The sequence below is a fragment of the Leucopleurus acutus genome (assembly GCF_964270905.1).
Source record: "Leucopleurus acutus genome assembly, chromosome: 20".
NCBI lineage: Eukaryota > Metazoa > Chordata > Mammalia > Artiodactyla > Delphinidae > Leucopleurus > Leucopleurus acutus.
In genome coordinates, this window is record NC_139162.1 from 29,200,949 (window position 1) to 29,273,037 (window position 72,089).

Genomic DNA, 72,089 nt, shown 5'->3' on the forward strand with positions numbered 1-72,089 from the left:
AAAATACTTTTCTTCAAAATTCTGACCCTGAGAGAACAAAAATATGCCTAGGAGGAAGCTTGAAGTTAACTCTTATCATGTCCTTGAGTTACAAACACAGCCCACTTTGCTTGAGAGTTCAGCCTTGGGTTAATTAGAACTTCAAGCCAAAAAAAAAAAAGAGGCAAAGACACATTTTAAATCTCAAGTGGAAACTATGAGATCTCTGTCTGTCTGGATATATGTTTATGTCTCAGTACATGTTTTTGTCTTTGGATAATATTGCTGAGGTTAATTTGTAAAGGAGCTCTATTTCATTGGCTTTAAAGAAAAGTAAGCGCTTACAAATCAAACAATTCTAAACACAAGAAAAGTTAAATAAATTTCAGGTTCATGTGAACTGGGAAATATTCAATATTAAATTAATACCTGGTATTAATGTTTAAGTTTGTTGATCTAATTAATCTGAACATGTCTTTAGAGCCATCAACATTAAGTATAATACTTTTATTGTGCCTAGGTTTAATATAAACTAAATAAGATCTGATTATATCTGCTATAAATTTGTCAGCAATGAAAATAACTCGATGTGAAGAAACTTTTAAGAAGAAAAACTGCAAATGAGATAAGAACTTTGGGTGAATTTTTAGGAATAATTATGTTTTAGGAATATTTACTTAAGCATGATCTCTCCAGATATTCAACAACTTGAAAATTTAGAGTTGTGCTAAATTAAGTTAAAGGATGGAAGTTTATTAAACAGTAATTACTGAACATTGGCTTCCTTTTACAGAGAAACAAAAGGTTTAGAACTATTAAAAAATGTGTTTGGTGCCACACTGAGATATTTTCTATAAGGAAGCACATTCTTCAAAAATTATTATTTGGATGTATGTTTACCAATCTACAGAGTGCTGATATAAAGGACAGTTCATGGTTGCTTAAGGAAAGTAGAAAGTGGTTTTTAGTAAGGAAGGTATGAGGAATGGAATTGCATTTTATTAAAGGAAAAGGAAGTAGGTCTGATTTACAGGTGGCTGTTTCTGATTGGGAAAATAAAATGATGGATACAGAAAGTGATAAAAAAGGTTTGCAGAATGTGGACCCTTAGAAAAGAGTTTTATACATGGTACAAGTTTTCTTAAGATGCTGAACTGCCTTGGATGACAGATTTCAAGCTTGCTTATTTATTTATTTATTCATTCATTCATTCATTTATTTTTGGCTGCATTGGGTCTCTGTTGCTGCACGCAGGCCCTCTCTAGTTGCGGCCAGTGGGGGCCACTTTTCGTTGCGGTACGTGGGCCTCTCATTGCAGTGACCTCTCCTGTTGTGGAGCACAGGCTCCAGGAGTGCAGGCTTCAGTAGTTGTGGCGCACAGGCTTAGTTGCTCCGCGGCATGTGGGATCTTCCCGGACCTGGGCTCAAACCCGTGTCCCCTGCATTGGCAGGTGGACTCCCAACCATTGTGCCACCGGGGAAGTCCCATGCTTCTTTACCTTTTAAGTGATCCGTTTGATATTTGCCTTTAAAATCTTTTATCGAGGGCTTCTCTGGTGGCGCAGTGGTTGAGAGTCCGCCTGCCGACGCAGGGGACACGGGTTCGTGCCCCGGTCCGGGAAGATGCCGCAGAGCAGCTGGGCCCGTGAGCCATGGCCGCTGAGCCTGCGCGTCCGGAGCCTGTGCTCCACAACGGGAGAGGCCACAGCAGTGAGAGGCCTGCGTACCGCAAAAAAAAAAAAAAATCTTTTATCGTTACTTTGGCTAAGTGAATAACTACTGTTTCCCAGTGACGTATGATCTTATCTGACTGAGTGTTCTAAACGCTTTTGATTTTTTTCATAAAACTTCCCAAATCAAATGTAATGAAGTTTCTTTGACCTCTAGGTAACTTTGGGGTGCTTCAAATGGCCCCTGAAACATCCCAAAGAGAGAGATTACACTAATTAGGTTCATTTGGTATGTTAAAAGTATGTGGGAAGTATTGTCAAATGTGTAATAAATCTTCTTAGGTTATATTGTATGGTAATTGTTACTAATATAGATAGTCTAGAAATTACATGGAGTTTCAAAAAAATTCTGCTATGTCCTGGTAAAATGTTATCAGTCATAATTCTAGTTATTATCTTAAGTGTCATATGTCACAACAGTAACCAAGTTACCTTGTTAATTACATTGTAATCAGATTTTAAATTTGCCTTAAGTCTTTTGTCTCTAGAGACACAGTTTCACTCTGATCCCTTTGCAAAAATGCTTCCTCATCAAGAAGATTTATAAAAAGGACTTTTGGAGAAATACAAGTTTCTGACTTTCAGACCATAATGCTAAATTGGATATAAAGAAGCTCTTCTCCTCAAGCTACTTATGGTTTACAACAATTTGGTGATTTACATTTATGGTTAAAATTAAAACATTTATCTTCTCTATCTGCTCCCTCCAGAGACTGGAAACTCTTAGGTCCCCAGCAGCTTTATCAGATAAATTAGGAAGGCTACCTCGCTAACAGGTATAGAAATCTCATGGTATTTTCGGGACCTTGCAAAGGGAGGAATTCACCTACATCAGGTAAGCGAAATCTGTGACAAGCCCTTGGTGTGACTTCCCTGAGAGGTCTTTTAAAAGTTCAGTCTGAGACTCCTTATAAAAGTTTCAGCAAGCAAAAAGCCTATACAATCAATTACAGTTATATAAATCATCAGGCCAAGTTTATTGATACCAGACTAAAATTTGGTTCTCTTTCTCTGCTTAGAGAACAAAGTTTTCTTGGAACGCTGCTTTAATAACAGACTATGTAACTTTCTTTACCTTTACGTGATTTACATTTGCTTTTAAAATCTTCTGTTACTTTGGTAAAGTAAATATTATTTCACAGTGATCTGTAAAGATTATGATGGCGCACGTAGATAAAGTTCACTCTGCTTCTACAAAAATTGACCCCTCAGTGTCAGACTTTTGCCATCCTGATGTCCTGAAAACATGACAACGGTCTACTCCTAAATCAGGGAATTAAAAATGTGTAAACAATAGCTGTCAATCAAACAGTCAGGGCTATGGAAAATCCAAGACGGCTGCTTGGCTTTTTCCGGCTCCCTAACAAACCTCATTTTTTATTTGATGGTATAAAGCCTTCCCTGGCTGCAAGGTTAATGCCCTCACAGTGAAGAAAAAAAATTATGTTTTACTGAATATTAAATTCTAGTTTTGTTAATTGAGGTCTGTGTTTACCAAGACTCACTTCCCAGATAGTTCCTTGCTGTTATGTTATATTGCTAAGAAGTTTAATTGAATTATTAAAGGCCACTCTAAGTTTGTTTCTAAAGCTGATCTCAGTAATCTATCTTTGGATGAAGATCAGATGCCCCACGACCGACAACCAGAGGATTATACATACTGGAAAAGACATAATTTAAAGGACTATCTCCAAACTGGATGGAAGGACCCTTATCTGGTACTCTTAACTAGCTCGTACACAGTAAAACTAAAGGGAATTAATTCTTGGATTAATTTCCACTCACAAAGGGCCCCTGCACTGGACCGGCCTATAGAGAGGGCAGCTGACCTCAAAATCACCTTAAAACAATGCTCAAACAGCGGAGAAACTACACTCACCCCAGGATGAGAAAAAGACAACATCAGAAGTAGACAGCTTACCCAAGATCCTGGACCTGACTCGTATGCCCATCTATGATGTTCTCTTGACTTCTTGGACCTTTGCATATGAATCAAATGTTTTTCTATCATAGGCACGATCCTATGCTAGTTTTAAAAATCAATCCAGTTGTTGGGTTTGTTGCCAATTACGTATGTCTAGTACTTCTGGATTACCTGAGTGGATTTCTCCACTCCAAGGCTCTAATTGGTTGACTCTTAAGAAATTAATTGTAAAAGGAAAATTATAGTCATGTTCAGGCCACTATTGGTATTACTAGATAAGATCCCCTCACCTGACCCATTCATAATACCTGCTCTGACCCTGACCATAAATATGAACTTTTATGTAGTTAACACCAGGCTATGGTAATTTAAGGTTAAAGGCTTCTCTATGTTGGGAACAATTAAATCATACTAAGGATAATCATTCTAGTAACACTAGGAAGCTGGGCTGAGTACCTTATGGACAATGCCTATATATAATTTCCCTGAAGAACAGGGATTAGTATAGAACAGACTAAGTCAAGATAACCTGGGATATACTGGGTTGCACCTAATGGAAGTTCTTGGCTTTATTCTTACCTATGACTTTATTAATACTGCCAGCTATGCTATTTGTATTTTGCCTATTTCAAAAAAATGATTGTTTCTTACGTTACCAAATGTGTGACTGAATCTCTGATAAAGTGAGGATATATAGTTCCATGGGAGATCAAATGATTACCATAACCTAACTCTAGATATGAGAAGAAGCAACAAGAGGGAATATCCTGGACCATAAGAGACTAGGAAGACATGTGGTCCAGAGACTTCTGGATACGAGTAAAGGCCTAGTCCAGTAATAGCACATGGAGTGGCCTACTAGCAAAATCTTTGCCAGACCTGGGAAAGAGCGTTCCTAGCACCGTGGGACAAAATGGTCAGGAAATGCCCCAAACCATGGTTGAAATTATGACCATAAAGGGGCCCTGCCGACTGAAAACTGACACTTGCCATCTCCTTCTACAAGGATTAAATCATGAGCTTCTGTAGCTGGTGACCTTCAACACCCTCTACAAGGAGTTCAGGGTGGAGATCTTAAATGAGGCACTCTGTGCTCTGGGAAAAACAGACAAGGACAGGCCTTCAGATAGTTAAATACTTTCAGGAGAAGATTTTATGAGCCCCAAGTCTTGCATCTTCTCATACCTAGAGAAACACTGACATCATTAACAGGGACACTAAGGTGTTACTTTAGGCAAGTCCTTTTATTGCTAAGAACTTGAGTTTTCTGAGCTGTGTTAGATTTGGGATGTTACCATACATTCTCAAAAGAACGTCTGCTGGCAGCTGGTAACTGCAACCTTACTTCTTAAAGGTCTCCTCTGGTAACTATTACACTTTTAGATGAAAAACTTGCTTTAGATCATATGTTAACAAAAAGAGAAAACACATATGTAGTGACCAGTAGCTCCTGTTACTTATATGTTAATACCACATCAAAGGTTAAAACCTATTTTGATGAAACTAGATAACCGGCTACCTAGCTACAAGCCTCCCCAAAGCGCCAGGCCTAGACTGGGTTTCAGGCTTATTCTCCTAAAAAGAAATGAGATCTATTTTGTCTATTAACGTTTAGGTTGTCACTCCCCCAAATACTTCTAACAGGGTCTGTTACACCTACATCAATCACACTGGGCTAATAGAAGAGGACATAAAATTATATATATGACTACACCAAATGGCTCCATTCCTTTAGACAGGGTAACCCAAGTGCTGACTCTATCTAGACCAGGATCAAAATTACCACCGAGTGTAACATGGCTGTTAGTCCTGCTTGGGACCCCGGCTACAATAATTCTTTTACTAATCTTTGGCCTCTGTTTTTTTTTTAAACTACTTGTTAAGTTCTGTCTCTTCCAGATTACAATAGGTTCACATCAAGATAATGATGATGCAAAGATTCCAGCCATTTCTCAGAACAGATCCTGCCAAAACAACAACAGAAGTCACCCTGGGGCCCTTAATAAGACAGGGTGAGAGCTCCGTGACCCCAACTGGGTAGGGTCTACGAGCCCCTTGCCAGCCTAAAGAAGCTACAGAAGACATACCGTTGTCCCTTATCCTCCCAATGAAGATTTCTTGGGGTTCACGCCTCTCAGGGGGGATATAAAATAGGAGATAGATGGGCCCCTGGGCCGGATAGCTGGTGTTTGTCAAGTGGAGCAAAACTGAAGTTTTGTCCTCAGCCAGACAAGAAGGACGCCTGTTTCCCTCCCTCCATTGATACGGAGGGAATGAACTAGCAGTGGGGAATTTGTTGCAGCAAAAATAGAAGTGAAGTTTTCTCCCTCCTGAGAACAAGGGAACACTGAACAGGCTAGAGAAGAAACATGACCTGGCCTGAAAGGTTAATCACTCCTAGTTTTTTTTTTTTTTTTTTTTTTAACTGTTACTAATCTGTAGTTTCTGTAACTAGAGTTGTACTTCACAAAGCTAACCTATTACTCTTTAACACTATGTGAATTACACTCCCTTGTAGTAAATCACCCCTTGTAGGATTTGCATTTCAGAAAAAAAGTCGCAGGCGGACAAGGCAGAGACAAACGGACCCAATTACCCGACTGCCTGAGGCCAGCTGTGACTGTTTTGAAATAATGCGGGAAGAAGAAGAATCCAAGACCTTCACTACTTTGATCCTTATCATATACCCCCGGACTGCAGCCCCACATATAAAATCTTCTCCGATTCCCGAAGGAGGGTGGGGGGCACAGTCCTTGAGGCGCTAGCCTGCTGTGTCTTCCCTTGTGCCTGGAAGAAAAAAATCAAGCCCTCTCTCTCTTCCTCCAAAATCTCTGGCTCCGAATTTCTGTTCAGCATCGGTGCACAGAGAAGCCGAGATTTCGGCACCAGTTCTACTTATTAACTCAAGGCTGAAGTCTCAGGCAAAGAGGGCTGCGTTTATATTTCAAGGACATGTAAGAGTTAACCTCAAGCTTTCTCCTAGGCATATTTTTGTTCTCACAGGGTCAGAATTCTGAAAAAAAGTATTTTATCAAACCAGCTTTCTCTAACTGCATATGCAAAAAGAAACAGTTTTGGAATAAAAAAACTTCATCTTGGCCATTTTTCTCCAGAGTCTAAAGAACACTGTGGCCATGCAGTGTTAAAAAAAAAACAACAAAATTTTGGGCTTCCCTGGTGGCGCAGTGGTTGAGAATTTGCCTGCTAGTGCAGGGGACACGGGTTCGAGCCCTGGTCTGGGAGGATCCCACATGCCGCGGAGCAACTGGGCCCGTGAGCCACAACTACTGAGCCTGCGCTCCGCAACAGGAGAGGCCGCGATAGTGAGACGCCCGCGCACCGCGATAAAGAGTGGCCCCCGCTTGCCACAACTAGAGAAAGCCCTTGCACAGAAACGAAGACTCAACACAGCAAAAATAAATTAATTAATTAATAAACTCCTACCCCCAACATCTTCTAAACAAACAAACAAAAAAAAAAACAACTTCTTTCTCTTTCTAGGAGCATACTAAAAATCACCCAGTTTTGTAAAATACACCCTAGGGAACAAGTACAAGATGGAATAGAGCTCTCATTACCCATTTTCCTTTTAGACATAGGCTTATAGCTGTAAGTTGGTCATTCGGCCATAATCCTTCCCAAGGGACTTTCAGACGGAATTGAAACGGTACCTCCCATGTTTCAAAGCAGACAAACGACAAAGGAACAACAAAGGAACCAAACCCAACAAGGCCAGCTAAACAAACAGGAACCTTTCAAAACTCAAAAGAGAACAAATTCCCCGGGTTCTCTGGTCTCACTCAACCGTGACCTCCATACCATTGGTGCCACAGACAACCCGTAAAGGGCTGGAAGTTTCACAACCTTGCTTAAAAGTACGGAATCAAGGATCTCGGTGTGCACACCAGGGGACTTACCCAAATGGCCAAGGTGTCTCGACTCTTCCAAAATCTGTTTCCTTTTCCTCCAAGAAGGTTCAAGTTGCAGGGGACCATGTCCTATCTGGGGAGAGAGACCGGAGTTCCCCAGAGCTAAATGGGGCTCCGACCGCTGCTTGGACACTCCCTCACTCTCTTCCCGGAAGGCAGCCCTCTTGCCGGCGTGGGCTCCAAGTGCAACCTGGGGCGGGGGCGGGCCCTCGGGGCGGACCCTCCCCGCTCTGACAGTGTTCCATCGGGCTTGGGCAGGGGATGAACACCACCCCACTGGGGAGCCGAAGTGCCTCTGGCTGGCTCAGCCAATTTGTAACCGAAAATTTGGTCCCTGTCCCCGATGCCAAATGAGAATAACGAGGGCAAGGTTTTGAGGATAAAGGAAGGAAAAATTTCTTAATGTGCCAGCAAATGAGGAGGGTAACAGACTAAGATCTTGAAAACTACCGTCCTACTCTCTGAAAGAGGGCAGGTCTATTTAAGGAGAATTTTGAGGGTGGGGATCGCAAGACTATGTGACTGAGACCTCGCTGGGCTGGAGCCATTTCTTTTGATACTTCCGTGATTCATGGACATTGTGGTGGTCTGCCTCCGGTCAAGGCGGACCAGACTGACTGTTTTTCTGCTGACTGCTTGATCCTACACACCTGTGATTCAGGATAAAAAGAAATAGCCAAACAGGCTAGAGCCTATCAGCATAGTTAGCAGAGAGAAGCAGCATGTGTACATTATTTGAATTAAAACATGAGTTAAAAGAGAAGGTCAGCTGTTAAAATTTTAACTCTGTAATTGGCTACAAGCAGACCTAGCTGCCAGCTCAGCCAGTTAGAGGTGCCTCTATAAATGCCAACCCAGGTCAGTCTGTCCTCACCTGCAAGACCTGCGTCCCGAATCCCCATAACTTGAGCCCAAGGGAGTCATTGATCTCACAGAGAAGCCCTTTATCTATGGCCACTCAGACCATGGTGCTTTTCACAAGAGCCCCTGCCATTGTCAGCAGATGATGGAATTCAGGTGAGGAAGCCACGAAAGGGAGGTAATGACCAGTGTCTTCCCAATATCCTTCTCATCCTCTTCCTAAGATCCTCTTCCTGATTCTATCCAGAGAAGCAATGTATCCAGTTACACAGTCTTTCTCCCACCCCAGACTCTCTTACAGCTAAAGTTGCCAGGTTACATGAATCTGGCCTATGAGATGTAGATGGACATCCAGGTGGGTTTCTAGGAAATCTACTCTTCTTCAGAGTCAAGAGGCACAGATTCAGCAGGCCTCTGCCCTTTGCTCTTTCTCTTTATTTCCCTTCTTCCTGCCTGAAAGGTGGGCAAGATGTCAGCAGGTGGATTAGCCTGTGAGAACCGCATGCTGTAGATGGTAGAACAGGAAGCTAGAAGGAGTCCAAATCCTTGATGACTTTCTTAAGCATCACCAGAAGCATCCTGGGCTTCTGGGCATGTCCAGGAGGAGATCCTCACTAAAGTCCTTCTCCAGAACCAGGGACACTTCTCCTTTTTCTTCCTGCTGAAGAACACTCTTCTCTCTGACTCATTGCCTATTTGTTACAAGAAAATGAGAAAAACTCATTGTTAAGAGACCATGGTTAGATTTCAGTTACATGCAGCCACTTATCATCCTAACGCATATGAGTATAATATTTTTGCTTTTTGATAGTGAGTCCAGATGGACATAAGAACCAGAAAGCATGGGATTGGGGTGTGTATGGAGAAAGCCAGCAAAGATATTTTCCTTGAGATAAAGGAGAGGTCTGTTCAGGATGAAATCTCTTACTTTGTGATCTAGGGCAAGTCATTTGCTTCCTAGCATCATGTAGGCAAATTATATTTATATATAAATGTATATAGATTTAAGTGCATGCATATATAACATGTATATAAAGTATGTATATGTGTACAAATTATAAATGTGTATACATATAAATAAATTTATTTTCATATCTAGTACTTATTTGTAACTGAAGAGGGTGTTGGAACTAGTTGAGGACCCATGCCCCTACCAGCTGGACCATGGTATGCCTGGATGGCTGGGGACCAAGGAATATACACATCAGAGTGGTTAGAAGCACAGACTGCAGCCGGACTTCCTGGCTTCAAATCACAGTCCCACCAGCTAGTGAGTTGTCTCTTCTCTTTGTGTCTCCATTTTCCCCACTTACAAATGGGGATAATAATACTACCTCATCGACTCATTAAGAGGATTCAAAGAGTTGCAATTTGTAAAGCACCGGGAATAGTAACTGCGGCAGGACAAGCTGATGTGCTTGTTAATTGAATGTCAGCCCAGTGCATTGGCCTTGTCCAAGGTGCTGATGCTCCTAAGGTCTCAGTCCTCCTGGGAACCATGGCCTGTGAGACCTGGATGGCCCCATTTTCTATTTTAACAAAGCCAGCCAGGTACTGCTTGTGCCGTGCTCCCTTCCAATCCCAAAACTCCGGTGGGGAACTCTATACATTTAATTGCTTACCTAAAAATTCTAGTCTTGGCTCTGACACTCCCTGATCTGATTCTGCAGCTCACTTGAAATGCCAGAGTGGCAATGTCCTTCCTTATCTGTGAAGTGAGTTTGCCTCATTTATCGGCCCTGCCCTCTCACTCCTCTCCATTGATGGGTTATTGTTACTATCCAGTGACTGGAGATGGGAGTCAGGGGTCAATGGCAACTACCAGGGAAGTCTGGGGCGCCGTGGTGCAAGAACAGAAATGTAGCAAGAACCTGGGAATGGACTCAGGGTGAGCAGTAGGCAGGTACCCTGTTGTTGGCCTGACCACGGCCTTCAGGTCTGCCCCAGGCTCACCATTGCCAGAAGCTGGGTTTTTGCTTCAGGCCTCTCCTCTTCTGACTCCACATCTTCCTGTCCTAGGCTGAGACTCTGCACTGGAGCCTGCAGTAGGTGGGGTGGCTGCTCCCTCTATATTCTTTGCTGTAGAAACAATCAACCGTGGCTCAAGGGTATGTTCCGGCCATGACCCCTGCTGGGCGTCCTCTGGGGACAGAGATGGTTTCCCTTGATTTCCTACGGCCCAACCCCTTACCTTCATGCCCTGCTGGGGCCCAGCTCAGCCCCTCCCAGGCCTGATGACAAGCCAGTAGCTAATAAGAAAGACATCAGAAGCCAATCACTTGCCAGCACTTTCAGGAGCCTCTGGTTACCACACTTCTGTCTCCAGCTCTTCTGGGTCATAGCTGAGGTCAGGGCCTCCCTGAAACATGGCCCAGCTGAGGGAGCATCTCCCTTGCCAGCAGCCTGATGGGGACTGACAGCGGAGGGCTTGTGAGGCAGCCAGGTCCTGCAGGAGGTTGGCTGCTGCCTGGCAAGGCTTGTGGAGGCTGGTATTTCCGAAGCTGGAACTTCCTGCCCAGTGGTCACATGCACTCAGGCCCAAGGAGACTCAGATTTGGCTACTCAGACCCCAATTCAAACCTCTGGGGCAGTTTCCTAAGGAGGGAACAAGGGAACAGAGACATTGTTTCGGCTACATGAAAGCACAGCAGTAGCTGGGTTGCCTTTGAAATGGGCAAAGATGGGTGAGAAGGAGAAGAAATAGATCAGCATTATGTAACTGACATGTACTAAACATATAACAACAAGCTGTGTAAGCTAGCACTATTCTGAATCCAATATTAATATTTAATCCTACCTATGATCCCATGAGGTGGTGGGGTCATTGTCATTCCCATGGATCGATGATAAATGAGGCAAAGGGAGGTTAAGTAACTTGCCCAAGTCTTCACACAATTGAGTGATGGAACCAGGATTTGGATCCAGGCAATGTGGCCCCAGAGAGGTCGGTCTTAAGTGTTCATCATCTTTATTCGATCCTGCTGACCTTCTTGGCAGTGTTATTCCCACTCTTCAGAAGCTAGAGAGACTCAGATTTTACATAACTTGTCCAGGTTTCCACAGGAGTAAGTAGTAGAGTTGGTATTCAAACCCAGGTCTAATCTGGCTCAAAACCTTTGTTCTTTTCATGAATCCAGGGCAAACCACAGACCTCAGGCCAAATCCAGCTCACTACCTGTCTTGTAAATAAAGCTACTTTTATGCTACAACAGGAGAGGAGTACTTCTGACAGAGACCTTTACAGAAAATGTTTGCTGAAACCTACACTAAAAACGTAGAATGGGTGAAAAGCAGCAACTCCCACTTCTGTCTATCAGCAGCTACCTAGAAAGGTAGTCATTCACATTTTAGTGTGAATTCAACAATCATATCTGTGGTTGCTCCCTGAGAGTATATCATAGAGTCAAAAACAGAAGGGGGGACTTCCCTGGTGGTCCAGTGGTTAAGACTCTGCCCTTCCACTGCAGGGGACATGGGGTTCCATCCCAAGTCAGGGAACTAAGATCCTGTATGCCACGCAGTGCGGCCAAAACGCCCCCCAAACAAACAAAAAAACAAAAAACAGAAGGGACTTTACAGAATCACCTAATCCAACCTTTTCATTTTACCAATTGGAAAACTAAGGTTTAATAACTGTTGCCAGGAAAACAGATGAGATATTGGATCTGGGGTGAATTAAAATGAAAAGTCAACATAATGCAGGGTGATGGAGATTTAGAAATGAACTCTGTTGTCATACTGATTTCATTTGGGGTGAGGACAGAGAGAGATGCCACGTACTATCGGAAGAAAGAGGCCCCCAAAGGTAATATATACCAGTGAGTCTTCAACATTTGAGAATCTGATGAATGTATCAATTCTCTCTCCCGGAAAGGTAGACATAAACTCATGCACACAAAAATTTGCGTTTCATTTCAGAAGGTTCTGATATTTCTGAAGCCTATCCATGAACACTTAGTGTTAATAACCCCTGACCCATTGCACAGATGAACAAATTGAGGCCCAGGGAGAGACTCCACATATCAGGGCCTTTTGGAAGGAGATAAAAATGAAGCTCTATCTCTCCAAACATAGGACAGGAGTGCTATTAAAATTGGGACATTTCAAAAGCCCACCAGTTTCTTAAAGTGAAGCCCACCTGTGAGGCTTCTCCAACTACATTTGTCAGCCTAGGGGACAGAATGGCAGCCAGCCCCCCAGAAGAGCTGCCCTTTCCCCCTCTGCTCCAGGCTCCCTCCTCTACTCCCGCAGGGCCCCTTATTAAATGTCGGCAGGCGTGAGGGGAGGGCTGGAAGCAATGTGGCTGCCTTTTGTTTGATTCATTATAATAAACCCTAACTCCAATTCTGGAGGTAAAATTTAAATGATCAGATGATAATACCCCCTCTGGGATGTCTGCCCAGCTCCAATTCGACAAGCCAAACCCACCCCGACATCTTTGGCATAAATGTATTTGACTCTCCCAATGCTGCTGTGCAAGGTTGGGTTCATGGCTATCCAAAAAAAAAAAAAAAAAAAAATTCCATAAGCTCCAAATGGAAGGGACCTTAGAGGTATGTAATGCCCTCTCACACCCCTACCTGACACTGAGTTCCCTCTACAACCTCCCTAAGAGACATCACTGGGGTGCTCACTACTTCTGGCACCATCCCATTCTCTGTTTGGCCTCAATTCAGCCCTCGGGCCCACCACCCACTCCCTGACGGCCTTTACATACTTGAAGACGTAGACTGAATTGTTGGTTGTCAATACCTCCCTTATATTGGTATCACTGTCTATCTGCTTACTTGCATTAAAAATAACAATGTAAGGTCATACCTTCCCCAAACAATACAATATAGCACTAAGGCCCTAAGTGTTAGTGTATCCCTCTTCCCAGAAAAATGCACACAAGTGCTAAATTGCACATTCATTTCCATCCAACTGGAAGTTCTGATCCCCTTGAAATTCAGCCCTAGAAACAAAAAAGTGAAACTACTAACTTGGTATCCACTTTCTACTTAAATAAAAATGTGTCGGGCTTCCCTGGTGGCGCAGTGGTTGAGGGTCCGCCTGCTGATGCAGGGGTCACAGGTTCATGCCCCGGTCCGGGAAGATCCTACATGCCGCGGAGTGGCTGGGCCCGTGAGCCATGGCCGCTGAGCCTGCGCGTCCGGAGCCTGTGCTTCGCAACAGGAGAGGCCACAACAGTGAGAGGCCCGCGTACCGCAAAAAAAAAAAAAAAAGTGTCAATCTCAGAGCTAGGATTACAGATTTAACTCCCCCCTAGTCTTCTGTTCCATAGGTTATCAAGAGAGTTGTTTGGGGTGAAAGGTGGGCCACTATGACCAGAAGCTCTACTTTACTAGCTGGAGGCTGATCACAGAAGACCCATTGGACTTAATTTGTAGCATTTTACCTTCACGCCAGAAAGAATACCACTACCAGATACATGGCACAGGAAATATCCTTTATTATTCTGTACACTTAATTTTCCATGAAGAGAACAGCTTTTAAAATAAACGCACACACCAGATATAGAAATATGCATGACATTGGAACAGTCCATGACACAGGGCACCACTGAAAGAGTCCTTATTTACATAAAAGTGGAGAAACAGAGGGATGAGGGCGGGAACCCCAAAAGCTACTTCACGTTCACCAGAATTTTGGTGACTTCTATGATCGCAGCTATAGCCATGCTGCACATCGCAGAGCTGTGGATTTTGGGACTCATAAGAGCATGACAACTTACCCTCAAATTCCGCAAAACAAAAGGGTTGGATTTATTTTTTAAAATACCAAGTGTTTCTGGCATCAGTTGAAGAAATATTGTCGAAAGAGGAACTACTGAATGTCCAGAAAAATCATAGTTCTGATATGTCTGCTCAGTAGTAGGTTATTGGTCACTAGATCATTCTGGAATGTCCTAAAGTAAACCGTGTGCTTCCTTCATTGTAAATTTACAACAATAACATTGTTACAGAGACAGGAAATTTTATTTACTGGATGGGACCTTTGATCTCTGATCCAACCCTTGCTTTTGCAGACAGAGAACTCTGAAGCCCACAGAGGTGGAGCCCCTCTCCCCTGGTGACCCAGTAAGACAGCCGTAGACCCAGGTCCATGCAACTCTAAATGCTGTGCTGTTTCCCCCACGCCACACTCCCTCTCTGTTCTTCTCCCTTCCATGGCTTTCAAAGGAAATAAAGAAATGAAGTGAGCTCAGTGGGCTTCTTACTAAGAAATGATATCTTTGGTAAGAATGTTTGGTCTCACATTAACGGGATCATTTGGCAAGAGACTGGCTCCCACCTGGGCCGGAACCCCTCTGAGAATTAAGGCAGCTTTTAGGACCTTTATTTGGCACGATATTTGGCAAGAGTTGGCAGGTCCCCTTCTCCTCTGTCTCATTCGCATCTAGAATGAAGACCGACTCACAGGTAGACACTAAATGATATAATTAGACATTGAGTAGATGTTAATGGGATGGTATTAAACAGATATTTTTACACTTCATGGAAAATAATTCCTTAAAAAATCTGGTAAAGTATCAAAAGTGCTCTATACCGTACACAGGAGCACCCTTATCCCGGATAACCTCTACTATCAAAATAAAGGCCTCAAATAAGAAGTCAAACATTACTTATGATAAAGCCCATGCTCCCTCTCCAGCGAGTGTGGGTGAAAGGTGAACCCAGAAGGTCTGCCAGCACCTCCTCGAAAATGTCCACGGGTGCCCCGGGTCCCCCCATCTCCAGAGCCCCTCCCCAGGCTCGGGAGCCAACTTCCCCCGCAAGGCAGCACCCCTGGGTTGGTTGGTGTTGGTTCAGGTAGCACCACATCTCTGATTCGCCTTCAGACAAATGTCTGGAGGCAGAAGGGCCACGCGCAGATGGCAAAGAGCAAACGTCAGGCTCTCTCTGAAGGGTGCCCCTGATACACAGGCTTTTCTGACTCATTTCTGCCAAGTAGGCTCAGCTTTTCACAACCCACTGTTCCCTAGAGTGATTATTTTCATCAAAGGAGAGCAGCTAAATCATTTCCTCTCTAGCAACCAGTTAGAGGAGAATAAATGACATCCCCCCACCCCCGCCTTCTTGCAACACATTGTTCTTTTGCTAAGAAATATGCCTTGGCCACTTGACTGGATGGATTTTTGTTTATGTTTAATGACAGCCCTGGGTGGGGTGAACCATATTGTGCTGGGAATTTCAAAGTGCTCTCAGCTGAGAGTCAGGGGCTCTGACTTGAGGGTCCAACTGGATCCCTTAGTAGCTGGGGAACCTTGAGCAAGAATGACTGAAATGCTGGACCTTGGTTTTCTCACCTGCAGAATGGGGACACAGAAGCCAGCCCTGCAGTACTTGCTGGGCGGATGGGAGTAAACGTGGATGAAAGTGCTTTGTTAAAAACAAACAAACAAGCTGTCACACCTAGGGAGGAATTACCCTTCACGGGGCGGGCGGATTCAGTCACTTGTGAGGCCAAATTCCATCAGTGACGGGTCACCTTGCTCTCATTCCCAGACCCCTACCTGTCTGTTCCACTCTGTTGGATGCTCCCAGGCCCCCTCTTTTTCAGGGTCCAAGACACCTGCCACTTGGGCTGTCTCAGATTTTGAACTGAACTTTTTATATGGAGAGATCCAAGGTCTCCTGATTTTCCTACTTTTCTTTAAAGAATGCCATAAGGACCCTGTCCCTGGGAGAAAACCACCGCCATGCCCCCAGCCAGCCCATCTTCCACAGACTGCATGATCGATAGATTAGGCTCAGTGACACCCCACTTTCCCCAAAGCACCTTTTGGATGTGTGTCACCCTCTACTCCCAGTGGAAATGATGTGGCCTTTTTTTTTTTGCCCAAGATTCTGCAACAGGGGCTCCCACAGTCAGGACAATGACCCACAACTCTAGATTGCCAATGAGAGCGTAAGAAACTCAGACCATATGTTAAAAAAAAAAAAATGCAAATGGATGCCACTGACTTACCAACTACAAACCGCTTCTCTGAATGAGCTGAGACCAGCCACCAGCACCACCAGAGGGCACCACTTATAAGTTTGTATCAGAAATCAACCTGAAATTCTCTACAACCGCCAACCTGCTCCGTCAATTGAGACTATTCTCCCCTCAACCTGAGTGACCGGGGTGCTATATGCTTGGTTCCATGCTGCCCTCCGCGGTGCAAAGTACGGCCCATGAGGAGAGACAAAGGGAGTGTTCAGGGCCCACTTCCCATCACTTGAGACTTCTGGTCCAGGCTGGGTGGGATTTCCCAGGGACAGGCTTTGCAGGTGTCTGTGAACAATACAGAAACAGACAGCCTGTCGGGCTGCCGTTGGACACCCACCTGGCCCCGTGAGGACAGCAGAGGATCCCGTAGCGGAGACACGCAGCCGGCCTTGCTGGGTTCCTGTCCTGAGTCCCCCAGGAAGGTCTCAGGAGCCACAGGTAGGCTCCTGAGCTCCGTGCATCTGACAGAGCGAGACCCGCCTGTGGTCTCTACAGACTTGTCTGCTGCTTCTGCAGAAGACACTCACTGTGACACCCATAGCTCTGGACCCTCTGAGCGCCAGTAACCAGAAGAATATTCCAGAACACACACAAATCAAACCCAGGTCCACCAGAGTGAAAACTAACTATGAAGATTTCTGCTCACGACCCCCCAGAGCTTCTATCCACGGACTTCATAACAGCGACAAATATCCCCAAGCCCCCCAACCAAGGTCCAGACAGCAGAGCACTGACCGGGGCAGACGAGAGAGGCAAGATCTCTGTGCCTCCCAAACCCAGCTGGGCTTTTTATTTGTGTTTTGGTTTTACAGTGTCTGACCAAAAAGCAACATCCTCTGTCTGATCTGGTGGACTGAGGATTTCTTCTGCGGCCCAAAGTACCAGCAAACGAGGTGGGGACGTCAGCTCGGGCCGGTTCCCACACTGGGTGAGACTTCCTCAAAACTAAAGAGGTTCGACGGAAGTCATTTTTCCTGTTCCCTCCTCTCCTCCTCTCCCACAAGGCTTACCAATCCAAGCTCACAGCCCTCAGGCCAGGTGAACAGAAAGTGAACGAAAACCAGGTCACTAAATCAGTTGTAACTTGGAAAAGAGGAAGAGGGGGGTCGGAGAGGAATCCCCAGACAGTGTCTGGGGTGGTAGGAAACCTTTGACCTGAACGTTGGTGCGGCAGGGTTCCTCCTCGGGGTCAGATTCAGATGGCCAGCCAGTGTTCCAACTGCAGAGGAAGATGGCAAGGCTGTTAGGCCAGGGCCAGGGCAGGCAGGGACTGAGGGACAAGGGCCAGCTGAGAAGGGCAGTAAGACACATGGAGGGGCAGAAAACATAGCTGTTTCCTTCAAAGACCCGCAGAACACGCAGGCCAATCCCCTAACTGTCACGGGCACCCAGAAAGGGCAAAGGAGCCTTCACAAAGTCACACAGTAAGTGTGAAGCAGGGGGGCTCACCGGGACCCTCCTGGCTCCCCCACCCCCATATTTTACAGGGGAAAAGGGTAGGACTCAGGTCAACACGTTATTGATGTACCTACAGCGCTTCCTTCAAGATAAGAAATCCTCAGCCTAATTTGGGGATACTCCGTGGTCACAACTCAAAGAGGGAGAACCGAGTTTAGGAAAGTCTGGGCATTTGGTATCTCAGGACCAAGGAGTGGAGGGGCAGGCGACAGCTGGTAGAAGGCAGAAGACAGGCCCCTCTCCTCCGGTTTGTAACATCACACCCCCAGGGGCTATAGCCCACAGCTGCTCTGGGTTTTCTGGAGTGTGGTGTGTGGTCTTGCCTCCGATAGCACAGCAGGGAGCAGTAGGGCCCCCGCCCCGTGGCCCCCATCAAAATGGTCCAAGCTGCACCTACTTGGAACTGCCTGACGTCCCTCTGGGCCACCAGGTGATGCTCGTTCTCTGGGGTGATGCCATAGGCCAGTCTCTGTGAAAGGATGGAGAAGGGGAGGAGGCCTCAGCTTGGCCCAGGGACACCCTTCCAGCAGCCCAGAGGACACCACACATCAGGGCCACCTGCTATTTGGCCCTGAAGTCTCACATGGACAGCAGGAGAGGTTCGTACAAGACACTCCCCACCCTGGTTAGTTCACTTTGAGACATTCATCCAGTGAATGTTTATTGAGTCAATGACTGTAGTCACACACTGGCCTAGGCCCTGGGGATCCAGAGCTGAAGGTCACCCACACATTTTGCTTTGGGAGAGCTTACAGCTCATGGAAGGGGCTGACACTGAACAGAAACACACACAGGCAGTTTTACAACCACGATTGGAGTCAGTGCTGCAGAGGACAAGTTCAGAGCACAAGGAGAACTCAGTGATGGGACCTCAGCCCTGCCTGGGGATTGGGGCCGCCTTCTTGGGCTGTAGACACAGGGTGGACTCAGGGAATGCGTCTGGAATCAATGTCTGATCACTAGAGGGGGATCCCAAAGTGTAGAGAATAAAAAGCTCAAAGCAGGTCCTGGTTCCACGTCCGGAATGAGCTCACAGAACATGGATCCTCCCAGTGACCCAGAGGTTCCTGGACTTTGGGATTTCATGGACAGGAAACATGTCACAGGGGGAGGGGGTCCCAGCCCTGCCTGGGACCCTCTGTCCTAAGTTCCTGTACAGCTCACTCCTTTATGTCCTCCTGTGTCTTTCTGTCCCCTCATGAGAACATGAGCTCCGGGGAGTGTGTCTAGAGCTGAGGATACTGCCTGCCCCGTACAGATTCTCAGTAAATATCTGTGAAGGGAGTGGATAAAGGAATGAAGGGATGAGATCTTTATAAGTAAGGGCATGAGGAAATGACTAACACCATTATTTATAAAAGAAAGGGCATTTAACAACCAAACTATAGGAAAGACATAATTTTAATTAAAACGCAGATCATGCATATATGTACCTGCAATGTACACAGGTCAAAGAAGAAAATGTATTTTGGAAATCTCTGGTTTAGGCTGATCAGGTATCAGGTTCACAATAGAAGCAGGTGAAAGCCAAGATACAAGGTCACGGTGAGTTTGGATGGGGAGAGTGGGGGACATCTGGGGACATGACAAACCTTAGGATGTGGGACACAGGAGTGGGCACAGTTAATGCAGATTAACTGCTCTTTAGGGGACTGGAGGGCTGAGCTCCTCACATAAGCAACGGTAGGAACAGAGTGGGAGCACACGGTGCATATGACGTTCAACACGATAGCAAGTGCCGCGTGGTGACCATCTACCGTGTGCCAGGCCCTGCGCTAAGCACTTCCTTTCACCTTTCAAGGTCTGTATGATTACCCCAGGTTACAAATGTGGAACCTGAGGCTTGGGGGTAAATAACGTGGCCAACGTGGCAGGTCCGTCTGACTCTAGATTCCGTGTCCTTCTGTCTCCCTCTCTCACCCCAGCGGGAATGACTCGGGATGCCCCCTCCCGTGCTGTCCCCCACCCTCCCCCAGGCTCGGCCCAGAGCTCACCTCGCGAAGGGAGCCCCGCGTGCTGAGGAACTTGTAGACGACGTAGGCAGGCACCAGGACCATGGAGGAGCCCGCGATGCCCCACCCGACCCAGTTGGCCCAGAGTGGGAAGATGTAGTCATCGTAGGTGAGCGGCTTGAAATTGATGATGCTCACGACCACCACAAACTGGGGGGAAGGGACAGAAGGAAGAGGGAGAGAGACAGGGAGAGGGAGAGAGAGGGAAGGAGGCGGGAGAGAGGGAGAGATGCAGAGAGGGACCAGAGGGAAGTGAGGGCCAGCGTGTGAGATGGATGCAGGAATGGAGAAGATAAGGAAGGAGGGAGATCGAGAGAGAAAGGAGGAAGAATCCAAGTAAGGAAGGATAACAAAAAGGAGACAAAGAAACAGGAGCAATACAAAGAGAAGAAGACTAGAAAGGTGACCTTGGAACTGAGTGGTGGCACAGACAGCCCCCGGCCCAGACCTGGCCCCAGGCTGGCGACCCCTCTCATGTGCAGCCTCCTGGGAATCAACAGGGCGGAGCATCCTGAGCATCTGTCTGCGTGACCAGGGCCCTGCATCCCAACCTCCTCCCCTTAGAAGCAAAGATCCCCACCCCCACCCTCACCCCAGACACACAGCACCCCTCACCCGAGGATGCCCAACCACACACTACACACCAGGAGGAACGCAGGGCTGACAAACTTCCAGCAGAGTCTCCAGTACAGGCCCGGCTTGAACCCCATCATCTGCTGGATGTCGTTGCTGAACCTGTCCACACCTGCGCACACACAGGGCAGGCCCATCACAGCGGCCCCTGCAGAGCCTGGGGCCACCGCTGCTGCCTTCCCAAGAGGGTCTGTCCCCAGGTGGACAGCAGAACAGTATCTCCTAAGACAGGGATACCCTGGCACTTAGGAGACCTGGGGATAGGCACTTGGCTGGTTCAGAACAGGGGAGAGAACACACTCAGGGGTAGCATCCCCTGGTAGGTGCCGCCCCAATTCCTTTTGCAGAGGGAAAACCAGGGCTCGGGGAGGGGAGGGAACTTGGCCCTGGTTACACAGCCAGAGTGGCCTGACTCCAAAGCCCAGCTCTTTCCTCCCGCTCCCTCCTTCTTAAAACAATGATGGCTGTGTATATAGAGCTTTCCCCGACTTTAATCTGGTAGAAGAGACCAGACTCTTTCCAATGAGTAGAAAAGAGTGAGTGACACATGGGGAAAAAATGAACAATGACAACACATTTCACTTTCTACCATGTTCTCCCCATTCAGCTCTGGAATAAGGTTGCCAGAGAAGATAGAGGACACTCAGTTACATTTAAATTTCGGAGAGACAACAAAAGTCATTTTAGTTTAAATAATTTCATGCAATATTTGGGACATATACTAAAAAAATGATTCATTATCTGAAATTCAAGTTTAACTGGATGTGTCGTATCCCAGATTTGCTAAACCTGGCAACCCTACTCTAGAGTGAATTACATGGCTTGAGGAGCAGCATCTTCCTCTGAGTTCCTCTCTAACAGCTGACACTGATGCCTTTGGGGCCCTTGCCTCCTCCTTTTAAAGGGAGCTCATGCAAAGATGAGCTGAGGGCTGGAAGAGCTGTGCCCAATAAGCAACTTGCTCAACTCTGGGATCAGCCAGTGACTGCCCTGGAAATGGAAAGCCCCTTTGCACCTCCAGGTGAAAAGGCTCCAGAAGCACACGGGGCCCGAGGCTTTTCCACACGCTCAGGACCCAGCACGTACCATAAAACCAGGAGACGCCTATGGCCTCCATGAGCACAGCAAACAGAATGGAGGTTCCCGCCGCAAACGTGTCCAGCAGGGTCAGCACGTATATTCCACCCTGGGGCATGGACAGAGAAAGCCTGAGGCCATGATGGATAGAAATGGCTATCAACTGTTACATCCATCAAAATTGAGCTGTCCCCTGTCCCGCTCACTCAGAACTCACACCCACCCCCAACACAGGTAATGGGGTTTCTGGTGCTACTGTGTTGCTGCTACGTATTCTATGTATTCACTGGGTCTGAGGGTAGGGACTTCAGCCAGTAAAAAGCAAGATGGATTTTATCAATGAAAAAAAAATGTTGCCTGCCACGTCAGTAAACAAAAGATGTTACAGCCATCACATTATAGCCACCCCTCTGAAGGTGAGCTCTGAGGAAATTCAGGATAGAAACAGGATGCCCGCCATCTAGCAGTCAGCAAAAAGCTTGGATACTGGCCCTAGATAGCTGAGGTCCATATCAAAGGAATGATTTCAGTGAGCCCAAACTCTTGCATCTTCCCATACACGGAAAAGCACGAAATTCCTTAACTTGAGATGTCTGGTTTTCTTTAGTCAACAGTAATCTTTTGATGTAACAACTACCTGGTCTTTGTCGCAAAAACTCATGTATCCTGGATCCTCCCTTACCTCTCTGGAGCAGTCCCTCAGAGCTATCTGAGATGCTGTGTCCCAGGCTCAAGTCCTCAGTTTTGTCCACCGAACAAAACATAATTCTCAGCTTTCAGGTTGTGCACTTTTTTCAGTTGGCAGTTTAAAATGGACTTTTGCTGTCCCCCCAAACCAACAAGCAGTGGAAAGATTTGTCTGGATATCCTCAGGCTCAGAAGGGACAGATAACAATGGGGTGTAACCCTAAGGGACTGGGCCACGGAGTTCAGGATACCAGGCACTGCCATGGTTCCCCTGAGCTCACCCTAGCCCTTACCCCCCAGCTTCAAGTCTGGGAATATCTGGCTGGATTGAAATGCAGCCTCAGAAGCCCCAGGTGACCCAGAGCCCAGCCCCCCTCACCTTGGTTATGCAAAACAGGGCCAGAAGGAAGGTTCCAAAGGAGACACCAAATGTGAAGAGTTTCCGGTGTCGTTTCAGGACCTGGAAGTCGTCGGCCAGGCCCGTGATGACCGCCTCCATGCCTCCCATCTGAAGGGAACCAGGCAGGTGGGATACAGAGGTGAATGAAAAATGTTGTCCAACATATCAGCAAACAAAGGATGCTGCAGCCATCAAGCCATCAGCCACTACTGCTGCCCCCTCAAAGGTGCACCTGAGGGGACTCAGGATGGGAAAGAAAGGATACTGGCTCTACATAGATCTGGTGCATATCAAAGGAATGATTTCAATGAGCCCAGACTCTTGCATCTTCCCATATATAGAAAAGCGCTAAATCCATTAACTTGAGATGTCTGGTTTTGTTTAATTAACAGTAATCTTTTGATGCTCTGACCACCTGGTCTTTGTTGCAAAAACTCCTACATATCCTGGCTCCTCCCTGACCTCTTCAGAGCAGTCCCTCAGAGCGATCTGAGAGCCTGCCTCCCAGGCTTGAAGTCCCCAGAAAGTCTGCTAACTGAAACATAATTCTCAACTTTTAGGTTGTGCACTTTTTTTTTTTTTTTTTTTTTTGCCACACCACGTGCATGCGGGATTGTTAGCTCCCCAACCAGGGAGTGAACCCGTGCCCCCTGCAGTGGAAGCTCGGAGTCTTAACCACTGGACCACCGGGGAAGTCCCAGGTTGTGCATTTTTTTTCAGTCAACACAGGAGTGAGGGACTCTCTGAACCCCAGTCTCAGGCCTCCCGGCTCCCTTGGACCTCCCGCAGCCCTGGACTCATGAACCCTGGAGGCTGCCTTGCTTCTCTAGAGAAATCAGCAGATCCTCCCTTCTCCCCATCCTCTCACCCTACTTCTGCCCTATTCTCAACCAACCTCAGAACTCAGAAACCATGTGGGAGAGGGTGAAGAGATAACTCCTGTCTCCCCCTCATCAACAGGGACCTGACTCCTGTCCGCTCACTCAGCCTAAGTGGATGCTGATGAAATACCGTGGGAAGAGTGGTTGGTTAGAGAACAAGAGTTCTAGCCACGCCCTCTCAGAATTCAGTTTCCCATCTGTAAAAGGAGAGTATTGGGCTGGCTTATCTGAGGTCCCTTCTAAGGTAGAGTTCCATGATGTCAGGTAGGTTTCTCTTGGTTCTTGGCTTTGGCCTAAATCTTGCCTTTCTGAGTGAGTACTGATTTCCTTGTTTGCATTTAAATAAGGTCTTCTGCAAACAACTACTGATCAGGGGCTTGAATGCGGGGGAACTCTGAGTAGTGTGAGTGTATTTAGGGGAGGGAGGGTCAGGTCTAGTGGTGTCTGTGGGGGGATGGTATCCCCAGCCAGGTCACTCACTGAGCTGTCAATTCCCAGAGCCAGGAGCATGACGAAGAACACGACAGCCCAGAACGTGGATCCTGATAGGGTGGAAATGGCTTCTGGGTACAGGATGAAGACCAGGCCAGCTCCTGTAAGAAACATCAAGGACCTCATTAATAGCTGGGACTGTTGGTCTGAGCTGCATATGATAGGAGAGCATTTTGAGGCCCAACAAGCCCCAGCCCAGCCCCATGATATTTGGGCAGTCATGTGTAGATGGAGCAAACCAAGGTCTAAAGATGACTGATGAAACCAGCTTCAGCCTGAGTTCACCTATGCACCAAGGAGGTTGACCTCAAAGAGCCAAGCCACAGGGCAGTGCCTCTCCTGGACAGCTACAGGCAATGGGCCTCAAACCCCACCTCCTGCACCCCATGAGGGATCCTCTTACTCTCAAAACTTTGTGATTTTCAGAGTCCATCAGAGGCAGCCCCTCCCCAAGTCTTGGCCTGTTTGTGGCCATAAGAATATGAGAAGCAGCGGGGAAGGACACGAGCTGGTTGAACAACTTCAATCGCCTGAGTCTCAGCTTTCTGATCTTTAAAGTGGGTCTATTAACACTTGCCTAGTAACACTGCAAGAACTAAACCAAGATACGTCAAGTGCTTAGCACAGGGGCTGGTACAGAGTCAGTGCTCCCAAATCTATCTGGTCTGGCCTGACTCAGAAGATGATTCTGCCTGGACTTCCTACTGATGGCCTCAAAGAAAGTGGGCAGCTGAGAAAGCCCCGTGTCCAGTCCTCTCAGTCCCACAGCCACAGGAGAACTGCTAAGAAAGAGGTGAGTTTTGCAGCCCCTGCCTCCTCAGTGGGCGAGTCTGCCCACCCACCTTCAGTGGCAACATCCTCAATGTTGACCTTGTGTTCATGGGCCATGTAACCAAGGATGGAGAAGATGGCGAACCCAGAGATGAAGCTGGTGACACAGTTGATGGTGCTGGTGAGCAGGGCATCCCTGAGAGAAAAGAAAGCACTGTTAGTTCAAGTGGTCTGACTCTCCCCAACCCCGCTTATGGACTGCTGGATCATCTATGGAATCCACGGCTTCAAATGCCAACCCCCTCTTCAGCGTCCCTGCTGCCACATGGGCCCCCAGCACCCCACCATCACAGGGTCAGAACATGTAGGTGCAGGAAATAGGTCAGCAGCTTCTGGATGAAACACTTTAACACCAGAGCCTGATATCAAACTCTTGCTGGGAAATCGAGGCACCAGCCTCCTTCCTCAACAAACTTTCTGTGGCTCCCCAATGCCTCCCAACTTTTCACCCAGGCATTCAAGAGCTTTGCTGAGATGACCCAAACTTCTTTCCAGGCTTATCTCCCATGACTCCCCAACACGTACTCTCTGAGCAAACCAGTCAACTTGCTGGTTCACAAACACACCACCTCCCCTGGCTTTGCTCATGCTGTAAGTTGTCCACTCACTCCGTGTCTGCCTATCCCAACCCTAACTATCTTCTAAGGCTCACCTCAAATGCACTTCTGTGCTCTTGCTGACCCCCCATCAGATGGCTGATCACCCCATTTCCTTAGCCTCCCTAAAGCCTGTCCCACTGATATGCATTCATCCTACTCTGTCTTGTACCAGGGAGGTTATGATTCTGTCTTAAGCCTTTGATAGAGAGGGATGGAAGCAGCCCCATCTGTGCCCATGTCTGAAGCCCTCACAGCACTGGGGCTGCAGGAGGCAGCATTAAATGCTTACAGGACCAGGTGATCTAGAGCATGGTCTTCTGACTCTACGGCACTGAGCAGACTTCTCATTCTGCTGTGTGGTCTTAAGCTCTGACCCTGCTAGGCCCTCACCCCTCAAGCAACCAGCCTGGATATTCCAACCTTGTCTGCCTGGGCATCAGATGGACAGACAGGCAGTGCTGGCTGCTCTGAAAGCCACACAGTGCCCCTCTGTCCCAGCCACCCACCCTCATGATATCCCAGTGTTAGTGGCCTCAACTTTGCCAGCTCCTCACCCTGCATCTATCTGGGAGGTGTCCTGAACTGACATATGCTCATCAGGACCCCCATAGGCCATGTTGGAGTTCACAGAACATCCAGGATGGTCTACTCTGCTTCATTTCACGGGGAAAGAAACCCAAGCAGAAAATTTGACTTGTCCCAGACCAGAGCCCTCTCTCCCATCCCTGCAAGGGTTGATTCCCAGGATTTAGAGCTTTCCAGAGCCCCAGGAAGGATCTTACCTATAGCAGTTGTTGTCAAATTTGTTGTAACTAGCAAATGCAATCAAGACACCAAATCCAGCGCCCAAGGAAAAAAATATCTGAGTTGCAGCATCAATCCATACCTGAAATGGGCAGATAAAGGCCATCACCCTCTGTTTCCACAGAATTGGACTACCTCACTGCTCCAGAAGGGCTGGGAAGTCCCGGGATGCCCTAAGACCTGAGGAACTGAGGTCTGAACTACAGATGGGCAGCCATGCAACTCCTGCTCTCCAGCAGCCTGTACAAAATCACTGTGGAGAGAGGCTGGGGTCTCTCTAGCATCTCCCAGCCTTGGGTGGTCGTGAGTGAGCTCACCCCAGAGGAACTCACTGGCTCAATCTGACATCCTGATTTTCAAAGAAAGTTAATAAACAAAATGTTCTAGACTAGAATGTGGATAGGGCAAGGGCAAAGGGTTATGACTATCTCAGCGGTTATGGAGACAACATCTTCAGAAAGGGGTAATGATTCCTAGTACCTTCTACCAACCCATAGACAGTGGTGACTCCTTGGTGGCCAGTCGGGTCTACTCCCTTCATCTTTTGGATGATGAAACTGCATGGCTGGAAGCCCGGACATCTGAGCTCCTCTCCAACCTCTCAGCCTCATGGTCTTGCCCTGGTCAATTTCACTGTCTATATCTCAGTTTCCTCATCTGTACAGTGGGGATAATTTTACCTAGCTCACCAGGACTAAGCCACAATTCGGATTTGTGAGACTTCTGTCATCTCCCCACTCGTGCTATTCTAGACTTCCCCTGCTTTGTAAGCAAAGGGTGTAATGAGAGAAGCAATCTGACGGAGGAAGATATATCTGCTCCCTGAGACGGCACTCAGGCTGAGTTTCTACTGTCCAGAAAGACTTAGGATATTTCAACAATGCAGAACAGATAGAACTCTGACTTGCTTCACAATTTACAAGGCTGTTTCATGTCTTATGCTCTGTTGTTTTTCTGACAGTTACTAAGGAAGTAGGGTTTTCTCTTGGTTACTGGGCTGTAACACAGAGTTGTGCTGGGACAATGGGAGGTGTGTACTGGGAGGCATCCGTCCTAATCCTATGTTGATCTTGCCTGCCAGGGTTATTATGGGTTCAAGTAGAGTGTGGAGAAGTCTTTGGGGATAATGAGGGGAAATATTGAGGTGTGGTCACTGAGGCAGACGCGAGGGTGGAGGTTGGAAATAATCTCAGCTGTGATTTGAAGATGCTCAAGGCACTAGGAACCTCTAAGATTGTCCCTGTTCCCAGCCTCACCGTGTTACTTTGGACTCCACTCCAAAGTCACCCCACCTTCACTGTAATCGCTGCCTCTGGGCAGGACAGTGAGCTGGAGGGGTACCAGAGGCCAGAGTTGGAGACCAGAGTAGAAATAGGGCTAGGGTGGCTGGGGTGAGGCTGGGGCCACGGCACAGGGCAGAGGTAAGAACCCAGGACAGGGTATTGCTTTCCTTGAAAGGAGGGGTCTGCAAAGGCCACTCAACAGAACCACAGATCCCGAGCCATCAGAGCTGGACAGGCTCACGGAGACTGTCAGGTGCAAATCAAATTGGCCTTGGTCAGGTAGAGAAGCTGCAGCCCAGATTGGGAAGGATCCATCCCAGGCTATGCAGAGCTGGGACCAGATTTTCTTTCACTGCCTGCACCGAGAACCCTCCCCAACCCTGGCCCAAGGGTGGGTGGTCACTGGGCACTGACCGTGGCCTCTTTCAGACGGTAGAAGTCGATGTGCAGGTAGGCGTTGATGCCGTTGGAAGCGCCGGGCAGCGTGATGCCGTGGACCAGGAGTACAAACAGCACGAGGTAAGGCAGCGTGGCCGTGATCCACACCACCTGGCGGTGGGCAAGGTCGCAGTGAGGGCCCGACTCTGCTGCCAGCGGGGTGGGGGGCTGGCGGGGGGCGAGCCAGTCACACCCTCCCCACATGTTCCTTCACACCGTGCGCGTGCTAAAAGCTCCACCTCTAGGCCAGGCCTGGGGCACTCCAGGACAGAGCGGACAGACCAAGGCTGCACCCAATGAGAAAGTCAGCACCTGGGGGCACCGCTGCCAAGGAAGCCAAGGCAGTGAGGACGCAGACTCTCTCGGTGCCCAGCGCCTCCTGCTCTACCAGCTTCCTGCACTAACTAGCACCCTCACCTTTACGCCCTCCTTCCTCCCTTCTCTCCCCCTCTCGTTTACCTTCATTCAAGCGTGTCCTCCTAAGCTCACCAACCCAGGGAGGGACGTGGCTGGGCAGAAAGCAGAATCCCTGGCTGCTCTTTATTTGGGGATGGATTTAGGGCAAATACAAACTGCCTCATCCAGAAACCCATAAGGGAAAAAACTGTCCCCAGACTGAAAAGAGACACCAGCCCACCCCGCCCACGATGAAGAAACAGAGAAGAGAGGCGGGGAGAGGAGAAGGCTGCGTAGGCTTCCTCGCTGTTCCTTCTCACCCCTGACTATACATTAGACGACTCTGGGGGAAGTTACAGACAAAAATGTCCAAGTTCAGACTCCATTTTTGGAGTTTCTGATTTAATTGGTCTGGGATGGGGCTTGCACTCCATGCTTTAAAGGCTCCCTCAGGTGGATGCAGGGGACAAAGACAGGTGAGGATCATTTATTGAGCAATTTCCATCTGCTAGCCCAGCAGCGAGGACCTCTCACCCCATCCTCCCAGCTGCCCTGGAGGCAGGCAGGATCATGAACTGCCCTCATTTTGCGGGGTGAGGACACTGAAGCTTAGGGAGCCTCATTCATCCCGAGGTCACCCATTAGTGAATGATGGTGCCGGGACTCCAGCCCCTCAACCAACACAAAGCCGTGTTCTTAATGCCTCACGCTACTGCATGTTTGAGACCCACGTGCAAGTCCTGGCTCTGCCAGGCTGTGAAACCCTGTCCCTCTCTCGGCCTCAGCTTCCCCATCTGTACAAGCAGGCTGGAGCACATGGCTTTGGAGAACCTTCCAGTTCAACACTTAGGCGTTTGGTACAGGCTTGTAGTTTCTAAGTGCTGGTTCAGCCAACACCTATGAGTGGTGGGCGGGCAGACAGGACTCCAGGGTGGCAAGCAGCACTGTGTGCACACTTGCCCGATGCCCTGGGGGCTGACTGGCCTCCGCCGTCTACCCTGTGGTGGTCGGTGGGCCAGGGTCACAGAGTGTGTGGTCTGCGGTAACCCCTTTCCCTGATTCAGACTGTACCTCGCCCCCCAGTATCCCAGCTGCCAGCTGTGGAGCCATCTTCCCAAGAACAGAGCCTTCACCGGCCAAGACAGGAAGTTTGAACACTTGCAATTCATTTCAGGCCAGCTCTGTGGCTTTGGCAGCCTGCTAAGAAAAGATCCGTGTCCTGTTCCAGACGTAGTCTGGGAAGAAATAAGCAATGCTCTTCGTTTTCTCATGAGCCAGAGTATAAAAACAATGAAAGACAGGACACTGCAATGTCCTGCATGAAGTTCCTTATTCTAGAAAGCCCTTCCCTATGGACTGCAGGGGTCCTCGCCTGCTCTGGAGGCAAAATGTGGGCAGGGACTTCAGGCGACAAGTTTCCATCTGCGGGGGGCTTCCTAGGGCAACACTCCTGCCCCACTCGTCATTACACTCCTCAGGGGAGGGCGTGAGTCCTCCTCCTCCAAAGGTGACTTTGCACAAAGAAACGGAGCATGCGAGTCTCCCCTCCTTTTCTCTTTAACATCAGTCTCCCCATAGACAACTCAGGCCTGCTCCAGCCAAGTGCTAAACAAGGTGGGGCAGGCTGTACCCCTTTGGCGATGGCTACAGGAAACTTAATCTTGAGGTGTAATATTAGAAGCCCGTGGTGGCCCCTCACCCAGGCCGGCAGCAGTAGTAGAGCTCATACACCTGCAGCTCTGCTGCCTGCAGAGGCCAGGAAAGCCCTGCTTTCGATACCCAGGAGAGGCACAGAGAGACTGGACAAGGCTGGCCTGGGGCTTCTGTAGTTTTGCTTGCAGCTGAAAACCCTTTCCCTCTGCTCCATCTCTACCTGACCTAGCCCAATGCCACCTTCTCCATGGTCTTTGCAGACCCTCTCAGTCTGAAGAGCTTCCTTCTTCCACTAATGTAACATCTTATGGTTTTTGGACCATGGGAACTCATGGTAAGAAAAACCTTATTTATTGAGACGTATGGGTTGCTATAACTGAAATGCAAAAATTCCACAAGACATCTCTATCTTTAGTATGTGCAATGCACGCTGTTATTATCTAGACGATTTCATTTTGAAAAATTGTGGTGACCCACTAAATTGATTTAATGACAGTTGAAAAACCCACAGTTTGTATCTCAATTAAAGTGCAACCTACCTGATATAAAATTGTTTTCAAGGTAAAGTTAAGTTTTTTAAAAAGCAAGATCTATAATAGTGTGTATAGTTTGTGACCATTAGTGTTTATTGAAAGGGGGACACACATATGTCTCTGAACGGAGATGCACAAAAATAATAACATTGACCTACACCTACCTGGCTATAACACACATAATACTACAATCAATTGAATCTGTCTTATTTCTTCTTGCATCACTCGTACTAGCATCAAGCCTGGCACATAGTAGGTATCCATAAATGTTTACCGAGTTGAATTCAAAAGAACACTTAATGAAGTTCCCCAAACTTATTTACCCACCTACCCTTCTTCCTCCCTTCCCTTCTTTCCTCACTACTCCGTCAATAAATATTTACTGAAGACCTACTATGTGTCAGGTGTTGGGATGGTTGTGGTCCTAGCCTGGTTTTGCTCTATCTTAGAATTCCTCCAAGCTCTGGTCTGCATTTCATTTGGGTTCTTCCTTGGGGCAGATACCATGTCTCCAATACGCTGATAGGAAGTTCCACTTCAGGCTCTTGTCAAATTTCATTCCCGTTGGCTGCTGGTCCCCTGTCACTATCTTTGCTATCTATGGCATAACCAAGACTTTAGGAGCACCAGAGAGAACCCTGATGCACCCCACTTTTCAAAATCAGTTGCTTAGGGCTTCCCCGGTGGCGCCATGGTTAAGAATCTGCCTGCCAACGCAGGGGACAGAGGTTTGATCCCTGGTCAAGGAAGATCCCACATGCCGCGGAGCAACAAAGCCCATGCGCCACAACTACTGAGCCTGCGCTCTAGAGCCCGCGAGCCACAACTACTGAGCCCGCGTACCACAACTGCTGAAGCCTGTGAGCCTAGAGCCTATGCTCCGCAACAAGATACGCCACTGCAATGAGAAGCCTGTGCACCACAAGGAAGAGTAGCCCCCGCTTGCCACAACTAGAGAAAGTCCACGCGCAGCAATGAAGACACAACACAGACAAAAATAAATAAATAAAATAAATTTAAAAAAATTCAAAATCAGTTGCCTAATGAAGGTTCTCATAAATTCATGCCTACCTGATTACTGTTGCCTTGTAACCCCCAATGAACATACACACTGTGTGTTCCACACTGACTCTGGGCTTTACCACAAGACTTATCTTGTTCATTGGGACAATAGCAAGCATGATGAAAACAGAGACTGGAAGAGCTACTTGTACATTGGGGCTTGTCTGCTTGGAACATGCTCTTGGAACTCAGCCATCATGCTGTGACATACCCAAGCTACAGGGCGAGGCTGTATGGAAACTACCCAAGGTGCTCTGGTTGACAGCTCCTGTTAAGCTCCCAGCCAGTACCAACTGCCATCCATGAGTGTTAGCCATCTTGGAGGTTCCAGCCCAGTCAATCCCCCAGACATGTAGCTCAGGCAATATCACATGGAGCAGAAGAACCACCTTGCTGAGCCCGGTCAACCCACAGAATCATGAGAGGTAATAAAATGGCTGTTATTTTACATCTCTACATCTTGAGGTATTTTGTTACACAACGATAGCTAACCAAAACACTGGACAGAATATTTCCCAGCTACAGCCTCTTTAATACAGCCAAGCTCCACATGGACCCATAGGGTCCAAATGGAGCTGTTGTTCTCATGATATTCGTCAGGCTCAGAATCAATGTGGGCCATGACCTGAGTATACTCCACCATGAGGTGCTGACTATGGGGGGCACTGTCACCTAAGTCAGAATGCCAACTCTGGCAGGCTCTCCTAGGTCATCAAACCCTGTGCTCCTCTCTCCAGGAAACGTAGACCCTTGCGAGCACTCCGCACTGTGTCAGAGGATGCCCCAGGATTCATCTAGATATCTTCTGGAGCATTCTCATTTACTCAAAAATTCAGAGGTGGGAACAATCAATTTTATAGTGAAGGAAATGGTTATATGCTAGAGAAGGCTGCAATATTTGCATGCAGTTTTAGTCCAGAATTTAAGATTTATCAAACACATGTCAACAGGTTGCTTTGGGCTTTTTCCAGAGACCCTTGGGGTGTCCCGTTCCCTGGTCTCTGCTATTAGGGAGGCTTTGGTGGGAAATTGTGAAGAACTCTGATCCACTTGCACTCCCTCATCCTACTGCTGGGGAGTCCTGGGCTTAGGGAAGGGAGGGGATTCATCTAAAATCTCCAGCAAGCCAGTGGTAGAGCTGGGGTGCAAACCCAGGTTTTGTACTTCTAGCACCACCTTTTCTTTTCACCAACTACCTGTTTATAGGTAGAAAAAAACCCATCGTTTTTGAGGCCAACCTCCCAACTGAAAGAGAAACAAAGATATTACCTTTCCTGATGTCTTCACTCCTTTCCAGAGGCTAAAAAACAGGACGATGACGACGACAATCAGACAGAGCAAGAGCTGCCACTGGGGCAGGCCGATGTCATGAATCCCACTGCTCTCGTGAAGGTGCAGGACGCCACGTCTGCGGGGAGGAGAGGGGAGCGGACCAGGGAAGATGGTGTCGTCAGAGAGGATGATCAAGGCCTCGACCACAGGCCAGTCCTCGAAAGTGCACATTGATGGAGACAGGCCCTCGGCTGCCCCCGCTACAGCCCTGCATCACTTGGACCTGCCCTGCATAGTCATGGCCTGTGCCCAGCACCTCCCTGCCCTGGGCCAGCAACTCATCTGAGGAGAAGTCCCCACCCAAGGCTGCTTTTTAAACGGTAACAGAAGCTTTCAACATAACAAATATCTCTTGAGTGCCACCTGCAAGCCAGGTCCTAGGGAGATGGTAAACAGAGGAAAGGTCTCTGCCCTCATAGCACTCATGGTCTAAAGCAGTGGACACTGGAACATTTGGCAATGTCTGGAGATGTCTTTGATTGTCACGACTTGGGTAGGAGACATCTAGAGGATAGAGAAGTGGGACATCCTATGATGCACAGGACAACCTAAACATCCTATAAGGCACAGGACAGCCTCCAAAATTCCCATGTTGCTGAGGTTTGGAATCCCTGGTCTAGAAACTGAGATAAGAGTAAACTTTTCTCCTATTTGGGAATATCTACCCCAACTAAAGGTATGTGTATCCTCTGCTTTAGCAATTCCACTCCTGGGTGTTTGCCCAGTAGAAACATTGTACATATGTTCACCAAAAGACATGGTCTAGAATGTTCATAGCAGCATTATTCATAACAACCCCAAATTGCAAAATAAATATCTATAAACAGTAGACTACAGGGACTTCCCTGGTGGTCCAGTGGTTAAGAATCCGCTTTGCAATGCAGGGGATGCTGGTTCGATCTCTGGTCAGGGAACTGAGATCCCACATGCCTTGGGGCAACTAGGCCCGTGCGCCTCAACTAGAGAGAAGACTGCACACTGCAACAAAAGATCCTGCGTGCTGCAACTAAGAATGAATGCAGCCAATAAATAAATAAATATTAAACAAAACAAAACAAAAACAGTAGACTACATAAATTATGATATATTCATAAATTGGAATATTATATAGCAACTAGCTCCGTATGGATGAATCTCACACACCTAATTTCGTGAGAAAGAAGTCAAAACGAAAGAGGACTGCTGGGGGCAGGTGACAAAGCTGTGGACAAGCAGGTGATGGCTCCAGCCACATGGAACTCCTGGGTGACAATAGCTGGTGCAAACATTCCCCATCTTGAGCCCTTTTCCTCTTCAGTAAAATGGCTCTCGCGAGGCTGACGTTGCAGAATGTGAGACAGTGCCTAGAACCCAGGAGATGCTCAGCGCCAATGGTCATTGTAACTATCATTCTGACTGAGTCCCAGCCTTCAAGGAGCAGCGGGCATTGGCAAAGAAGCTAAGGAGTGCCCAGAAAACTCAGCCAAGGGAGTCCCTGTGGCGGGCTCCACTGAGGGGCTGGCTGGTGCCTTCTCTGCGGGCCTGTGGGAGAGCCGGTGAGTTGAGAAGGGGTGGCCAGGTGTGGTAGGGGCGAGATGGGGAGAGGGAGGTGGGTGGTGACAGGAAAACAGAGGAGTCTGCAGTGAGCGCTCGGGAATGAATGAGCAGAGCTGTGTGGCTGATCAAGGCCCACAAAGACCCGTGTCCCCATCTCCAGAACGGCCTTCATCCCCACTGCCCCCAGGCAGGATGCTGTGGACACAAACTACTCACCCTGCATCAACTTTCCTGAGCAATCAGTCTCTGTGTCTGGCCCCTCCTAGCCCTAGCTCTTGGAAATCAGCTCAACCAACACCCCCGTCCTCATGGCCCGATGCCAGGCCAGACCCATATTCTGTTCCTCCAGGACTACTGTAAAAACCTCCCCATCCTCCCACCATCCCAGTCTCTCTACCTCCAGTCAGCCTCCTTAAATCTACAGTCTGTGCTGCTGTAGAACCATCCGATTCATCTGAAGTTGTGTTCTAACTTTGTCACTCTTCTGCCCCCAAATGCTCAGAGGCTCCTTATCACCTAAAACAGTGGTTCTCACTGGGGGCAATTTTGCCCCTGCTTTCCCTGGACACTTGGCAACAGCTGGAGACATTTTTGGTTGTCACAGCTGGAGGGCAGAGGGGTGTTACTGGTGTCTAGTGGGCAGAAGCCCGGGATGAGGCTAAACGTCCAAAATGCACAGGACAGCCTTCCCACCGCAATTATCCAGCCCCAAATGTCAAAAGCATCAGCGCTGTGGAATCCTGGTAGAGAGGATAAAAACATATGCCTTTCAGAACCGGAGGCCTTTCTCAATCGTCCTGTACCAAGAGCACCCCATGCCTTGCCACACCATGCCTTTGGCTCCTGGCGACCACCAGCCACTTGTCATTCCCGAATTATATGAAGCTCTCGTCACTCTGGGCCTTGGAACCGTCTGTTCCTTTATGCCTAGAACACACTTCCTGGCCCAATGTGTCTGCCTGGTGAACTTCTGTCCCTGCTAGTCTCAGCTCAAAACTGAGGCCCTGGCTGAGGTCCCTCTCCTATGATGAGAAGGAGGGAGAGAGTGGGAGAGGGAGGGAGAGAGAGAGAAAGAGAGAGAGGAAGAAGAAGGAGAAGAAGGGGAAGGAGGAGGAGGGGGAAGAGTAGGGGGAGAGAGAGGAAAAGGGAAGGGAGGAGGGGGAGGGGAGGAAGGGGAGGGGAGGAGGGGGGAGGAGGGGGAGAGTAGGGGGAGAGAGAGGAAAAGGGAAGGGAGGAGGGGGAGGGCAGGAGGGGGAGGGCAGGAGGGGGAGGGGAAGAGGAGGAGAAGCATGGGGTTGGGGAGGGGAGAGGGGAGGGGAGGGGAGCGAAGGGAAGGGAGGAGATTGGAAGAGAAGAGAGGCCGGGCATATCTAAAAATATGGAGAACCAGAATCAGGTACTGAGCCCATCTGACTCTTAATCCTGCTTCTTCCCATTTCTTTCCATACGGGCCAAGTATTGAATGGTACCAATAACCATTTGGCCAATTTGACTGTTAAAATCATGAAAAAAAAAAAAGGCACTGAACCAACAGTGCTTGCCCTCAAACGTGCTAAAATGACTCTAGAATCCAATCAGATGGCCGAAACGCCTCCTAACCGGCCCAGGTGACCCACATGTGTGTGAGGTCCACTTTCAGCCTTGCAGTGGTTGTCTAGATATTTCATCAGTGAAAAAGCCAGACTCCAGAGCTGATTTCCAAGAAAAGTGAATCCAGCCTCCTCTCCCGTAACAGGCCGAAGTCTTGGGGATTAGTACAAGTAACTTTGTTGTTTGTTGTAGTTTTCCAGCAGTTTAATGAAAATGAATCATCGTGGAGTACACGGTCCAGACTTTCCGATGTCTACAGGCCAAACGGGCTCAGATCTCACTTGACATTTAAGTGCAAAGGGTTAGTGTTGGGGTGGAGAGAGAGTTCTCTTCCCCACCAGGAACATGCAGCGGGTAGAAGTTTTCTATTCCCTGAGCGTGTTCACCAAGGGTGCCCTTTTACAGATTAAGTTACAGAACCTCCGGGTTTCCTTCAGCCTTGGGCTATTTGGCCTCAGGCCTAGAGCCTGGGGAGTATCGAAGTTTTGTTCCCTTGAATGATATGTTCAATCTGTCAGCTTAAATAAGTACAAGATGGCAAGAGAATCAGCCAGCAGGCTCTGAGGAAAGCAAAAAAAACCAACTAATCTCTTCAGGGTTGGTTGGCCCTGGGAGTCCTACCTGCTGGGTCCCCAGACTGAGAGGGGGTAACTTTTAAAGCAGAAGCATTTAGATAAAAGGGCCATTAAAAACAAAGTGAGAGAGTGGCATGGACATATATACACTACCAAACGTAAAATAGATAGCTAGTGGGAAGCAGCCTCATAGCACAGGGAGATCAGCTCGGTGCTTTGTGACCACCTAGAGGGGTGGGATAGGGAGGGTGGGAGCGAGGGAGACGCAAGAGGGAAGAGCTATGGGGACATATGTATATGTATAACTGATTCACTTTGTTATAAAGCAGAAACTAACACACCATTGTAAAGCAATTATACTCCAATAAAGATGTAAGAAAAACAAAAGAAAGCAAAAACAAATCCAGAGGCAGCTCATGACTTAGATACTGAGAAGCACACAAAAGCAGCTTCAGGGTGAGAAAGAGATGCATGAGAAGGGCTCTGATCTGCCCACAGACACTCCTGCACTCCTGTCCCGAATACACCCCACTGGAGACTCTGATGGGATGGAAGAGAAGACAGGGAAGAGGCCTGTGGATGGGATGAGGGCCTTAACTCAGACGGCCCGGGTTCGGATCCCAGCTCTGCCACTTCCCTAAAACCTGTACCACTACATTCTTATCTGGAAAATAGGAGTAATTCCCACCTCCATGAACTGCGAGGACTAAATGGGACTTGGATATGAGAAGATGCTTGGTGCCTGGCTCACGGCAGCTGTGAAGCTTGGGGTGGGGATGTACTTAAAAGGATGGAGGAGGGGAAAGAAGGGGGAGGCAGGGAGGGGATAGGAGCTCTGTGGAGCAGAAAGATGTAGAAATAAGCCTTGGCTTCTGCTCCCCACAACATCCCCCAAGCCCCTTCAGCCCCACATAAGAGAATGTCATCTTCTTCCACCTTATTCTGCTCACAGCCAAGCTGGGAGGAAGTTTAAGGCTGTAATTAAAGCAACCTGGGTTTCAAAACCCAACTCACTTCTCCCTTCGGCTGGGGCAGATCTGCTGGCTATGAAGACGTCAGAGAAGGAATCAAATAATAACTAGACTAGAGACAAGGCTATCATTTCCCATTTTAATTTATAAGGACGAGGGTTGCCAAGAGCAAAAAGAAAGATCATGTTTTCTTCCTTTATCATGAGATGATAAAGGAGAAAGCATGGAACCAATTACATGTATCATGCAGCACCCTCAGCTCCACTATCCTTTACCATCTCCTAGTCCAAACCACACTTATAAACTAGGAAGGCCTAAAACCTCCGCCTGCAAGGTCCCTAAGGGTTCTGGGATTGTCCGAGGCCACACCCCTAAGGAGAAGAATAAAGGAGGCCCTAGATTTTCCATGACATGGTCCTGTAGGCATGTTAGCCTGAGCCCACTAAGGATCTTATTCTGTTTGAGATGGGAGAATGCAGTGGCTAAGACAGGGGCTTTCAACCTTGGCTGGATATTAGAATCACTGGAGGAGCTGTTAATACAAATCTCCACGCCCCACCGGCTGCACCCAGACCAATGAAATGAATCTCTGGGTGTGGGATCCAGGCATCAGTGTGTTTTAAAGCTCTCCAAGTGGTTCCAATGAGCAGCCAGTGTTTAGAATTGCTGGGCTAAGAGCCTGGACTTTGGAGCCAGACTTCCTGGATTCAAACCCACTTCAAATGTCACTTCCAAATGCATGGCTGGGATATAATCTAAGCTGGATAAATGTTAGTTGTGACTATGACAGTATTTTGGAATAATAATAGCCGTTTATAATGGCTAGAATCCAATATAACACAGAAGTTAAGCCTGCAGACTCTGGAGTTTCACTGCTTGGCAAGGGAGGGGCCAGGGTGAGGAGAGTGAGGCTCCTGGGGGCAAAGTGTAAGGGGGCTCCCACTCTTCGAGTCCTGTAGCTGCAAACCGTCTGGGTCCACATCTTGGCTCTGCACAAGACTAGCCATGTGGCCATGGGCCAGTGATTTACAGTGATTTATTCATCTGCAAAATGAGGCCGCGTCACAAATGCAATGAAGGTAAGAGTTACAGAAACCTCATCAGGTTGGTGTGAGGCTTACACTGAAATAACACATACAGAGAAGTTAGCAGAAAGCTTGAGGCACACGGTAAGTGATTAGCTGTTGATGTGATGAGGAGAAAGACAGGGATGATGGTGTTGCTTAGATGCTTACTTTAAGTAACAGCAGTCCTTCAGATCCGTCTGGGGCTGTAGAAGGATTTTGAATTCCATGACAACTGTGGACCCTCTCCTCACAGAATTCCCAAATCTACATAATTGTGCACATGCTTGCTGACGTCTGCAGAAAACACAGATGGGGGTAGGTGGACACACAGGTCCAGGACCCTTAGCAAATTCTCCGCCATGGCTCATTGAGGGTAGTTCCTGGGCCCTGAGAACCCTGACTCCTCTGAGCCCCAGGAGGCAGCAGACTTTCCAGAGGCCACCTGTAACCACGCCAAGGCTCCTTGGTCATGCTGCACCGAGATGGCAGGAGTGGAAATGGTCCTCAGGAACCCCACTCTCTGGATGATCAGGACTCGTTCCAAGGTCCTTGGCTGAGGGAATATATAGGACCAAAGCAGAGTGGCCCTAAGGTTTTGGTGTTGGTGAATTTGTTGTTTTCCATCCTCTAGACCTGCACTGCCCAATATGGTAACCACGAGCTATTTACACATAAATGAATGAAAATTAATGAAGTTAAAAATTCAGGGCTTCCCTGGTGGCACAGTGGTTGAGAGTCTGCCTGCCGATGCAGGGGACGCGGGTTTGTGCCCCGGTCCGGGAAGATCCCACGTGCCACGGAGCGGCTGGACCCATGAGCCATGGCCGCTGAGCCTGCACGTCCGGAGCCTGTGCTCCGCAACGGGAGAGGCCACAGCAGTGAGAGGCCCGCGTACCGCAAAACAATAAAAAAAAAAAAAAAATTCAACTTAGTCACGCTAGCCACATTTCAACTGCTCACTAACCACGTGTGGCATGTAGCTACTGCACTGGGCTGTGCAGACATAGGACATTTCTATCACGGGGAGTTCTCCTGAGCAGGACTGCTCCAGACCAGCGGTCAGCAAGCCATGCCCCGCCCCTCCCTGCCCCGTCCCCAAATCCAGCTGTGGCCCATTGAGTTATGGCCTGTGAGCTAAGGATGGTTTCTATCTTTTTAAAGGGTAAAATCAAATAAAGAATATGCAAGAGACCTACGTGGCCCACAAAGGCCCAAAATATTTCCTATCTAATTTTTTACTGGAAAGTTTTCCAACCACTACTCAGACCATGTGTACCTTGAGAGTGAGGTCTGAGTGGGATTTACTTGTCCTGCCCCACAGTTTGTACCAGGGACTTTCTGCTTAGCTGCTAACAGTTGTGTAGGGGTTGCTAAAATGGGACTCACCCCCGCCTGAAGCATAAAGACAATAGATGCTACATTCTGAAGAGACCACCATGAAAACATTTGAAATAAGGTGACTGAAAACAAGTTGACTATTACCAACCTCAAGGACTTAAAAGGACGGAGTAGAGGTTGAGAGGATTCTAGGGAGCAACAAAAATAAATAATGATGGCTATGGGTTAAAACCACAGAATAAAATAAATACCAATGAGCCCATACTGATAGAAATGAATAAATGAGTAAACAAACGAATGAATAAATAGGGGAAAAGGGACTTTTCTCTTCAATTAATCTAGAGGGAATGATGGGACTAGAAATCACTTTAGATCAACACTATAAATAATAATCCTTGTTTGCAAGACTCACTGAAGGATGGTAAGAACTGTGGGCAAAAGTCTGATGACAAATGAGATATTTGCATAACCTCAAAGTAACTTCCCAGAAGACACTTACTAATCACAGAGAATAATGCTACCTCTGCACAGGAGGAAGCTGGTAGATAGCACTTTAGCTGAGTGATCAAGGTCAACATGCCTAGTAATAAGAGACTGGCATCCTGTACCCCCTGATATGATGCACCGAGAAGGACACAATGTCATTTCCAAGTTATTCTTGCCAAAAATGTCAAAGTCAGTCTAATCAGGAGAAAACAATGACCAACCCACACTGAGGGCTATTTTATAGAAAAACTGACCAGTGCTCTTCAAAAGCATCAAGGGCATGACACTCAAGGAAAGACTAAAGAACTCTCACAGATTGGAGGAGACTAAGGAGATGTGACAATTAAATGCCACATGGGACTCTAGGTTGGATCCTGGACCAGGATATGACATTAGTGGGAAAACTAACAAATTCAAAAATAGTCTTTAGCAGGTTAGTTAATCCATGTTAATTTTCTGATTTCAATCATTGCACTATGGTTGTATAAGGTGTCAACATTAGGGGAAACTGGGTGAAGGGTCTACAGGGGCTCTGTGTACTACATTTGCAACTTTTTTCTACCTCTAAAATGATTTCAACATAAAATGTTTCTTTTTTAAAAAGACGTTCTGTCTTCTACACCAGTCAGTGCCTCTCATACACATAGTTCAAATAATTTCTCTGAGCTGTACACAGCTGGCCTGCCTCCCGCTTCCTAAATCTCACTCACAAACTCTGGCTACTTTCACGCATGGAAGCCCCAGAGAGACAGCAGCACACGGTGGACCAGGTGACAGCTTCAGGATCAGATTGACTTGGGTTCAAGCTGCAGCTCCATCATCTACCAGCTGAGCCCTTAGGTGTCCCCCTGGCTGACTTCATCAGTTCTTACGACACCTCCTCCTAGAAGCCCTCCCTGACCACCTGCACTAAAGTTCCTTTTCCCTACACAATCACTGTGTAGCACTGGTTTTAGTTCCTTAAGAGCACTTATACTCCCTAAAATGTGTTTGATTTCCTGAAGGGCATGTTCACGTTGTACAGTGTTCTTGCTTCCTTACCTTTTTGCTAGTGTGTTGTCTCCCCACCCCCATTCTGCGTCAGAACACAAGCTCCTCAAGCTTTGTCCATGGCTGTATCCTTGGCTTCTAGCCAGGATCATGCCTGTGGTGGCTGCTGAGTACACATTACAGTGACTGGCGTGGCCCCCTCCCCTCCTGTGGTTTTCCTTAGCATTTGGCTCAGGTCCTGCCCAGCACAGGTCTCGATGCGCCCGTGTGAACAGGACAAGGGGTTGATGACTTACTCATAAAACTCTGCTGCCGGCGTGAACTTGTACTTGGAGTACGTGGTATGGTTGCCCAGCACGGAGCTGTTGAGGAGCTTGGGGTCGGTGCAGTTGGGGCTGTTCCAGGCATGGCCGCAGTCAGTCCAGGGCAGGTTAAGGGTGAAGGAGGAGAAGAGGTAGTAGAGTGACCAGGCAATGATGACATTGTAGTAGAAGCCAACGTAGAGTGCAATGAGGATCACAGCATAGCCAACTCCTGGGTGGGGGGCAGAGGGGGTCAGGCAGGGGCTTCCTCAGAACCACCTCTCCTGGGGAGCTTGCCCCAACCATTGCACTACACGACCCCCACACCTCTCTTTTTTTCTGTAGCAGAATGTCGGAGCCCTAAACCCCCTAGGGCCCCACCCCCCATTCCTTTGCCTGAGGGCTCTCTCTTGCCCCTGGAGCCCCTTCTGTCCACTTATCATCAGGCAAGGCGAAAGTGCCAGGACATTTAATGCCCCAGGGAGCAGCCGGGTCAGGTGTTGGAGCATAAGTATCCCAGCTCCCCCCGCCCCTTGGGCAGGATAACACTGAGGCATGATAACATTCTCTCCCAGCGGAATGAAGCCCCTTGCCCACGGTGGAAAGGCACGTGATCCACTTATCATGTCTGCCATGGGAGCAAGAGGTGAGAGTAGTGGTATGTGTTCTGGGTACTTCCGACACTTCTATGAGTTTTTCCCAATCAGGAAAACAGATTCCCTCTGGTTACTCAGCTGTACAGCCTGGACTGGAACCCAGATTTCCAGACTTTCTAGGCTAAAGCTGTTCCTGACACCCCCAATGCGTTCCGTGTAACTTTGAACGGTGGACGTGCTTGACCTTGCCAATAACTGTAAATCTCGAGAGAGCTGGTCTACCGCAGATCCCACCTTTGGGGCAGATTCTCCAGGGGCACACAGAAGTCTTTTAGAACAACCTTTGACTCCCCCAGATTCCTTCTTTACCTTTGAAAAACGGGCAGATCTTCCACACGGTGGCTGCCCCTTCCCGGTTGTACTGGCCCAGAGCCAGCTCCATGTAGAACAGGGGCATGCCAGCGATGATGAGGAACAGGGTGTACGGGATCAGAAAGGCACCTGGAAGACACAGAAGCAGAGTGTGAGCCCCTAGATCCCTGCTCAGCCTTGGGCCTGCCCCTTAGAGTGTGTGGACCCATGTCAGCCAGAGCTGTGAGGGTCCTCATTCATGGCACCCGGCCACTTCTCAAGGGATGTCTTGTGGTAGGTAAATCAGAGCAATTAATACAAATAGCCATAACATAATAATAGTTATAGCAGTAGTCATAATCATAGTCATAATAATGAGGTTCTGTGCTCAAATTAGTAAAATCTCTGTTCATCAAAGCTAAACAGGCTTGGGCTTCCCTGGTGGCACAGTGGTTAAGAATCTGCCTACCAATGCAGGGGACATGGGTTTGAGCCCTGGTCTGGGAAGATCCCACACGCCGCAGAGCAACTAAGCCCATGAGCCACAGCTACTGAGCCTGTGCTCTAGAGCCTGAAAGCCACAACTACCGAAGTCCGTGCACCTGGAGCCCGTGCTCCACAAGAAAAGCCACCGCAATGAGAAGCCTGCACACGGCAACGAAGAGTAGCCCCCACTTGCCGCAACTAGAGAAAGCCATGCACAGCAACAAAAGAACCAAAGCAGCCAAAAGTAAATTAAAAAAAATAATTAAAAAAAAAAGCTAAATAGGCTTGTTTCTTGCAGGATTCTCCTAGCCTTTGATACACAAGCACAAGCTGTGACGGGCTATGAGGAAGATCAGGTGCAGTCTTTACCAAATTAATTTCAACATAGAACCCTTTCTTTCATGAATCACAACTCTGGGGAATGCCAATCACCCCAAACCCTTCCTTTTATAGGTAAGGCAATTGAGGCCAGAGAGGGAGAGACAGTGCCCAAAGTTACATATGACTGAGTTTTCATTTTGCTCATGTCTATATCAGCTTAAGGTCACCTCGGGTTTTCCCAAACATGACCTCACTGGATTGTCCTTAGTCTCACATCAGCTCACAGAAATAATCAGAGAGGGTCATTATTTCCCCCCAGGGGAAACTGAAGGCAGAGAAGGGAGTCGAATTGGTTTTGTTTGCACTGTTGCTAAGTGACAGAAGCAGGATTCGCATTCATGTCTTCCAACCATCAAGCTCACTCTGTTACTGCTGGCTGAAGGTAAACAAACACCGGATCAAAGAGGTCAGAGGCTCAAGTCTCTGACCAGGGAAGATGCCCACCCAGAACACTGCCGAAGCTACAGGGAGCCCTTGGCAATGGGCAGCAGCAAGTCCCTGGGAAAATTCCTGGTAGAATTAGACACGTCTGAGTTCCAGAGACAGTTCTCAGTACGCCTGGTAGCCTGGGGTGAGCTTAACGGGCTCTGACGCCGTGAGGTGACTCACAGGGGTACTTGCCACGTCAGCCTAGGCTGCTCCTTGGCCTGGTGCAACCGGAGGTGGCCAGGACAGATCCACACTCCTCCCGCCATTGGCCTTTGGCTGAGATGTTGTAACCTTGGAAACCAAACACTCTCTGACCCGCCCGCACTAGGAAAGTGCAGAAACCGGGAAATGCGTAACGATGATAATATTAGGAATATAATATTCCCTACTGTGTTCCCGGCACTGTGTTCCATGCAATATCTCATTCCATCTTCACCTCAACCCTAAAAGTATTACTACCGCCATTTTACAGATGTGGAAACCGGGGCACCAGGCTAGCAGAGAACTGTGGCAAAGTCGCATGCACCCAGGGTCAAACTCCCCCAGCTAGTCAGACTGTCAGTCTCCACTTTCCTCCCAGGGCTTCTCCTCAGGAAGCCCAGGGCTCTTAGGGACAAAGCATGAAGTTTTGGCCGCAGTGCTCTGAGACCCAGTCCTTCTGAAGCAGGAGACGGACTAGCAGGGTGGGCAGTAGGGAAGAAACCACTGGAACATGAGTACCTCCTATGTATCAAGCAGGGCACTGGGCACTGGACGTCTGTGATCCCATTTATCCTACCCAGAAACCATCTCAGGTGGCAACTGCTACACTCATTTTTCAGAGGAGGAAACTGAGGCTTGGTGACTTGTCTAAATTCACCCAACTGGTCAGTGATAGATCTGAGATTTGGGCCCAGGTCTGCCTGGCTCCAGAGCTCCAGAGCCATTCCCAAAATATTCTGTTGATTCCAGAATATCCCAGCCTCGATGGAGGACATGAGTCTGCATAGAGGCTTGGTGGAGGGTGATCTGAAACTGGGACTCTGGGGCCAGCTGAGCCAGGCTGGTCTGCTGGTCATGGGCTGCTCCAAGCCTCCAGCCCCTGCTCCAGGCTGGACTTCTTTGAAACGGCCACATGCCAACCTCTCTCTTCCCCTCCTCATTTCTACTCTCAATCTCCACCCTTCTCTTTCCCCACACAGAGAGGGCTAGTCTGGCACTAGAACCCACGTCTGTTCACGCTGCTGATAGCAATGCCAGTCGGTGATGCTGATGGAGGTCGGGGTGGTGGTGGTGACGGTGGAGCTAGTGAAAGTAACAAGTACCATTTATTGAGCTCCGTTATATGCCAAGCCACACGCTAAGTTTTTGTGTAATTATTCCTTTAAAACCATCCCTGAGAAGTACCACCAATCCCATGTAAAAGATGAGGAAACTGAGGCTTAGAAAGGTCAAGATGCTTGTCCAAACTAGTAAATATGCTTGCTTGGCTCCACATCTGGATCTGCCTTGTGGCCACCTGTCACTGCCCTTGGGGGCCTGGAGCCAGAGAGTAAGGGAAACAGATGTATTAGAGTATTTAACAGGCCTGAAGACTGAAGTCAGTGGTCCAAGGGACAACAGGGAAGGAAAAAGCCAGGAGTCATGGCTCAGATCTCGGCACCGTGGTTTGCCTCTGTCAACTAGATGTTCTTTTCTACAACCAGAGGAAAAAGCAATGTCAGCCAATTCACCAGGGATCTCATATTGGCCAGTTTTCTCAACTCTAACCCTCTGGGTGGCACTGCCAACAGGTAGGTAAATTGCCCAGTTGTAGGTAAATAACCCTCTTGTGCTGGCTGGGCGTTCCAGTGGAAGGAGAGGAGGAAAGATTATGGGTCTGCACAAGCCCAAGACTCTTCCAAGTGCGTTTGATGGGGGGCAGCCAAAGCTTCAGGTGGTAACAGATGGGGAACGTTCAAGAATGTTGGAATGGCTGAGTATGAATGAAAACCAGAAAGCTGCCCAGTGGCCAGTGTCTTATTCTAAAAGAGGACATCGACCAGGGAGATGGCCTAAGCCCCCTTGCAGAAAGATCTGGAGGAAGCCAGGACAGAGCTGAAGAGTCAGAAAGAGGTTTCAGGGGTGCCTGAGGTCAGCTAAGGATGCTTCTCCTAGAAACAGCCCTGCAGCAGCTCCTGGGACACCGAGGCTGGTTGCAAACTTCCCAGAAGGTACTGCTCTGCAAGGCCCATAAGTGCCACATTCCCACAGCCCTGCCTCATCTCCATGCGTGGCAGTGTCAGCTTCATCCAGCCTCATGCAGGGCCAGAGAGCTGAGAACCTGAGGAGCTACAGGCCCAGAATCCTGGCTCTGGAATGCTCTGGCTGGGCTGACAGGGGCAGACCTCCCGAGGGTCTCAGCTCCTAGGGGTCTCCAACATCCACACACATACACAGATGCACACCTGTACATCTTCATGCAAAGGTACACACGGATTCTGCACGTCAACACACTCACACGAACACAGGAAGAAAAGACTGTCAACTGCGAAAGGGACTCCGACCCGTGGCCTTTGGATGAATTCAGTAAGAAAAGCATCTGTCTGGCACACACTGCCTGATGCCGCCCCGCCATTAGAGAGGAACCCTACTGGTCAGAGAGGGGCTCTGGACTCCTCTGTGCAAATGTCAAGTCCTCAGAAAAGGGAAGCCAGTGGTCACTCAGTTCAGATGGGAAGTGCTGGAGCAGACCCCTGGTGGGTGAGGAGGACCCCAGGGGAGGGGACGGGATGCCTGTGGGAGGTGGCTCAGGAAGAGGAGGTGTGGGCCAGGCCTGGTGTGGGGGTGGAGAGACTGATCAGGGAGGGGCTGCAGGAGGGACAGGAGGGTCCCTTGAGACCTCACTGGCCCAGCTTCCCAGTTGGTGGAGGGTAGGATTCCTCAAACTGGCCACATCCTGATGTATTAAGAAGTGAAAACCCACAGGACTGTTCGCCTGGTGCCTGTAGCTCAGCTATGGGTGGTCACTGCCCGTGGCTTTCACCAGAATTCCAAGAAAAAGTTGGTCAATGCCTATGGTAGCCAGATTTGTCCCCGCTTCCCAGGCACCCCAAGGGTATAGACATCAGGGTGCAAAAGAAGGTGAGATTTCAGTAGAGACAGGGCTGCATGCAGCAGGCCCACCCGACTTGTAGAAATGGGGACAAGAGCACCGGTGGAGACTTACCCTGCGATATCCACATATTTAAAGGTGACAACTCAGGCCACAGCTGTTAAGCCAAACCTGCTCTATCATCCTACCTTGACAACTCAGCATGGTTCTATTATAAAGTTCAAAACTGGAATCCCCAGTTCTTGGAGCTTTGCGCTGGAGTGTGGAGGCCTGGGGGGAGCCCGCACCCTGCTTCATCCCCACCTCAGCTCCAACCAGCAGTGTGTGAGGCCTTTTGCACGTACGTGTGGACTCTTGTGCCCACATGTCTAAGCTCTGTCCACAGCCTCTGGCTTCCCCTTGGGCCTGGGGCTGTGCAGGCCTGTAACACAGTCCAGGCTGGGGAAGCAGGGTCCAGGTAAGAGGACCTTGTAGACTGGGGTGGGTGGATGTTGGAGTGTTTGGGCTGGGAATTCCGGAGTCCAGGTACCTGGAGTTTGATGGGGGTTAGAATCAGTGCTCTGGGTGGGCAGGCCCTCTCAGCCCTGGCATGGGGGAGGCAGAGAGGAGGGCAGATCAGGGCACAGGGCCCAGGGCAGACCCCCTGTCTCTGCTCTGGACTCCTGACACAGAACTCCTAAAACCCTTGTAACTTCCTGCGTGATGGGGGTGACAGGAGCATCTTACGTAGAGCTCCTAAATCCCTGGGAATTTTCTGGGTGATGGGAGTGTCTTTTCCTCTAATGAAGCCACTCTTGGTGGGCTTCTAGATGGGGGCTGGTCCCCAGAAAGATCAAGCCATGATTAGAGGCTTAGGACTTTCAGCCCCACGCCCACCCTCCAGGGAAGGAAGAGGGGCTAGAGATTGAGTTAATATCGATCATGCCCTTGTGAGGAGGCTTCATAAATATCCCGAACGTAGGGGGTTTGGAAAGCTTCCGGACTGATGCACTGGCGAGCACGTGCACATACTGGGAGGGTGGTGCACCCCAACTCCACGGGCTCAGACGCTCCTGCACCCAGGACCCTTCCATACTCACCCCCTGTGGACTTCTTCACCTGGCTGTTTACCTGTACCCTTCATAATAGCCTTTATAACAAACTGGCAAATGTTTCTCTGAGTTCTGTGAGCTGTTATAGCAAATTATCAAACCTGCAGAGGGGGTCATGGGAACCCCTGATTATAGCCGGTTGGTCAGAAGCACAGGTGACATCTTGACCCTTGTGACTGGCCTGTGAAGTGAGAGAACTCTTGTGAGACTGAGCCCTAACCTGTGGGGTCTGCACTAACTCCAGGTGGTGTCAGAATTGAATGGTGGGACACCCACCCCAAAGTTGGAGGATGGGTTGGTGTTAAGAAAAGCCCCACATATTTGGTGTCAAAAGACGGTAGAATGTGTACAAAAACGGAGTTCTCCTGTTACCCCCTTGCCTCGATCTGAGGCAATCCTGGCCCCCAACCATGCTATTTATGGCTTTGTGACCTTGAGCCAATGTGACTTCTCTGAGCTTTGGTTCCCCCTTTGTAAGGGGGGATAATACCTGCATCACGGGTTTGCTGTGATCATTGGAGATAACGGAGGTGAGGTCCCTGGCACTGAGGTGCTCTGTGAACGGGAAGCATGTCCTGCCATCACACATCTCTAGTTCTGAGAGAAGGACAGTTCCAATGAGGAAACATGCTTGCTCCTCTGGTAGATTAAACCCCGCCCCTCTAAGGAGGTCAGTGGGGGTGAAATTCAGGGAAATTGGAGTTGAGGCTATCCCTCCTCCTGTGACAATTCTCCCTCTGTGTCAACTTTGCAGGATCTGACTTGATTCTTACTAATGAAGCTCCTCGAAGATTCTGGTTTCCCACCTCTTCCTTCCTGGTCTCTTTAAGAGGAACAAATTACAGGGTGTTTGGAATGGTCAGAACTATATTAGAGAAGGAAATATAACTCACAAAGAACAGAGTGGAACCTCACCTCCCTGATTTGGGATATAGTACCTCCAATAACAGAATTGAAAATGACGTTAACTTGTAGAATATCTGTAATAGACTACGAACTCCCTAAAGGCAGGGATTGCCTTTTGCTCACCTCTATATTCCTGGCATATGACAGGCATTTAGTAAGTGGGGTTTTTTGGTTAAATAAATGGATCCCGGCAGTGACTCACACAGAGGATTGCAGCTAATGAAAGCCCCGGGGCCTTTCTCTACTTGTGCTGTGGCCTAATCCTTACTTAGGCAGTTGGGTTTGGGATCACAGGGCAGGATGTAACATTTATCCCTATGAAATCCCACCTTGTTGAAAACAGTCCCTCTAGATCTTTTTGGCCAGCTCAGAGCAATGGGCCAAATCGTGCTGGTAATGCCAGATCACAGGCTCAGCTCTAGCCCCTGATGAATGCCTCCTTCCTGCAAACTTGTTAGCCGAAGGGCCATACCAGCTGGCTGGCTCATGTACATCTGAGCTGAACCATCAGCCTCGGGCTTGGCAAGCTCAGGGTGTAGATGGCCCCCTGCAGCCAGGCCCAACGCGAGGGCGATGAGTTTGCAAACTCCTCCCTTTTGTACCCGTCACCGCCTCTTACTTGACCTCAAGAACCCCAGATATTTTGGCCAAGAGGATTCCCAAAGGTCTGTGGGTACCTGAGACCCTGAGCTCACTTGAGGAAGGAAGGGAACCCCATTTGGGACCCAGAACTACATATCTCATGGGACCCCATATAGGAATGTTAATCCCCATTTTCCAGGTAGGGAAAATACAGTGGGATAAGGTTAGGCTGTTAGAAACCCCAGGCCCAAGTGTGACCACTTTCCAGCCTTATATCCCTTCTAACTTCCTCTTAGAATCAAATCTGCTCCAAAATCAGGACCCTGCCCTACTCCTGTATCTAGCCCGGGTCTAGCAGTTAAAAATCATTGAACAATAAAAATAACAGCAACAACTTCATTTATTGAGCCCCTACTACGTGTCAGACACTGTTGTAAGTACTTTGCTTATATTCTATCTAATGTCATATCACCCTGTGGGGAGAGGCAGTCACCTTCCTTTTCTGCACATGGAAACTGAGGTCCAAAAAGGACGAGTGCCTTGTCCGAGGCCACACTTCTGGGAAGTGTCAGGCTCAGATTCAAACTCAGGTCTGTCTGAACTTAAAGGACATCTCTCTGACAGCTCAGAGCTGTCAGCCGGACACATCTCAAACAGAAGCGTTCATTTACAAAGGATAATTCAGAATGGCCTCTTCCATGGCAAGGAGACAGACACGGGGACTCGATGGATCTGTCCACTCCTCCCTGGGGACCAACACAGGCCTGGCCCAAGACCACAGGAGCGGAGGACCTGGGAAAGAGCCCCGCTGACACCGCCTCCCTGTTTGAGAAGGTTCTGAACAAAGCCTTGGAATTTCCAAGAGTGGCTTTCCCGGCTGGAAGGAAGCCACTTGCCCCCGTGCATCCCAGCAGCTGGCTTATGGGAAGATGTTCGGACAGGTTGATCTTTCTCAGTAATTCATTCAAAAAATATTAGCCAAAAAAAAATATATTAGCCAGGGGCCTAAACTATTGGCACTTTTATCATTTCAAAACATCCTCCAGTCTGGGCCAGCATGAACAGCTGGACTTGGAGGTTACCGTGTTAATACTGGCACCAGAAGAGAACACAGCCTGTTAAATAACAGGGTGCGTGAGTCCTGGCTTGGGTGCAGTGCTGAGCCAGGCATTGGAGAGGGACGGATCTTGGGGGTCATCCAAGCTCACCTCCAGCTGTAGTGGGGAACTTGAGCTCAGAGAGAGTGACAGAGATGGGATTTGAACTTGGGTCTTTGGGCTGCTTCTAGAATGACAGGATATCCACCTGCCAACCTGCTTGCCCATCTCTAGGCCTGACTTTATAATTGCTGGATGAGAATTGATCCACAAGGAGCAGCCAGGAGGTCTCAGCAGAGACAAAGCCCAGAAGGAGCCAGCCAAGCATCCCCTGGAGGGGTGCAGAGTAAGAACAGGAGCTGCCTCAGACTCTGAGATGTGGGACTGCACTGCTCCATTGTGCCAGCCGTAGACATCCTAGCCAGAAATGGAAATTCACTCGTATAACCTCCCTACCCCGTAGCCTGCCAGCCACGGTCTCCATAGCCTGGCCCCAACTTGCCTCTCCACCCTTATCTCTCCCGGCCTGCCCTTCAGCCAGTCTGCACTCCTAATCTCAGAGACCATCCCTCCTGCATTCTTGAGCAACTAGTACACCTGCTCCCTTCCCCAGGCTTGTCCGCGCTCCATCCGTCCCAAGGAGCTGAGTTCCAACCACACAGCTCACTTCCTCTGAGTCTTTCCTAAGCAGCCTCTCCTCAGGCCTTTAGAGCACATGGCACCTCTCCCGTCCATCTCACGCATCATCGCAAGGATGTGAATGAGAGGTGGCAGCTATCTTTACTAAGGCCGTACTTCATGCCAGGCCCGCCACAGCATTATCACGTTGAGTCCTCACAACAACCCTCTGAGTTGAACACCATTGTTTCCATTTGACAGATGAGGAAACAGAGGCTTGGAGAGGTGCCCAATGTCACACAGCTAGAAGCTGGAACCCAGGACTCCACAGCCAGGGCTTCTGATCTCTAGGTGCCAACCCCGCCTCCCACCAGCACAGGCTGCCTCACTTTGTTAGCTCCTGCCGGTGGAGTTGGGGGTTCTGCTGTTCCTGGGTAGGCATTAGGTCTCTGAGGGCTTGAACCATTTCATTCATTTTTTTCATTCAACAGAAGTTTGTCGGGCACCTTCTACCACATTGCCAGGATCTAGCCCTTATCTTGGGCATTTGAAATACAGGCATGAAAAAGCCACAGTCTCTGCTCTCAATGTACCCCCGTCTGTTTGGAAGACAGACTCACAAAGAGACAAATGACTCAACAACTCAGGATGGGTGATGTGCAGGGCTAGCAAGCCTAGGAGAGGGAGCTTCTGGCCAACTTCACCTAAAAATTGGAACGTGTGACAAATGTGCTGTGTTTGGTGCCCTGGGCGCCTGGTACGGACTACCTTGCATACAGCAGGCGCTCTCAGTTGGTGGCAGTGGCCAAGTGAGCAGACAGTGTCAGTGAAAGCCCCAGAATATCCATCTAGCTGATGTGTTCAATTGGCCATCTGGGGTGCTTTTAGTTTCAACAGATACTTATAACAATGGAAATGATGGGTAGTGCATGACAATGAAGCCCTTAGATGACTAGAGCTCCTGGCAGGCAGAAGTGGTGGTTAATACATCTAGGTGACCCTTGCAGAGCCTAGCACTGTAGCTCATGCCAAGAGGAACCCAATCAGTATTGCTGATTGATGACAGAACCTTCTGCTGTCTAGGGACACGCAGCCTCGGACAGTCATGGAGGACATGCTAGACAGAGTGTCCTAGGTTTTCTTAGTCTGTCTTTCATTCCTCGTCTCCCTGTCTGCTAAAAATACAGAGAATCTGCATTTCCTCCCTCCTTGAGTCCAAAGGGCCAGAATGCTTAAACCTGACCAGAAACTCTTGAGAAGATGCAGCAGTCAAACGAGGAAAAGTTTCACCTCTGGATCATCTGTTTTCCATTCCTCACCCAAAGCAAGTGTCCAGAGTACACACTGAAGCAATCAGCAGGGGCCCAGACCCTATGGAACAAGGTCATGAGCTTTCCCTCCAGCTCCAAACCCTCACCCTACCTCCCTCTGACCCCCTGGAGTCCTGAGCCAGAGCCCCTGCCAGGCAGATGGCCCAGTGGATAGAAAAGTGTTTCGGTTGCTGGTGGCCACCCCTTTGCCGACTTCTTTCTCTGGGTCATTTTCCCAGGCTCTCTACAGGGTACTCCTGAGCTCATCCCAGCAAAGGGGGCAGGTCTGGGGTGGTTTGGGCAAAAGCTCTCAGGAAGGAGTTAGGGCTTTAGGCCCCAGGATCCTGCCCCCTGGGCTGCTTCCCCCAGGACTCTGCCCCCTGAGTAGGCTATAGTTGATTGCAAGGCTCTCATCCCAGGGCAGACAGTAATCGGTCACCCAGCAGGGGGAGGGGGAGAGAGCCTGGTTGCTGGACTGGGGTCTCCTCCAGACCTTCCTCCCACTCCACCCTGCAACGTGGCCAGGACCCCAGCAGGTAGAGGCTTCATCCCAATCACCCAGGGCTCCTGTCTCAAGGACCAGGCCAGTTCTTGGTACCCACTGATGCAATCCCGCCTCGGCTGTGTGCTCTGGTCCCTCCAGCCAAAGGACCACCAACCCGAGAGTGGAGTTCTCTCTGCCACTAGCTTCTCTTTATGCGTCTCTGTTCTAGGGTTTCTGTCCCCAAGGGAGCAGGGCCTCCCAAGTGCCTTCAGGGTACCCAAGTCCTTTATCAAACCTGGAGCGCTGGAATTGGGGTCACCGTGGGCACTTTGGGCGCCCAGTCAAGAGCTCTCCACCTCCCTTCCTGCGGACCATCAAAAAGTCAGAGCTCCTCACCCAACCTGGTCCTTCCACGCATGCGCCTATCACCGTCCAAAGTCATGCCTCGATTTCCCTGTTCCACAGGGGACTCCTTTTTCCGTGAGCCCTATCCAGTCCCTTCCTGCGTCCCAGACTTGCCCTTCTGCCTCCTCTTCTCCTCCCGTGTGTATCCCAGCTCCTCTCCCGGCCACCGCTGTGGACTTCAGGCAGCCTCCCAAGTACAAACCCCCAGCCCGTCAGGGGGCTCACCTCCGCCGTTCTTGTAGCAGAGATAGGGGAAGCGCCACACGTTGGCCAGGTCTACGGCGAAGCCGACCACCGACAGCAGAAAGTCGATTTTCTTGCCCCAGGTCTCCCGGGGCTGCTCGTCGCCGTCGCGGGATGCCAGGAGGCACTGGACACCGTTGCGCTCTTTCACCACCAAGAGTTCTGCAGCTTTGCGCTTCCGCTGGGGCTGCTCCGACCCCGGGCCCGCCCCGCTGTTCTCAGGCTGCACCTGTGGGTTCATCCGCGCCAGAAGCATGGGTGCGGCTGGCGAGAGGGGAGTCGGCGATACTGGGAGCACGCCGAGGCTCTGCTGGAATAAAAGGAAAAGATGCGGTCACTGGGCCCTTCCACCCTGCCTGCGCCTCCCGAGGCCTCCCGGGAGCGCCGGGATACTGTGGTCGGCGCGCGCTGAGCGGACGCAAGCTTCCTAGAAAAGGGCGCGCGTCTGTTGGAAAAATTTGGAAGCAGAGGTAGTGGGGCGCCCGACTGGGACGGCACTTCGAGGTGGAGACCACCCCTGCCGCCCTAGGGATCCTGCTAGGCACCCCGCAGCTCTTCCCTCATTCACCCGCTCTCTCTTGTCCCCAAACGGCGGAGTTTGGACACGTCCAGGCAGAGATTTCCCAGGGCGGTGACCCGGCCGGGTGCAGCTGGCTGCCCCCTACCCTCGGCTCGGGTCTGAGCCACGTCCGAGAGCCCCAGGAGTCTCCCCGGACACTTATTACCTCTGCACTTCAAACTCGCTGGCACCCTACCTCTGCGCATCCCAACCTGGGCCTCCCCGGCACACCTAGCTCGGTTCCGCGCGCAGGGCGCACTCACGCGTTCGGCGGCGACGGGATCCCGGCTGCCGTGCGCCCTGCCTTGCCTGCTCCGGACCCGCCTCGCCTCGCCTCGCCTCGCCAGGCTGTGGGGCGCGGGCTGGGGCTGGGCTCCGCCGCGTGGCGCTCGGGCGCGGCCTGAGGAGCGCTGAAAGCGCGGGGCGGCCGGCGGGGCGCAGGCTGGCTGGTTCTGACCGCGCCGGGCGGGGGCCGGGCTGGTAATGTAGCCTGCGCCCCAGGTAACGCGCCGATTGCATTAACCCAGCGCCGGGCCCGCTCTGTCTGGAGCCTGTTAGCGCTAATGGAGACTGACAGCGCGGCCGGGGATGGGCAGGGGCGGGAGCGCGGCGCGGGCTCGGGGGACGGCGGGAGTCCCGCTCCCGGCGACTCACGGGACACGGGCGCCCATTCCCGTTGCAGCACGCACTGGGACACCAGACTCAGCTCCTGGGGGCACCAGGCTCTGACCTCTGACTACGGGAAGAGAGCGAGACTCTCAGAAATAGTATCTGAGTCGCGGGGACGGGGAAAAGACTGGGGAGATCAACGACGGTTCAGTACAAGCTCTGTCATCCGCCGCAGGCCACTTAAACCACCTGGCCAGAGTTTCTCCACCAACAAAATGGGAATGTTCTGTTCGGTGCCTAGGAAGGCACACTGAGGGCCTGCAGGCCATTGGGTGGGTTTTGTTTAGCTGGCTCGAATTGAAAGGTCACAACTGGGCACTTACTCCTTCGTCTGTTTGTTATGGGCAGGCTAGCAAGGGATTTGAGGTTGTGACCCCTGTTGTATGAGGCTTAGAGTCGCTATTCATTCATCTATTCACCCATTCATGCACCCCTTTGCTCACGTGTTCCTACATATGCCTTTTATGTGCCAGGCACTGTTCTAGGCTCTTGAGACACATTAGTGGACAACTCAGTCAAAAATCCCTTTAAAAAAAAAATCCCTGACATGATGGTGTTTACAATCTGTCATGGGGAGTCAGGGGAAAACAAGAAACATAACAAGTAAACACATTATCATATAGTATATCAGAAGGTGATCTGTACTATGAGAGGATAGGGAGTGCTGTGTGGGGGGAGGGTGCAGTTGTAGTGTGACCAGGGAACTTGAGAAGGCGAGTTTAAACAAGTAAAGGAGTGAGCCATCTGGACCTGATATTCATTCATTCGTTTACCTGTTGGTTAATTTATTCATTCATCAGTAGATGCTGATCACCTGCCATATGCCTGAAGCGTGCTGGCTGGTGGAGCTATGGAGATAGTCCCTGGCTTTAAGGAGCTCTCAGTCCAGTGTGCAAAGAGTTGATCACAAATCAGCGTGGTCAGAATTAGTTGTGACCACAAGGGTGTGGAAATTGGGCGCAGCTGAATTAGCGAGTAAGGGGTGGGGTGGTGATCCAAGAAGGCCTCACAGAGGTGACAACTCTTAAGCAGGATAGGTAGGAGTTTGAATAAGCCCAGGCACACTGACCTTTCTTTTGTTTAAACATTCCAAGCTCAAACCCACATCAGGACCTTTACACTTGCTGTTTCCTCTGCCTGAGTTGTTCAGGTCTCAGTTCAGTGGTCTCTTCCTGACCACTCAAATTTAAAGTGTATGCCCACTCTCTATCACATCACCCTATCATCCTATTTTATTCCTTTCATTACATCACTATCCAAATTTTAAAATTTGTTTATCTATTATATGTCTCCTCTTGGTGGCTTTTGAGCTCCATGGGGGCAGGGATCTTGGCTGTCCTATACACTACCATATTCCTAATATCTGGAACATACTAGGGCATCAGTTATATAAGGTGAATGAATTAATGGTGGTGCATGAGGGTGTTTAGAGCATTTTCATCAGGGTGACCAGCATGAGAGATGTCCTCTGTGAAGGATGCAGAGAGAAGAGAAAGGGAAAAATAGTGGGGTGGTGGGTCAGCCTTGGCCTTCTGGAGGCTGATGGTCAGAGAAAGGAGGAGGTTTCAGGAGGAAAGCCTGGAACCACACCCATCAAGGACGTTCATCTCCTCTGACCCGCGGACCATTTTGATAAGCCTGTGAGGAAAGCAGGAATGGAATCATCTTTCCAATCTGGGGGTCAGGAAACTGTGGCTGTGAAGTCTCACAGGTTGGAAGTGACAGAGTTGAAATGAGAACCCAGGTCTCCTGGCTCCCAGCCTGTGTCTCCTCCACCAGCTTATGGATGGAGACACTCAGAATCTCTCTGGGAGTCATGTTCCCCTCCTCTCTTCTACCCCATGTCCCATCCAACTGGTCCTGAGAATCTCACCTTTAAATCTGCTACGAAGCCCCATTCCCACTGCTGCAGCATCCCCACAGAGGGTCCCCACCCATCGCCTTCCACTGCAGCAGCCTCCTTGCTGGTTACCCTGTGTCCGGTATCTTTCCAGCCACATGATATTCACCAGCTGCCAGAGCCTTTTCTAAAACTCATCTGATCACCTCACTCTTCTGCATAAAACTTCTCTGAGAGACAACAACACATCAACGTGATTTAATTAACCCTGGATTTGAGGTAATTTTATTTTCTTCTTTATACTTCTCTTTATCTGACAACTTTTCTACAATGAGCATTTGATACTTATGCAATCAGAAAAAAGATAATTTCTTAAAATCTTCCAATCTTTCCAAGATAATATCAAAACACCTTCAGCTGTACGGACAAGATTCTGCCTGCCTATTTAACCACATCTCTTGCTATTCCAATTCTCTCCTCATTCTTCTTAAAATTCCTTTACCATCTCCAAATTGTGCCTTATTCTCCAGCAACATGAGAGATACTCAACTATTAATGGTTCCTTGGACACCTTGTGCCTTTTTACACTTCTGGATTTTTAAGTAGGCTGTCCATCTTCCTCTTGTCTACCTGGAGAACTCCTATTCATCCTTTAAAACCTCAGATGTCACCTCCACTGTAAAGCCTTCCCTGATAACCACCTCCCACAATAGAGTAAACTCCCCCATTATATTGCTTTGTATTTTTGCCTAGTACTTTATCTGTGTGACTTCCCTACTAGGGAAAAGGACAGTACCTGATATATCCTGTTACATAGCTTGCACTCCAGAAATGTGTGCACAACAGAACTAGGTGAGATCTCAATCGTTGGCTGGGTTTGGTTGGGGTTTTTTTCTGTTGGTTCTTCCAGAAACAGAACCTGAAACAAAGAATTGAATTCAAGACGTTTATTTAGGAGGGGATACTGGAAGCACTGATAGAGGAGGGGGGAGGTAAGAAAGGGAAGGAACCCAACAGAGGGGACGTTAAAAAGCAGTTACTACCAAATATAAAATCGATAGCTAGTGGGAAGCAGCCACATAGCACAGGGAGATCAGCTCGGTGCTTTGTGACCACCTAGAGGGATGGGATAAGGAGGGTGGAAGGGAGACGCAAGAGGGAGGAGATATGGGGATATATGTATATGTATGGCTGATTCACCTTGTTATAATGCAGAAACTAACACACCATTTGTAGAGTAATTATACTCCAATAAATATGTTAAAAAAAAAAAAAAGCAGTTATGGCTGTGGGCAGCTGTTGGTCAGTCCTGCTGGGAACTTCTGGGAGACAGCATTGACCATGCCTCAGAGTTGTCCCATCCCCGGGCAAGGAAGCTGGAGTATTTATCCATGAAGGCTGCTCCCTGCAGCCTTCTCCTGGAAGGGTGCTAACTTCCCAGCATTCCCAGCCTGTCTGGTGTGTGGGCTGAGCGAGCTCCTGTTGCCAGAAAAAGTCTCCCATCAGAGTCCCAGGTATGGGCAGTAGGAAGCTTGTGGGTCAGGTCTGCGTTGGCAGGAATAGAGGAAGACGAGTGGTGTTGGTGAGGCAGTGGAAGTGTTCACTACAGAGATGGAGGGAGACACCCTCCCATACATGCACATCACTGGAGGGGCCGCCAGCAAGTCCTGAGGGTTCCACTTTGTGGTTTCAGAGACTTCTGGAGGACAGCAGTGAGGATACCAGCCCGCGGCTGTGCTGAAGGGGAAGACATCTCTCTCCATCTCTGGCCCAGACTCCCTGCCCTCAGTTCCAAGAGCCATGGGGCCATGTGGCTTCTCTCTGTGCCCTGCCTCCTGCCCCTCCAGGTGGCCTGAGGGCAAGTGGGTGGGCAGGCGACTGGAGCATTATCAGAGCTAACGGGATCCCTGGGGAGGCGTCACTTCCACTTACCACGGCACTTGGTGACACAGGCCATGGGCACAAGGTGATGGCTGGTGCTGTCAGCCCAGCTCTGGCCATCTCCCTGCAGACACCAAGACCCTGACACACAAAGGCTGGTCTGGAGGTTATTTGGAATCCAAGTGGCTCAGTCCTGGAAGTGTCCTGAGGATACTATCAGAACCTGCACCTCTATTGCACTGATGAGGAAAATAAGGCCAGAGAGGAGGAGAGGTTCGTCTGTACATTTCCTCCCTTCCTTCTTTCCTCCTTCGCTCCTTCCTTCCCACCTTCCTTCCCTCCCTCCCTCCCTCCCTCTCTCTCTCTCTCCTTCTTTCTTTCTGTTTCTGTTTTTCTTTTTTTTCATCTTTTGATCAGGGACGTTAGACTGATGTCCTTGCCACTGACCTGCCCTGCGTCATTGGTCATGGATATAGGTTAAACTGCATTTACAAATAGCAAAAAAGTGTCCTCAGTAAAAGACCCCTAGGAGCTGAAATCAGTCTCCTTCAGGACACCTCCCACTAAAGTCCCCCAGGTGTCCCTGAGGCTTCCAACCTACCCCGATGGGACTCATCTGGGTTAGAAGAGTCTAAGGACTCTTCTCTACGGAACTCCTACCCAACCTGGGACCACATCCGGGCACAGGCATTAAAAAGCGTCTATCCATCACTGACGATGGATACAACCATTTACATCCCCTGCCTGGATCTAAATACAGACCGACATCTCCACACGGGTAGTAAACGGCACCTGGAACTCCCATGTCCAAGATAGAATTCTTGGTGCCCCCTTGCTGACCTGCATGCACACCTGTTCCTCCTCACCTCCCTCATTCCAGGCGATGGCATATTTTTCCTTGTAGAGCCTCAGAGGCCAAAAACCTTGGAGTCCTCTTTCTCACGTTCCCACAACCAATCCTACTGCAAACTCTGTTGGCTCCGAATCAGATCCCACCTCCACACCTCCAGGGTCGCCACCCTGTTCCAGACTATGTCATCTCTCACCTGGATTACTGTGGCAGCCTCTGAATGGCCTCCCTCACTTCTCCCTTTGCCCCCTGAAGTTTAAGCTCTACACAGCCACCAGGAAGACCTTTTGGAAGCGAGTTCAGATCCTATTCCTCCCTCTCTCCAGTGGCTCCCATCTCATTCAGAATAGAATCTGAAGCCCTTCCACAGGTGAGATGGATGAATGAGTAAACCATCCTTTCATGGATTTGCCAACACAAGCCCGGCCAAGCCTCGTGACCCTCTATGGGATGGACAGAGGCACTGGCAGGTGGGGTGGCAGAAAAAGCACAAGGCTGGGAGTCAGCACCCTGGGTTCTGACTCCTGCTCTGCTGCTTTCGGGCTTTTTGGTGAGGGCCAAGTCCATCAGCAAGATGGGGAGGGACAGTAGGAAGAAGAAAGACAGACAGAAGTTATGTCAGGACTGGAACTGCAGAAGGAGAAAGGAGATGTTCGAGGCAAAGGAACTCAGTCTCCTGGGAGGAAAGGAGGACCTCCCTCTTCTGCATGAGCCACCAAATACATCCTTTGGCCTGAGGTGGTCACGTGAGTTATGGGGACAGAGGACTCACACCTGGTTTATGTCCTGTTCCAAGGCAGAGGGGGGTTGAGGTCAGCTGACCAGGATGAGCCATAATCAGGCTGACACAAGGCCTCTGTCCATCATGGGGATGAAGATCAGAGCAGGATGGGACCACAGAAACCTTCATGCCCGGGTGTACTCTGTTAGAAGACCAGACACTCCTTAGGTAACCCGATGAATGTGGACTCTCCCAGAAATATGCACGCACACACGGTATTTTAAAATTTAGTGTGAAATTTCTCATACATAAGAAAAAGTGTATAAAAATATATGAGCAATTTATAATTTAAGTATCAATAATATGAACATACAAGAACCCACCCTGTTGGATTAAGAAATAGACCATTTCCGATACCCTATGAGCCCCTGTGTGCCCCACTCCAAGGTAACCACTTTCCTGTATTTAGCAACTCATCAATTTCTTTGTTTTTCTTCACAGTATTGTCACCTATGAATCTATTCCTAACAATATATTGTTTAGTTTTATCCTTCTTTGAACTTTATCTAAAAGGAATCATACTACAGATACTGTTCTGTGACTCCTTTGGCTTGAATACAATATTTTTGAGATTCATCCATGATGATGGAGTTAGCTGTAGTTCACTCATTTTCACTGTTATATATATTCATTCTGTTGTCTGAATTATAACAATTTGTTTATTCATTCAGCTATTGAAGGACATTTGGATTGTTTCTAGTTTTTTAAATATTTTGAACAATGCTGCCTAGAAACTTTGGTACAGACAGCTCCTACGCCCATGTGCAAGCTTCTCTAGGCTCTATACTTAGTGAAGTGCTGGTGTGCAGAGTATGTGTTTGTTCAGCTTCATCAAATAATGTCAAACTACTTTCTAAAGTGGGACCAGCTGAAACTCTAACACTGTTATTTCTTCACTTTGCAATTTCTTTACATCCTCGCCAACCCTTGGCATTATCTGCCTTTTATTTTTTACCAATCTTTAAGATGTGATCTTGGGAATTCCCTGGTGGACCAGTGGTTAAGACTTGGCACTTGCACTGCAGTGGCCCAGGTTCAATCCCTGGTCAGGGAACGAAGATACTGCAAGCCGCACGGCGCAGCCAAAAAACAAAAAAAAGATGTGATTTTAACATGCATTTCTCTGACTTCCAATGACCTGGACCATCTTTTCACATACGTGTGGGTCATCTGTGTTTCTTTTTTTCTGTGACATGATGACATGTTGTCTGTACAATTTTGTGTTGGCTTGTTTTTTTCGTATTGATTCACAGTAGTTCTTAATATACTGGGCCCAAATCTTTGTCACTTGTCACTTACATTGCAAACAACTTGTCTTGGTTGTGTAAGTCTTTTTTCTCTATATGGTGATTTTGATAGAGGTTATTCATTTTAATGTATTTTAATGCAGCAATGCATTAAAATACATTATGTATTTATTTCAGAAACACTTCCCTACCTGATATTTTCCTAAACTATAAATTTTGATAGTTTTTCCCTTCATATTTATATCGTTAATCCACATGGAGTTGATTTTGTGTAGGGTGTGAGGTAGGGATTCTACTTCACTATTTTTCATGTGAATCACTGATAAACTGTCATGGCCCATTCATTAAGTACTTCTATCTTTTCTGCTCTGATTGGCAGAGAATGCTCACTCACCAACCAAGTCTCCTTGTACAGTTGCGTTTGTTTCTGTGCTCTTCATTCTGCCCCATTGGTCGGTTTTCTGTCCAAGCAATACCACATTGTCTTAATTAACATTGTTTTCCAGGTACAAACTTTCAGTCATAAGGTGACTAAGTTCTAGGGCTCTGAAGTATGGCATAGTGACTATAGCTAACAACACTCTATTGTATATTTGAAATTTGCAGAGAGTAGATCTTACATATTTCATCGCACACACACAAAAGGTAACTATGTGAGGTGACGGATGTGTCAATTAACTTAATTATGGTAACCATATCATGTTGTATATGTATATCAAACCATCACGTTGTACACCTTAAATATATACAACTTTTTGTGAATTATACCCCAATAAAGCTGGGAAAACAAACAAACAACTTTGCCATATAATAAGTTTTTCCATCTGATGGGGCAAGACTCTCCAGCTCTTTTTCTTTGGAAGTGTCTTGGCAAACTCTTCTCTGCAAATTTCAGAATCAGCTTGTTGAGTTCCATGAAAAATCCCATTGGAATTTCAACTGTGATTACATTGAATCTATAGATCAATTTGGGGAGAATTGACATTTTTTTTTTACAGTATTCAGTATTCCTATCCAAGGTAAGTATTCCTTATCTCTGTGTATTTGTCATTTTTAATGTACACAGCATTTTAAATAGAGGTTTAGGGGACTTACAGATTCCTGCATGGACTCCATCTCAGAATCCCTGACATGACTGCCCACTAGTCTCTGTGCTCTGTTTTCTTTTCCATCAGGAAACACTCCCCAGTGGTGTCACTAGTCATACATAATACATACACATACAGCTACCTTCCCACCCCCTCCCCGCTTGTCTTTCTGGCCCTCTGATATCTATTCCTCAGAAACTTACCAAGTTAACCTTTTTCTGCAGTCTGGAGAGGGAGAATGGGTAAAAGCAGGAACTTAGGAGCCATAATGCATGAATTTTAATCTTGTCTCCACACTTACTATCTGTGAAATCTTGGTCAAGTTCTCCTTGTCTCAGTTTCCTCATCTGTAAAATGGATAAGATGGTGATGCCAAATAGGACTTACCTCATAGAACTGTTGAGAGGATTAAATGAATAAATACATGCAAAGCACTTAGAACAGTGCCTGGTATAGCATATGTGTTACTGCTTCTTGCTGTTATTTCAAAAACTTTAATGTCTCCACATCTGTGGGAGGCGGGGATCATCTTCAGAATTTTAAGTTAGGTCTATCTGACTTCAAATTCCGAGGCTGGGGGACTTCCCTGGTGGTCCAGTGGTAAAGAGTCTGCCTTACAATGCAGGAGATGCGGGTTCCATGCCTGGTCAGGGAACTAAGATCCCACATACTGTGGGGCAACCCGCACACGGCAACTACTGAGCTAGCGCGCCTCATCTAGAGCCCGCCATACTGCAAACGCTCTGGAACCCGCACACTACAACTACAGAGCCCACACACCTTGGAGCCTGTGCGCCACAACTAGAGAAGAGGAAAAACCCGTGCACCACAACTAGAGAGAAGCCTGCGCACGACAGGGAAGAACTTGTGCGCTGCGACGAAAGATCCCACGTGCCTCAACTAAGACCCAACACAGCCAAAAAAAAAAAAAAAAAAAAAAAATTCCGAGACTGGGATGAAGTAGCAAATATGGGTTGGTATAACAACTATGAGTGTGGATTTGGAGTTTAAAAAAAAAAAGCTGGGTGGGTTCAAAACTTGCTTCACCATTTACCTGCTGAGTGACTTTGGTTTCTGAGCCTCAGGTTTCCCACCTGTAAAATGGGGATAACACAGCTATTAAATAAAACAATCAATGGGAAAGACTTGGTAACACTACAGGAAGGGACTCATTTATCAACGCTCTGTGACATCAGTTACAGTCATGTCCTTGAAAGTAATCTGCTTCTTCCTAGAGTTCTGTTGCCTCTTTGCCACTTTCCCAGTTCACATTAGTCTAGCAGATTGTTCAAAGTGCAGATTCCTGGGCCTGCCCCAGAAATGTAGATTCAGTGGATCTGCATCTGCCTGTCTGTGGCATGTTTAATTCCTGTTTAAAAAATATATAATTCCAGTATTAGTGATATGTTTCATAAGCACAGTCCCAGTTTGAGAGTGGCTATAGCGATTCACACTGGCTTTGCCCTACCTGAGTGCCGTCTTTCCCGAGCACTGGGGCTTCTTCCATTTGCTCTGGCTACACTTAGCAAAAAACTCGCAACCACTTCCTGGCCGAGCTGTCTTCTCCCTGGGAGGGGTGAACGGGTGCCCTCTAGGGCATGGAAGGAGAAGAGCTGCTTCCTGCTCACTGTCTAAGGGACAGTTGTAGAGGTACCAGGAGCAGCCATAGAACCCCCAGAGCAGGTGTGTGGGATGGGCAAGGGGATGGAGGTGGGAACTGCACCCTCATCGAGGTGATTGTCAGGAGGCCTCAGCCCAAGGAAGCCGAGGGCTGTGGGATCTGCCCCCAGCCTGGGCTGGTCCTGCTCCGCCCTCGTGCCCAGGAACCTGAATCTAATAAGCCACTTAGTGACGACAGCACAAGCAGTAGCCACACTCTGTGCACCACAGACAGAACACACCAGCCTGAGGCACGCCCTTACGAAGCCCGTCTCCTCCTCTGCCTGTACCCTTGACCCCCAAGATGAAAGCTGAGTGGGTTTAGGGCAAGGGCAGGGGAACTAGAGAGCAGGGCTCAGGGTAGTGATTTTCTGCCCCTCTTTATGGTAAACACCATCACCCTCCCCTCCTCGTTTCTCGGGAGACCCCTGACACACTGGCCTCCTTTTTGTGACAAGCAGGCAGAGTGGCACTCAGCTTTCATACTCACTGCTTGGGGCTTCAAATCCTGGCTCTGTTGCTTACTAGTTGTGCCAGCCTGGGCTGATGCGTGCCTCAGTGTTCTATACAATGGTGCTCATCATAGTACTTATCTCACAGGGTACTCGTAAGGCTTAAATGCATCATGACTGCTAAATGCTTCGTGTTGGGCACATACTAAACACACAAAAGACATTTGCTATATATTTGGCAGTCTTTCCATTCATTGGTTTTAGGTACCACGCTAAGTATTATTTCATATAATACTCGCTATTATTATCCCCATTTTACAGATTAAAGAATTAATGGTATTAACCAATAAAATTTAAAAATTTTTCCAAAAAGAACAATAATGGTGAAAGTGGTTAAATGCCTTGCCTAGGGTCACATGGGTAGGATGGGACAGATGGTGGGATTTGAACCTAGAACTAGGCTGGCTCCAGGGCACACGTTCTTAACCATTGTTCTATCCTGGTGGCTCAGGGTCTCCCTCTTTGGTCCCCACCTTCTTCATCCTCCTCACCTTCTCACCTTCCCCCTTCCCCATCAAGCTTCCCATTCTCAGCAGGGCTCCTCTTCCTTTTCGTCTGGGAACCCGGAGGCTGTGGCTGATGCAGTTCTGAACCCCAGCATTGTCTGTTTGCAGCCACCAACTTCTCTGGCCCTTTCTCCTCAGAACTGGAGTCCTTCCCTCTCCAAGGCTTACCTCCTCTCCACTCCAGTCCCTTATGTCCTCCCACCTCTGGGACCTGCCCCAATACCATCCTGTTTCTCTTCTACTTCTCTTCTCTCCTCCCCTTCCCTCTGTCCTACCCAGGTCTTCTCCACTTGATGGCATCCCCCCTCCTTAGTGCTGTATCACGCTCCCTTCCCTTCCTCCCAGGTAACTCGAAGAAGAACCCCCCACTCACAGCTTCCGTGCCTCACCCCCAACTCCCAGGGTCACACAGAACAAGCGCTCAGACTCTGACCCCTGACATGTGGTCCAGGGCTCTTCCCACACGCCACATCTTCTCTGTGGAGCATTTATCAGACTAGGTAGTCTGGGCACACCCTGAAGGGATGAAACAAGGGACGGGGAAGCTGAGATGAGGAGGCTGGCGAGACTTTGAGGTCTTGGTGGAGGAGGGTCCAGGCTGGGCAGAATTCTGGGTGACAGAGTCGAACACAGGTCGTCATTAGGTCATCCCTGCTTATTCCAGGGGACACAGAAATGCACATACTAACCCTCCAATGCACTGCTTTCCTTGTGAGGAGACCGGGTAGCCAGTTCATACTGCCCAGGCATAGATGGGGGCTGTTGAGTTGAAGTCAGTCCAGACACTCGGACACCCCCGCAAATATACTGCATATTTCTGCTTGTGTGTGTGCCGGGGAGTATGAGGAGAGGGGTTGGTAGAGGGGCTTGTGGCCTTAGGAGACTGAGGGACAGACCTGCTGTCCTCATGGGGGGACATGCAGTCAGAGAGGGGAGGTGGAAGTTATATTCTCTGTGACCCAAGAGCAGGATCAAAGCCCATAAACACACACTGCAGGGAGTCAGCCCCCAGCTCCCCGGAGCACAGGAGGGGGCTTAAAGAGCTGTACCGGGGTGGACGAGGCCCCCCTCCCAGGCGTGAGGGCCCGGATCCCAGAGGCGTCCAGGCTGAGCCCCAGCGTGAGAACAAATGACATGGTGGGGATTGTTTGCCTGACAGTTTTCCAGGCACTCATGAGGCCTGGGAAGGGGGTCGCAGGAGGAAGGGGCCTCTTCCTCAAGGCTTTCCCAATTCTGCCAATCATTGCTAATCATTTTACTAATAATAATCCCTCCACTTTTGCCTCCCTGTCTCCTAGCCCACTCCTAACAAGACCTACTCCACTCCCCAAACCACTTAGAAGGCAGGACAGCCAGGGCTTAGAGGGACCTCGCTACCCTTTCCTGAAGTAGAGCAGCACAATGGGTCGTGAGATGTTGATGATTTAGGCCCATGCAGCCCCTGCTTTAAATGGCTTTGCCTCATATAGGAAGAAAGTGTGACCCCCTTCCCACTGTAATAGAGAAGAACAAATCTGACTCCATATTAGATCTGTTTCTTCTGTTTTAACCTTTGTATTCTATTGCTTTTGCTTCCAGTTAAGAATGTTGCCTATAGCCTGAAATATACAGCACAGCCCATTCTCAAGGTCGTGACCTTTAAGGGTATACAGCACAGCCCATTCATATAGAGATGAAAAGTTGCAGAACAGAGAGAATAACATTTTCTTCCTTGGAGGTTTACAGGAACATCCTGACCTGACCTACATGGACAGCTACAAGAACAAACGATTCTGACACCAAGAAGTTTGCAAGAACAAGCCACGCTCCTCCCTCACCTTGTCTCTAAAAATGCTTTGCTGAAACCCTTCGAGGAGTTTGGGGTCTTTTCAGGCATGAGCCACGTGTTCTCCTTGCATGGCCCTGCAATAAACCTTTCTCTGATCCAAACTCCAACATTTCATTTGGTAACACCATGTCCTTTTAACCCTGACTATTGAAGTAGCACCTCTCTCTCCTTCACTGATCCCCATTTCAACAGAGGGAAGCCGGGCTCAGGATCAGACCCTTCTAGCCCAAACAGTGTCAAAGTACAATTGAATAACAGCGTTTCATCTCATTGAATATCTATTGTTACGCTTACCATCTATTTATAGCATGTGGTAGTGTTTTTTTATTTCTGATATTATATAAAGTTTCTTTCATTATTTATTACTGAATGATTTTAAACTTATGACATATCTCAGACTTACGTAAAATTATAGACACTCCTATAACAAACAACTAACTAACTTAAGAAATAAAAACATCAGAAATATGGTCGAAGTTCCTGAGTCTCTTTCCCAATTGTATTCCTCTCCCTCCCACCTGCCCTGGCCTGCCGCCATCCTTATATAATATTGATTATTCCCAAGCATGTATCTATGTTTTCACTAGACGGATGATAGATTGATATGTAGATGGATGGATGGATGGATAAAGACAGAGATAGATATAGGGATATATAACTAAAATTGTATGTGTATACTCCTAAAATTATCTTACATATATGTGTGTGTGTGTATGAGGCTTAACACACACAGAAAAATACAGAAAAGTGCAATAATTACGAGTGCACTTTTTACATAATGAATATACTTAAAAAAAAATGACCAGCACCCCAGAATTCTCCTTTGTACCCCCTCTCTGTCACCATCTCCTCCCTCCTCCCCTCTAATGTCATGGACTAGTTTTGCCTGTCTAAACAACAGAAAGTATCGTTTTGCTTTTTTTTTTTTTTAGTTTCTGCTTTATAGCAAAGTGAATCAGCTATACATATACATATATCCCCATATCTCCTCCTTCTTGCGTCTCCCTCTCACCCTCCCTATCCCACCCTTCTAGGTGGTCACGTAGCACCGAGCTGATCTCCCTGTGCTACGTGGCTGCTTCCCACAAGCTATCTATTTCACATTTGGTAGTGTTTATATGTCCATGCCACTCTCTCACTTTGTCCCAGCTTACCCTTCCCACTCCCTGTGTCCTCAAGTCCATTCTCTACATCTGCATCTTTATTCCTGTCCTGCCCCTAGGTTCTTCAGAACCATTTTTTTTTTTTTTTTTTGCTAGCTGATTTTCCATGAATGGTTGCTAATATAGGTTCTAGCTCAAGAACAAACATTTTAGAACCAATTATATCTTTTTTTTTCCTTTTTCTTTTTAGATTCCACATATATGTGTTAGCATACAGTATTTGTTTTTCTCTTTCTGACTTACTTCACTCTGTATGACAGACTCTAGGTCCATCCACCTCACTACAAATAACTTTGTAGCTTTTTATGGCTGAGTAATATTGCATTGTATATATGTGCCACATCTTCTTTAACCATTCATCTGTCGATGGACACTTAGGTTGCTTCCATGTCCTGGCTATTGTAAATGGAGCTGCTGTGAACATTGTGGTACATGACTCTTTTTCTTTTTTGGGGGGGTACACAGGCCTCTCACTGTTGTGGCCTCTCCCGTTGCGGAGCACAGGCTCCGGACGTGCAGGCTCAGCGGCCATGGCTCACGGTCCCAGCCGCTCCGCGGGATCCTCCCGGACCGGGGCACGAACCCGTGTCCCATGTATTGGCAGGCGGACTCTCAACCACTGCGCCACCAGGGAAGCCCCACATGACTCTTTTCGAATTATGTTTTTCTCAGGGTATATGTCCAGTAGTGGGATTGCTGGGTCGTATGGTAGTTCTATTTTTAGTTTTTTAAGGAACCTCCATACTGTTCTCCATATGGCTGTATCAATTTACATTCCCACCAACAGTGCAAGAGGGTTCCCTTTTCTCCACACCCTCTCCAACATTTATTGTTTGTAGATTTTTTGATGATGGCCATTCTGGCTGGTGTGAGGTGATACCTCATTATAGTTTTGATTTGCATTTATCTAATAATTAGTGATGTTGAGCATCCTTTCATGTGTTTGTTGGCAATCTGTATATCTTCTTTGGAGAAATGTCTATTTAGGTCTTCTGCCCATTGTGGGATTGGGTTGTTTTTTTGATACTGAGCTGTATGAGCTGCTTGTAAATTTTGGAGATTAATCCTTTGTCAGTTGCTTCATTTGCAAATATTTTCTCCCATTCTGAGGGTTGTCTTTTTGTCTTGTTTATGGTTTCCTTTGCTGTGCAAAAGCTTTTAAGTTTCATTAGGTCCCATTTGTTTATTTTTATTTCCATTTCTCTAGGAGGTGGGTCAAAAAGGATCTTGCTGTAATTTATGTCAAAGAGTGTTCTGTCTATGTTTTCCTCTAAGAGTTTGATAATGTCTGGCCTTACATTTAGGTTTTTAATCCATTTTGAGTTTATTTTTGTGTATGGTGTTAGGGAGTGTTCTAATTTCATTCTTTTACATGTAGCTGTCCAGTTTTCCCAGCACCACTTATTGAAGAGGCTGTCTTTTCTCCATTGTATATTCTTGCCTCCTTTATCAAAGATAAGGTGACCATATGTGCATGGGTTTATTGCTTGGCTTTCTATCCTGTTCCATTGATCTATATTTCTATTTTTGTGCCAGTACCATACTGTCTTGATTACTGTAGCTTTGTAGTATAGTCTAAAGTCTGGGAGCCTGATTCTTCCAGCTCCGTTTTTCTTTCTCAAGATTGCTTTGGCTATTCGGGCCTTTTGTGTTTCCATACAAATTGTGAATTTTTTTGTTCTAGTTCTGTGAAAAATGCAAGTGGTAGTTTGATAGGGATTTCATTGAATCTGGAGATTGCTTTGGGTAAGAGTCATTTTCACAATGTTAATTCTTCCAATCCAAGAACATGGTATATCTCTCCATCTGTTTGTATCTTCCTTAATTTCTTTCATCAGTGTCTTATAGTTTTCTGCATACAGGTCTTTGTCTCCTTAGGTAGGTTTATTCCTAGGTATTTTATTCTTTTTGTTGCAATGGTAAATGGGAGTGTTTCCTTAATTTCTCTTTCAGATTTTTCATCATTAGTGTATAGGAATGCAAGAGATTTCTGTGCATTAATTTTGTATCCTGCTACTTTACCAAATTCATTGATTAACTCTAGTAGTTTCCTGGTAGCATCTTTAGGATTCTCTATGTATAGTATCATGTCATCTGCAAAGAGTGACAGCTTTACTTCTTCTTTTCCCATTTGGATTCCTTTTATTTCTTTTTCTTCTCTGATTGCTGTGGCTAAAACTTCCAAAACTATGTTGAATAATAGTGGTGAGAGTGGGCAACCTTGTCTTGTTCCTGATCTTAGAGGAAATGGTTTCAGTTTTTCACCATTGAGAACGATGTTGGCTGTGGGTTTGTCATATATGGCCTTTATTATGTTGAGGTAAGTTCCCTCTATGCCTACTTTCTGGAGGGTTTTTACCATAAATGGGTGTTGAATTTTGTTGAAAGCTTTTTCTGCATCTGTTGAGATGATCATATGGTTTTTCTCCTTCAATTTATTAGTATGGTTTATCACATTGTTTGATTTGTATATACTGAAGAATCCTTGCATTCCTGGGATCAACCCCATTTGATCATGGTGTACGATGCTTTTAATGTGCTGTTGGATTCTGTTTGCTAGTATTTAGTTTTGCATGTTTAATATTTATACAAATGGCATCATTCTGCATGAATCTTTCTGCAAATGTTCTTGAGATTTTTTCATATTGATACTTGAGCTCCTTTTTAAAACAAATGTATTTAATTTAGAAGAGTGAGTTGATTTAAAGGAAAACATCAAGGGCACACAAGGACGAGTTGAACTTGGACTGCCAGAGGAACAATGGCTCTAACTCCACTGCCTTCCCCCCTTACAGATGTGAAAACTGAGGCCCGAGAGAGTAAAAGTCATACCCTCAGGTCACTTTGCAAGTTTGGGACACAACTGGGATGAGGGCCCCAGCTCCAAATGCTAGAGGCCAGAGATCTTTTCTACTGTGTCATGTTGGCAAGAACTGTCTCCCTCACCCCACACCATGGCAAAAGATACCAACACTATTTTCTAGCCAGGGTTAGTTCTTAACCTTGAACTGCAGAAAGTAAACTGTTTTTTGTGAGTTGATTGTTTGAGAATTAAGCCTGGGATTGGGGTGTGTCGTGGGGGGGGGGCGGGGAACAAGACAGCTGTCCAGCCTTCAAAGTTATGACAAGGCTTCCACTTGGCAGCCCACCTCGGTGACCTATATTTTAATATGTGCTATTAGATTATTGCTAATGAGACATCTTAGGGATAAAAGAATTATGCTCGCTGCCTGGGCTGTGGTAAAAGTAGAATTGAATTAAGGGCTGAAATCGTTTAGGACTCTGCTAGACAACCTGTCCCCCAGGCTGGGCCTGAATGGAGATATTAAGCTTTGGAAATTACACAGAAAAAATAAGTATAATTGATCTAAGGTAACTTCACTCGTCTAAATTAAATAATGTGATTGTCACAGGCAGAAAGGATGGGGATGAGGAGCCGGACAGAAAAGGCTCACTATCTGCAAACAAAGTTATAAGTAAAAGCCGTAGGGAATTGACTTTCCCCTGATGAGCTGAGCACCCTCCCGATGGCTCCGAGTGTCCACTTGGGCATCAGCGGGAAATGGATCTAGTCTGGGCATCATAGAATAATCTGTGGTGTGGCAGGGAC

The 72,089-nt window shown here is 48.2% G+C and overlaps 1 protein-coding gene across 1 annotated transcript; it reads right to left on the reverse strand.

The window, feature by feature from the left end:
* Positions 1–19,988: 19,988 nt before the first annotated feature.
* SLC6A2 (solute carrier family 6 member 2) lies at positions 19,989–54,152 on the reverse strand (the record flags this gene model as incomplete). The annotated part of the gene is given in 13 exon segments (XM_082862798.1): positions 19,989–20,086; positions 20,089–20,374; positions 20,533–20,633; positions 21,608–21,707; positions 22,665–22,793; positions 24,047–24,159; positions 24,901–25,025; positions 26,271–26,374; positions 27,990–28,124; positions 32,927–33,065; positions 41,839–42,076; positions 42,810–42,941; positions 53,879–54,152. Coding segments are annotated over 13 exon segments (1,974 nt in total).
* Positions 54,153–72,089: the final 17,937 nt, after the last annotated feature.